The sequence below is a fragment of the Typha angustifolia genome, chromosome 7, assembly GCF_048772165.1.
Source record: "Typha angustifolia cultivar Huaian chromosome 7, ASM4877216v1, whole genome shotgun sequence".
Lineage (NCBI taxonomy): Eukaryota > Viridiplantae > Streptophyta > Magnoliopsida > Poales > Typhaceae > Typha > Typha angustifolia.
Window position 1 is genome coordinate 10,132,972 of NC_133245.1, and position 72,089 is coordinate 10,205,060.

Below are 72,089 nucleotides of genomic sequence, written 5' to 3' on the forward strand. Positions count from 1 at the left end.
ATTGTACCTTAAGTTCCTTCAATTCTATTGGTGTCATTCTATAGGGGGCTTTAGAAATAGGTGAAGTATCAGGAGCTAAATCAATTAAAAAGTTTACTTCCCTATCCGGGGGTAATCCGGAGAGATCATCTAGAAAAACATCAGGAAACTCTCTAACAACTCGGACATCTTCTAATTTGATCTTTTTATCAGTATCTCCTGACAGGCTAGCTAAGACACTTGTGCATCCTTTCTTTAATAATCTGCAAGCTTTAAATGCGGAGATTATCTTTATAGGATTGTTGGATTTATTGCCCTTAATTCTATATTCTGCCCTATCAGCTAAATTCATCACAATTTCCTTTCTATAACAATCAATGTTGGCATGATATGCAGCTAACCAATCCATCTCCAAGATAACATCAAATTCTGTCAGCTCTAGTGGCAAAAGATCTACTTTGAACTCCCTATCCCCAAAGCTAACTGTGCAAGATTCATAAGCAGAATCAATAACAACTGTCTCTCCTACTGGTGTGGCAATCAACAGAATATCCTCTAAAGGTTCCATTAGTATATCAGCATGGCAAGCAAAAGAACTTGAAATAAAGGAATGTGTGGCACCTGAATCAAATAAAACTCTTGTTGTATGAGAAAATAAATTCAAAGTACTTGTGGCCACATCATTAGATGCCAAAGCGTCTTGCTCTGTCATCACGAAGATCCAACCATTCCTAGACTTTCACCTAGGCTGAGAGGGTCCAGCCCCTCTAGTTCCCCTACCTCGCACAGCAGCAGTTGAGGCCCCAGAAGGGGCAGCACCTGAAGATACCCCAGCGGCAGGGATGAAAGTGGAGGCGACCCGAGGACAATTACGACGCATATGACCCGGCTGTCCACACCCGAAGCATAAGAAAGGTTTGCAACACTCATGAAGCTGATGGCCAAACTTGCCACATCCATAACAAGGCCGACTATGCCCTGATGATCCCCTAGCCATCCCACCTCCTCTACCACCGGATGATGGCCCAGTCACACTAATCTGTGATACTGTTTGGCTAAGTCCCCCAGATCCTCGTGAATCAGATCGATTAATAGATGAACCAGCACTGTAACTCCCTTGATAAGGATGATAAGAAGGGCGACGCTGTGACTGTGAAGACGGTAAGCTTTGGCTAGCAAAAAGAGCTCTAGAACTCCCGCCTCGCCCAGACTATGTCACAGACCTCCGAGCATCCATAGCCCTATTTTCCTGAATCACCCCCTCAAGTGCCATAGCCCTCTCTACTGTATCAGCATAAGGAATGATGCCTGCTGCCTCCAAGCTCTGATGTATAGCATAATTTAGCCAATGTTTGAAAAGTCAAGCTCTAGCTACTTCATTTGGAACTTGATGGGGCACAAAACGGGCTAAAGCATTAAATTTGGCCTCATATTCTGCTACTGTCATAGGACCCTGACGTAAATGCAGAAATTCTTCTTCTATCTTTGCTTTCCTCCAGGCTGGAAAATGCTTTTGATCATAGCACCTGACCATTTCGTTAGTTACTGACAATCAAATAAGCCTGTAGCAACACCATAATTTTATCCACAATATTAGAACTAAGAATAACTCAAGTCTAATTATCAACAGATACATATAACCCTACTTGGGCCCCACATAGGCCACAACACATCATCAAGAGCTTTTCACAACTACATATACATAACGGTGGTATATACATAATTATACAAGTACAAAGTCACCTGCTAAAATATAAGACAAAGATATAGATACACTTTGGAGGATGTCCACTAATACATCAGATAAGACGACTCATCTGACATATAACACTAACCACACTCTACTCCTCACTTATCGGCAAGACCTCTAAGGGAGTATCCTACTCCTCTCGTTCACCTGAGTTTTTGGAAAAGAGAAAACAAAGAGAATCATACTGGATAATATAAATCAGAAAGAGTATTATGTCATGAATTAGTATATGAATGTTTCTCGATAATACATAATTAAAAAGTAGATAACATGTCATAACTGATAGAAATATATGAATAAATAGATCTCCATGTTATACTATCATCATAACTCTCTCTCAAATATGACATATGATGCATGCCGACTATGTCAAATGCAATGTTGTATAAATTATGATAATTACTCAATAATCAAGTGAAATTCTCCGTATCACAATCACCACTGACATCTTGGTATACCATCATCACACTAGACCACTGTGCATAGTCAATACCCGGTACCCGGTCTCAACATCATGTTCGAAGACTCAGAGCATACTTCACGACCCACAAGAGTATCTCAAATATAATCATACCCCGCCACCCGTTAGGGTATCAATATCCATCCAGACCGGGCACCCACATAGTTGATAGAAACCTCGTGAGGATAACTCGCCACATATGCCCTAGCGAACGGCATGTGTCCGATTGTCTGTGCGCACAGACTCAACTGACCTCGGACATGGGCCATGAGATATTGCATATCAACGACCATAATCATCACTCCAAGCACCCCTAACCCTAGCACCTACTTGGGTATCCTCACGCTTTCTATCAACTATCCTATCAATCACATTTCATGCTTTCCTTCTAAATGTCAGATCACATGCATATATCCAATACGATAATGAGTCAATGCATAACAAGAATTTAGGTGGAACAGGAATCAAGAGAAAAATGATGAAATGTAGACTCCAACCATGTATCTAACACATGCATACTCCTACTAATCTATCACATGCACACTCATACTAGAAGATTATCTTCATATAAAATCATAACAGTATAATCATCTTTAATCATCTCTATTTATTATCATTATATTCATATCCAAGATTAGCCTAATCAAATGCATGATAAAATATGCTTGACTGAAATCATCTCTAGATAAAGTCATATAATCATACTAGAGGGCAAAACATGTATGTACATAATATATAATATATCCTAATTTGAGAAAGGCGTCTACGGGATAAGACTACTCACACCACTGCAAATACCAGACAACCACTCGTTCACGCTACTACGATAACGATCAAGCCTTAATAGCTAAGTCCACGAGGTCTAGAACAGGGGGTCGGGATCTAAAATTATTAATAATAAATATGTCAGTCTTTCTATTAATTAAAATTAACCCGGCAAAAAGATAGTTTCTTGTTGTAATTATGTACTCTTCATTTCTATATTTGTTTTGTTATCTATTAACCATAATTATATTATTTAATAGTGTATTTAAAACATAATTATCTGCCTATTATTCTCCTTGATAATGAAGAAAATAAGAATTAAGTTATTGCAAACAATTACATAAGAATATACGTACATAACCCTAATAATTACTATTATCTACCTAGGATTAAAATAGTAATTTATATTGCAGGTGCTTTGCTAAACATGATATAATTAGAATTATTTACTAACTATGATATAATTATATTTAATTTATACAAATTAAATACATTAAATTAACTAAACTAATTGAATAATTAATAACATAATCAGATATAATTAGAAATCAACAAAATGCATATATATATATATACATAGTGCTGGGCTTAGCCCAACACCATGCGCAGTAGGGTGCTGGGCCAAGCCCAGCACCACTTGCAGGGTGCAGTCTAATAGGAAAGAAGGGAAGAAGGAGGAAAGGAAGAAGAAGAAAGCGGGGAAGAGGGTTGGGTCATATGGGAGGGGTATGGTCGCTGGTGGCCACTCAGCAGCCAGCCTCTCACCGGCGACTCAAACCTCCGGCATCTCGAACAGCCACTGACAAAGAGGAAGAGCAAGAGAGAGAGAGAGAGAAGGAGAGAGAAGGAGAGATAGAGAGGCTCACCAGCGAACAGAAGGGCCAACGGTGGCTCTTCCCAGCTGTCGATAATTGTTTGCGGATTAGAGGGAGAGAGAGCTAGAGAGAGAGAGAATGCAGGGAAGAGAGAGATTATTAGAGAGAGGAAGAGTGGGTCACGCGACGGCGGTGGAGTGGCCGGTGGGCCGGGTCCCACCTCCACGCGTCGCCGCGGTGTGGAGAAGAGTGGCTCGGTGGAGGTGCGTGGCACCCCTATCGCTACCATAGCATGCATTGCATGCTGGGCACAAGGCCGGCCATAGCGTGGCCGGTCGCGTCGTGCTCAACAAACTTTAGTTTTTTTTTTCCTATTTGGGTTATTACATCTGGATCCTCGCAGCATACTTTCCTCAACTCTAAAAAAGGAGGAAGGACCCAAAATAGAGGCGAAATTGGGTCAACACAAGCATAACTCGAGCCATTGCAATGTTGTGGCCGATGTGGCCTCAAGAAGAGCTATCGGTCGTTGAGGCAATTCTAGTGTCTCTCTTTGTCCAAGGGGTCTTAGTTGACCCCATCATCTATAATAAGACATCACGGCTACTGACTTTAGGTAACCCCGACATTAGATGGTGGCAGCAGTTTTGCGCTAAACCACATTCAGTTGCACGTGTTCGCCGTTTCGTGAGCCGAATAGTCTTACCATTTGCGTGACTTGGTACATTGAATGGCAACTTTTTTCTAGGTGGAAGGTTGCCAAGAGGACCTTTTGATCTTCTACTGTCCCATGGTCTGAAAGAATTGTTCGATGCGGTAGATCCAATCAAGTGGATCTCTACTGTTGAACCCAGAAAATTCAAGTTGCACCGTTCGACCTTGAATCTAGTTTTCTTGTTGTTCCCCACATCTTAGCTCTGCCTTGGCTTGTTGATGGACAACCATGGCCTTTTGGGTCTTATGGTCCAACCAGAGCATGAGGCTCAAGGATCCACACCACTCGATACCAGCTCATTCAATGGACCACAAGTGGCTCCTGAAACCCCTGATGCCTAGCATGGCTCAAGTTCACACTGAACCAACTAAGCCATGGATCCAATCAATGGTGCTTCGGGCCACAAGCGAGGCAATCATGCCTCCACTAGGCTTGGAGGTTGAGATGGAAGGTAAGTAGATTGGTGAACCCGAACCATGACCTTGGATCGATCCAACGAAACCTAGGTTTGGGTTCGGGCGAGCAAAGCATAACCCCCTAAGCCTAATAAGTGGGGACTTGATCGACCAATAGGACCATGGGGTCATTAAGGGCACGTGCCATGTGAACAACATCGATACTGGGCATTGGGGAACCAAGACGAAGGAGTAGCTAAATGTCAAACCCAGACCGTACAACTCGAGTTTCCCAAGTACTCGGGAAAAGAATAGTTGGATTGGCTATATCAATTAGAGCAGTTCTTTAGCTAGCATGAGACTCTACTACACTAGTAGGTTCAACTGGCCTCCTTCCACCTCGAACAAGAGGTGAGTCACTAGATTTGGACTACAAACCAAGCTCGGCCATTTGCAGGATGGGCTGACTTCATTGTAGCCATATGTACTCGATTCCGTCCTACAAAATATGACAACTTCCAAGATGCCCTATTATAGGTGTACCAATAGACCAAGATATGAGCGTATGAGGCGAAGTTCAGGTGTATCTCAAACTAAATCCAATACTGGATAGACTCGCAGCTCTATATCATGTTCATCGAAAAACTCAAGTTTGACGTTTTTGAGCAAAGGTGAAGGCCATGAAGTTGTTGGCCCTTCTCGAGGCCTTCCCATGTGCTACTAGGAGAAGCTCAAACATCTTCGAGGATTGTACAAAAGCTTAGGCTCAGCTTAATAAGGAAGAGCCACCAGCACGAGAGCCCCTAGCTAGAGCGGTGGTCCTTCAAGCAAGCCTAGGGGTGGGGCTTCTCCTCAAATTGTAACTTATTCCTTAGACACCACCTAAAGCACCACTAACTGAGGGAGAGGGTTCGTGAGGAGTGATCTGCAAGAGACTCACCCTGATGGAGGTAGGCAACCGGAGGGCTAAGGTCCTTTGCTTTTATTATGACGTGCGATTTACGCCCGGCCACAATTGTAAGAAGTAGCTCACGTCCATCATGCTCCTTGAGGAACACAGGGAGGACTAGGAGGTAGAAAGTTGGAATTGAGAAGGCTATGTGGAACTAGAGGTGCACTAGGTTTAAGGAAGAGGTTCAGGCTGAGTTGAGTCTACTTGCATGTTTGAGTGTATTCCACACCTTATTGATGGAAGATCAAGTTAAAAGGGTTCCGATCAAGATTGTAATCAACTTAGGCAGCTCACACAACTTCGTGGAGTCAAATTTGGCGCATTGTCTTGGACTAGTGGTGAGCCTGATTGTTGGGTTCGATGTGGCTATAAGTGATGGAATGGTCTTATGAGCAAAGGTAAGTGTGAAGTGATCAAGATTCAAATCCAAGGCCATGAGTTTGAACTTGACCTATCCCCTCTCGCACTTAGGGAGGTAAACCTAGTACTGGGAGTCCATAGATGCAAAGACTCCGCCGAATCACTTTTGAGTTTTAAGCAATATGGATAGAATTCCAGTCTAGGGGCAAGGTGGTTCGGAAGGCATGGACCAGCAAGCCCAAGCCAAATGCCAAGCTCTAAGAAGGCTACCGCGAACTAGTTGTTCAAGGACTCAGTCGCATGTTGGTGTGCACACAGAAGAACTTGGTCAGGTTTGGACTAGACATATCAGACTACATCTAGTGGAGAAGGACCGATATGAATGCGGGAGGGAGAAGTTGAACTGCTTAACACTAGATAAGTGGATGCACCCTGACCACCCCCAAGGTCAAACTAGATGGGAACGAAGCTACTACACCACCCTGAGCTAAGGGAGCCACTGCTGGAACTCAAGTGGCACCGAATGGGCATAGGTTGAACCCAAGTGCGAAGCGCGTAGGCGCGGCTAGGATAGGAACCCAAGAGCAAGGGTTCAGGCTTGACTTCAATGCAACCTAACCTAATCGAGGCAGGTGGAGAGGTTGTGGTGCTTTGGGAAGAGGGCAAGGTACTTTGGCTTGTGGGAGAAGAAATCCTCTTATAAAAGGAAATCCTCACTCATACATCAGTAGAGGAATAGAGAGATCGATGCTAGAGCCGTTCCATTTTCCCATCTCAACTTTCCGATTCGTACCTTGATAGTGGGTGAGTCAAGTTAGGCTAAGGATCCCCGGTTTTCATTGGGAAAGCGCCATGGCTGACAGCCCCCAAGGGCATTCCATTATCGGGAAGGATTAGAGAGGGACAAGCACTAGGGAATGAAGGCTTTTCCTAACTTGACTTACCAATCACACCTATTAAAAGGTTGGTAGCTCAAGCTGGGAAGAATCCTAAGTCACCGATATCGAGGACAATGAACAGCAAGGAAGAAATCGAGAAGATCCATGCTCAAGGGACCGAGTGTCTCTCACAATTGGAATTATCAACCATGACCGTGGAAAAGTTGGTAGTTCAAACCAAGATAAACAATTAGTAGCCGGTGCTCAACTCGACGAACGTCGAGGACGATGAGTCAGAGACTAGTAGTTTTCCTTCAGTAACACCTTGAAGACTAGGTGAAGGAAGCATGGTGAACTATTACAGTCTAACCAGGCCAAGCTAGAGTAAGGAGTGGGGAACGTTGGGTTCAAGCCTACGATTTTGATACAACTAGAGCAGGATCAAGTTGTATCGGAAGACAGAGAATGGAATTTGCGCATTTGAGTGGGATTAAGCCTACAATTAGCCTTGGGCCCGTTCGAACGCACCCGTTTGAATGCCTGCACGCGTTCGCAAAGACAGAGAATGAAATTTACACATTCAAATGGGATTGAGTGCGTTCGAACGCGCCGCGACGAGAACGCTTGGTTTTTAGGGATTTAATTTTATTGTTTGGGTCAAAAAATGGTCACATCTAAAGTGCACCCTAGTTGGGTTATGCTATGAATGAATCTTCCTTGTGCCCTAACTTCACGTCAACCCCTTGCCTATATTGTTTAGATCTTCCCCTCGTCTGTTGTTGCCCTACTTCTTCTAGGAGCCAACCCTTCTCCCCTCTCGTTCGATCTCTTCTCTAATCGCACGTATTTCTATCACTATATTCGTTCCACTTTCCTTCCTTTCATCACCATTAAAGAACTTACTTCAATCCAAATATCTAATCTATGCACCGGGACCCTACCTCCACTTAGGACCTACCTATTTACCTTTCCGTTTTTTTGGTCTTATGTTTTAGATTAATTGTTAATTTAATTTTGTTTAGAGACACAATAATAATGATATTGCTTTATTTTCATTGCAATTAATTTAAATTAAATAAAGCATATTTTCTTTGCTTATTTATTTTTATCATTGTACACTTAGGAAGTATTAATAAAGCTTCGTATATCTCAAGCGTATTGAGGTGTATGGTTGGTCATGATTTCAATTTTGAGTCGTGACACTTGCAGACTACTATTCTTCATTGAACAACTTGACCTCCATGACATTGCAAGAAAACGGGAGGAGAAAAAAGAGAAACTAATAATACATGGGATAGATCCATGAGTAACGCAACCAAACAATTGAGCCTAATTTGAGATTCAAGCTCGGCTCAGCTCAATTAGCTCAAGCCAGATTGAACCCAAGCTGAGATTGGGCCTGAATCAAGCCAATTATTAGGTCGTATTTAAGCCAAGCCAGACCAAGCCCGAGCCGAGTCAAGAACTATTCAGGCTAAACTAAGCTTAAATAGTTAAATTAAACAAAACTTTATTAAAGCTAGAAATTTAAAAATTTACACCTCTAATAATAATAGTAATATCAAATTATCAAAATAAAAATAGGCTTTATATCAATTTCAAATTTTAACACAACACTATTCAAGTTGCTAAGCCAGCCATGAACCATTCAAGCTGAACTAAGTTAAATTAAAAATCTTTACTAAAGCTAGAATTTATAAGAATAAGTCAATAATTCACCTCCAATAATAAAAGTATCGTCAAATTCTCAAAATAAAAATAAACATTACACCAACTTCAAAATTTGACAAAAAGCATATCCAAATTTTGGACTCGCTAGGCCAAGTCGGTTATCTTAGATTAGTTGATTTTCATTTCAGTTTACTATGACTTAAGTTGTTTAATTAGTTGGTTGGATCTCACTTAATTAGCTAATTGGGCCAAGTTAGTCAGCCTCCGTTAAATATTCTAAATGCAACTAGATTATCCTTGAATGAAATAATTGATTAATTGAGTTCATCTCCTACCTCTCTCTCTCTCTCTCTAGCTCTTCTCCCTAACCTTAGCCTCTCCTCGAGCCCAAGCCACCACCACCACGTTGGCCATCAATCCTCCTCCCTCTTGGTTCAATGATCCCTCTCTTTCATTAGATCCGACCACCTTCTTCCTTTTATATATATATATATTATATATATATATATCTCTTCTGACCAGCAACCTCCACCACCAGGCCCACCAACACCTCCATGCCACAACCATCTCACTACATACCACCGTCAACATCTTCCATCATCACCACCATGCATCCAACTTATTGTCCCTAGTAGTCCCGATTAGATTCCAATTTGACAACATCTAGAGTTCAAATCAGAGAAGGGCCCAACACAAAAAAATGTAGATTGGGAATTTGCAAAGTGAATCCACCTAGTTTCTTAATTTTCTAATGATATATATGGCAAATATTCTCCCCGAACTGTACGAACTAGATATTCTGCAACTACAATAGATCAATACTTTGAGTCGGGTTCATAACATGCATGCCGATCGACACTGATCTTCAACCGAGCCATCGATGGAAGATTTCGAGTAATGGGAAGTCTTCGTTCATTCTGCACCTCGACCAGCTTGCCACGAAAATCTAGAGCTTAGATGGCCATACTTTGCAAAGATTAATAATGTGCTTTTTCCAAAATATACAAAGATAGCAGTAAAAGATATATATTCAACATTTTGATTTGAGATTCGAAAATATGAAGTCAAACTAATTCTATTAGTTCATTTTAAAAGCATTTCACTTCCTATTTTTTAGATTCATAAACCTTCATGACATTATTCTTTATTGTGTCTTCTAGATATTCATTCATAACAGAGATTAAAGACCTTTATAAGAATATTAAACTATATATACTTAACTATAAACTATATATACTTAACTATATTAAAAGGATTCTCATGTACAATTATCATTATTATCATTGCTTCTCTCACAAAAGTTTGGTTGTATCCTGATGAGGCAATCTTGAGATAATTTTTTTCTACAGTAGAAATAATAATAACACTAAATGCAAAAACAAAAGAAATTGTTCTTTGACTCTTGCCTAACAACTAGTGCAAAATTTTAAATATCTTTTTATGGCGTCTTAGAGATATTAAATATTGGAAGGCAAGTACTACAATGATACTTTTCTATTCTTTTCCATTTTCTTTCATTTAATCCACTTGACATACAATCACACACCTAAAGTTTTTCTTCATTTCTTTTGACTAGTACTTTCTCCTTCTTTATTAGTTTCATTATCCTTTTCATTATCAATATCAATTTTAATATGTACATTTTCACTAATAGAATCAAATGACTGAGAAAGATTCATAGTTACTGACTCTGACATCTATATACAACAAATAAAAGTTAAAACAGAAGTACTACTTAAATTCTAGTAATATCTAATCTAATACAATAAAAGACCGAGCTATCCTAAATGGACAGATCAAGTACAAAATTAGTAAATTGCCATTTGAGACACAAGGTTAAGGTTAAGGTTAAGGTTGACATACTGAACAGCTCTCTCTTTAGAGAAACACTGATTTAAACCTAGAAGCAATTTCAAAGAAAAACAATACATGTTCACAAACCTAGTATCATACAAAGAAAGGTATATGTAATTTTTTAGCACAGATATATTTACCAAGCAAATAAAATATAGTCATAAGCCCCTAATAAAAAGTTTAACTATTTTAAAAATATCTTAAAAAGTAAAATAAGATAAGTGTGCCGGTAACGCCCCCACCCGGCATGGGCACGTGAACGCCCACACGGTATGCGCGGCGCAAGTGATAGGTCGGGCAGGGCCCATCACACACAGATACACTCTTGTGCACATATAATTATAACATTATCAAATAAAACCTGCTAACATATTCATGCTCATATAATCCATCACCAAATAAATTCATACTCAACATAATCCATCTCAGAGATCAATCATACTATAAACCAAATAAACCTATTAATATATGAATGTTAAAGTCCGCAATAATATACACTAAACCACTACATAATCTTACAGGACCCACACAGGTTACAACAAACCATCAAGGTACAATTAAAACAACTAATACAAGAAAACACTATGATTCGTCCTATATTATATAAATCATCGTCTAATACAAAGGAGTACAAATATCAAATACTGGTACAACTCATAATTTATTATCTATATCGTCTCGTATTTATAGCTCACCTCATCATCGCTCTAAAATATCTCCTTAAGATACTCAAGCCGCTATCACGTACCACATATCTAAGGAGGTTAGAAAAGAAATAAATAGAGTCATGAGCAAAAGGCTCAATAAATAAACCTTATCCCGAATCAGTGAATCCAAACAGAGAGTAAATCAAGTCTTAGATAATATAAATTAGAAAGAGCATCATGTCATGAATGAGTTTATGAATGTGTCATCAATAATAATATATAAATAAAATGTAGATAATATGTTATAACTGATAAAAGTATATAACCCTTGACAATAAATAAGCAAATCTCTATGTCATACTATCATCATAACTCTCTTTCAAATATGACACATGATGCATGTCGACTATGACCATACTATGATATCAAATGCAACCATATATGATGTATAATGACCACTTTATAATTAGATAATTAGATGATAATAAAATCATATGTATTTCTCAACATCTCAGTCATCAATGTCATCTCTATATGTCATCATCATACTAAACCATTATGCATAATCAACACCCGGTATCCGGTCTCAACATCATACTCGAAGGCTCAAAGCAAACCCTGCCATCCGTAAATAGTATCTCAAATATAATTATACCCTACCATCCACTAAAGGTATTAACATCTATCCAGACCGAGCACCCTTTTAGCTAATAGAAATCTCGTGAGGATAACTCACCACATATGCCCTAGCGAACAGCATGTGTCCAAATGTCTGTTACGCACACAGATTAATGACCTCGAACATAAGGCCAATAGGATCGCGACTATGTCGAGCGATCAATCATCCATCAAGCACGTCATAACCCTCGCGCCACTCGGATATCCTCATGCTTTTTATCAACTATCTTATCAATCATATTTCATGCTTTCCTTCTAAATGATAGATCATATACATATATCTAGTACGATAACAAGTCAATGCATAACAGAAATTTAGGTGGAATAGGAATAAAGAGAAAAATGAAGCAATGTAGTCTCCAACCATGTAGTCGACACATGTATACCCATGCTAATCTATCACAACATGCATACTCATGCTATAGATTAACTAGGCATAAAATTATAATAGTATAGTCATCTTTAATCATCTCTATATATCATCATCATACTCATATCCAAGATCAGCCTAATTACATGCATAATAAAATATGTTTGACTATAATCATCTCTAGATAAAGTCAAACAATCATGCTAGATGCCAAAATATGCATATACATAATATATAATATAACCTAATTTGAGAAATGCGTCTAGAATATAAGAATATTCACCCCTGATCAAAAGACGCAAACCACGTATCCTTCACGTCCATCAATTAATCGTTGTTCATCAATCAATTGTTATCCAACACTAGCAAGGTCTACGGGGTCTCAAATAAGGGGTTCGAAGTCTGAAAATATTTAAGTAACATAAAGTTAGTTGCTTATCCGATTATAATTCGTTCGAGTAAAATATAATATTTTATTAGGTTTAAAATTGATTAGATTCATAGGATAAATTTAATTGTGATAATATTAATATGCTTTACCATAATTTATATTTATTTAATAAAAATTCTAGTTTGCTAATTATATAATACAAAATAAGTATATAGTAATTTATCTCCTTTTTGTAAATAACTAAAGGCGTATATATATATATATATATATATATGATTTAATAAAGATATAATTCAAAAAATAATATTATTAATACTTATTTTGTAATACCTATTCTTATTTAATTAATCATAAATTATACGCAAAATAGTCATTATCCTATTATACAAAAATAATATGCAAGTCTAGTATTTCATTTTATACAAACTATTAGACAATAATAATATACTAAAAATAGTTATATAAAATATAAATATAAATATAAGATTATTATCAACAAGACTACATATATTAATCTAATAAATTATAAATAAATTTACAGGCAATATATATAATTATAATTAATAAATTATTATACTAAAAATACTTAGTAAAATTATATTAGTGAGTGTAAATTATCAAAATAATTAATTATCTAAATAGACTAATTTACCTAATATTAGAAAATAATTATATAATTAACATTAGAAAAAACAATAATAATCTTTGCTACAGTGCTGGGCTCGGCCTAGCAGTGTTCAACACTTTTGCATTAAGAGGAGGAGGAACCGAGAATGGAGAAGAAGAAAGGAAGAAGAAAAGGAAGAAGAAAGAAAAGAAGGAAGAAGAAGAAGAGAAGAGAAAGAGGAGGGGAGGGAAGTGAGGACCCGAGCTGGTGGGGAGGGCACCGGCTGCTACTAGCCAGCTCACCGACGGCTCGACTCCGACGAGCCCGAGCTCGGGCGTGAGTGAGAGAGCGAGAGGGGGGAGAGAGAAAGGAGCTCACCGATGCTTGAGGAGGTGGCGGCGGTGGTTTCTAAGGATGGTGGCAGCGGTGGTAGGTCGGCCTCGGCGAGAGAGAGAGAGAGAAAAGAGATACAGAGGGAGAAAGGGTGGCGGCACCAGGGCCCGCCTCGGCTAGATGGCCGCAGTCGATTGGCTACGGCAGCGGCGGTGAGGCGCACTATGGTCGGCCACATCATGCCCAATTTTTATTTTTTTTAAGGTTGGGTTGTTACAGTGTCAAATGGCTTTGCCATAAGGTATAAATTTCATGTGTTCACTAGCACATAAAATAAGATATTTTAGTAATATCTATTGAAAATAAAATCTGAGATATTGAACCACTAGCTACCTTTCACAACCAAACTTGCGTGATCATGTCCTCTGTTAATCAACAACAAATATTCCACCAAATTTCCAATCAGAATAAATGCTTAGCTGCAATAAAGAATAATTAGCTACAACCAATTGACAAATCAGTGAGCACATTAAGATGTATAAAATTGTTAGCTACCTATCGTGCTACTCTCATATGAATTTACTAAACATAATAATGTGAATAAATAATTAGCTACAATAAATTGACAAATCATTGGGCACATTAAGAGGTAGAATGTAACGCCCCCGCCAGACACGGGCACGTGCACGCACACGCGCCCACACGGCACGCGCGGCGCACGCGACAGGTCGGGCGAGGCCCGTCACGCACAGATACATTCCTGTGCACATACGTTCATGACATCATCAAATAACACCTGCTAACATATCCATGATCACATAATCCATCACCAAATAAATCATACTCTTAACTAAATAAACCTGTTAACATATGAATATCAAAGTCCACAATAATATACACTAGACTGCTACATAATCTGGCAGGACCCACACAGGCCACAACAAACCATCAAGATACAACTAAAATAACTAATACAAGGGTACACTATGATTCGACCTGTATTATACAAATCATTGTCTAATACAAAAGAGTACAAATATCAAATATTGGTACAACTCGATTTCTATATAAACTATCATCTATACCATCTCGTATTTATAGCTCACCTCATCATCGCTCTAAAATATCTTCTCAAGTCGCTATCACGTACCACATATCTGAGGGGGTTAGAAAAGAAATAAAGAGAGTCATGAGCAAAAGGCTCAGTGAATAGACCTTACCCCGAATCAGTGATGCCAAATAGAGAGTAAATCATGTACTGGATAATATGAATCAGAAAGAGTATCATGTCATGAATGAGTATATGAATGTATCCTCAATAATATATAAATGAAAAGTAGATAACACGTCGTAACTGATAAAAGTATATAATCCTCGACCATGAGTAAACAAATCTCCATGTCATCTATCATCATAACTCTCTCTCAAATATGACACATGATGCATGCCGATCATGACTATGCTATGATATCAAATGCAACCATATATGATGCATATTGACCACTCGATAATCAGGTAACCAAATGATAATGAAATCATATGCATTTCTCAACATCACGATCATCACCGACATCTCGGTATAATATCATCATACTAGACCACTGTGCACAGTCAACACCCGGTACCCGGTCTCAACATCATGCCCAAAGGCTCCGAGCATACTCTGCCATCCGCAAGGAGTATCTCAAATATAACCATACCCTGCCATCCGCTAAGGGTATCAACATCCATCCAGACCGGGCACCCCACATAGTTGATAGAAACCTCGTGAGGATAACTCGCCACATATGCCCTGGCGAACGGCATGTGTCCGATTGTCTGTGCACAGACTCAACTGACCTCGGACATGGGCCACGAGATATCGCATATCAGCGACCATAATCATCAATCCAGGCACCCCTAACCCTGGCGCCTACTCGGGTATCCCCACGCTTTCTATCAACTATCCTATCAATCATATTTCATGCTTTCTTTTTAAATGACAGATCATATGCATATATCCAGTACAATAACGAGTCAATGCATAATAGGAATTTAGGTGGAACAGGAATCAAGAGAAAAATGCTGCAATGTAGTCTCCAACCATGTATTTAACACATGCATACTCTCGCTAGTCTATCACATGCACACTCATACTAGAAATCATCTCAACATAAAATCATAACAGTATAATCATCTCCAACCATCCTTATTTATCATTATCATACTTATATCAAAGATCAGCCTAATTACATGCATGATAAAAATATGCTCGACGGTAATCATCTCTAGATAAAGTCATATAATCATGCTGGAGGCCAAAACATGCATGTACATAATATATAATATAACCTAATTTGAGAAAGGGATCTAGGGGATAAGACTACTCACCGTCTGATCAGAAGATACAAACCACGCATCTCTCATGTCCGTCAGGTAACCAAGTGACACTCATCGCTAGCAAGGTCCACGGGGTCTCAAATAAGGGGTTCGGGATCGTCTGAAAATGTTTAAGTAACATAAAGTTAGTTGTTTATCCTATTATAATCCGTTCGAGTAAAATATGATGATTTATTAGATTTTAGAATTTCTACTTATTTTTATAATTGGCTAGATTTTTATTATAAATAAAATATAAATATAGATAAAAACCTAATTATAATTAAATTATATCTTGATTAATTAGGGACTATGTAGCCATTATCTTCTTTGTGACAAAATAATAATGTATAATAAATTAATAGAATTACTTAAAAAATGTATATCATAAGAATATTAGAATATAAATCTAATAATTATAATTTACAAATTTATCTATTAATCTAATATACATATAAGTAAGTAAATAAATAAATATAAGTATTACCTATATTTATGCCTAATTAATCATTAATTATAAAAATTATCATTAATAAAATTACATTGAAGGATATATAATATTATTAAAATAGTTAATGTCTAAATAATCTATTTGCATTAATTAAGAAGCAAAATACTTAAATAAATAACATAAATAAACTAATTAATTAATAATTTAATTACAACTGCCATCAGTGCTGGGCTCGGCCCAGCACTGTCTGCTACAGTGCTGGGCCGAGCCCAACACTGTGCAGAAAGAGAAAAGAGGAGCTGAGGAAGAAGGAGAAAAAGAAAGAAAGAAAGAAAGAAAGAAAGAAGAAAGAAGAAGAAGAAGAAGAAGAGAAGAGGAAGAGAAGAAAGAGAGGAGGTGAGGGAGGAGGTTGCGGACCCGGGCCGGCGGGGAGGGCACCGGCCGCTGCTGGCCAGCCAGCGGCCGGCCTCTCGCCGGTGGCTCGGCTCCGACGAGCCCACCCTCGGGCAAGAAAGAGAGAGAGAGAGAGAGAGAGAGAGAGAGAGAGAGAGAGAGAGAGAGAGGGAGAGAGAGAGAGAGGAGCTCACCGGCGCTCGAGGAGGTGGCGACGGCGACGACCGGCCTCGGCGAGAGAGAGAGAGAGAGATAGAGAGAGAGAGAGAGAGAGAGAGAGAGAGAGATTTAAAGAGAGAGAGGGAAGGCGGTGGGAGGTTGGCGGTGGCTACGGCGGCGCTGGGGCCCGCCGCTGCCAGATGGCCGCAGCCGGTTGGCTGCGGCGACGCGAAGGGGGGGGGGTGCGTGGCACCTCCCCCACGCAGCCCCACTGCATGGGCACGAGGCCGGTCACACTGTGGCCGGCCACGTCGTGCCCATGCAAAATTAATTTTTTTTTTTTTTTTGGGTTGTTACATAGAAAATGATTAGCTACCTATCGGTGCTACTCTTACATGAATTTATTAGATAATGATGTAAACAACAATATTAATTATGCTTAAAAAATACCTCTTGCCAACAGAGGATGATGCTTGCCGACGAGAGGAGGCTTGAGGGTCTCAATAGAGGAGGTGAAGGAGAAGGAGGAGACTTGCAGATAGTGGGGTAGGAGGAGGAAGCGATGGGCCGGTGAATATAGATGAAGAAGGATTGGAGCACGAATTGCTAGGTTAGGACTAGGGTTTATGAAATTTTGTTATAGCCGAGCATAGCCGGTTCTAAATTCAAATCAAGCTTAAAATTAAGAGTCGACTCAAGCTGAGCCAAGTCTAAGTAGCTCTATTTATTTTGACACTCGTAGAAAAGCTTGAGCCAAGTCTAAGTTGCTCTGTTCATTTTAACACTCATAAAAGAGAGGACCTCAAATGTATGAGATTATTATTTGTTAATGCAGTGGTCTATTTCCATCGAATGTAAAACTTCTATAATGAAAATGATTTGTCTATCAAATACTATTAGGCCTTATTTAGTTTAAAACTAAGCTTTGAACTTAATTAGTTGGTCTTATTTATTACTCTTGATTTTTTAGAGTGAACTTAGTTATAAATCCCTGAACTAGTTCAAGGGGTCCCAAAACTCTAAGCAAACAAAGCCCTATAGAATATTGGACAAAGGAGAGGTACATCAGGAGTTCAGGACAGATGAAAATATTGATACTTGTTTAGCAGAGATTGAAATCTACGATACAGTTTGTCAATAACATGCAAGAGCTAAATACTGCCTTGAAAATTTACAACCAGATGACTCATAATCTTTCGACTACATAATGAGCTACTCAAACTTCTTAATTAGAGAAAGATCATGCAGCAGCTTCTCGATTTGGTCATCTTCATGAATTCGTCCTTTCGTCTGCCATAGAAAGCATTAAAAAAATCATCTAAAAGAACAGGTACTTCACAGCTAATATATCAATACTAGTGAACTCTAGTTGTTCTACAAGTAAAACCAGAAGAAAATTAATTGAAAGACAATTGACATTAAAGATTGAAATCTAGAGGATAGTTTAACACTTTAACAGATATTGAACTGCTTTTGCTCTACAATATTGACTATATGAAACTCTACAGTACGATGAAGGATATTAAAGAGATGGTTGTAGAGTCAGAGCTAGCAATGACTGCCTCATATCTTTGTTATCTTGATCGATGAGACCATAGCAATAGCTTCTTCCTCAACGGTGTCGGGACAAAGATTGCCGAGCACGCAGAGCTGCATTCCGTATAAATATCTCCAATTAGACCATTTCAACTACATGAAATTTAATCAACAAATATACCACATCCCATAACGCCTCTACTCGGCACGGACACGTGCACGCGCATGTGCTCATACGGTATGTGCAGCTCACGCGACAGGATGGATGGGCCCGTCACGCACAGATACACTCTCGCGCATATATAATCATGACATCATCAAATAATACCTGCTAACATATCCATTCTCACATAATCTAACACCAAATAAATCATACTATCAACAAAATAAATATGTTAACATATGAATATCTAAGTCCATAATAATATATACTAGACCACTACATAATCTAACAAGACCCACATAGGCCACGACAAACTATCAAAATACAACTAAACAACTAATACGCAAGTACACTATAATCTGACATGTATTATATAAACCATCGTTTGATATAATAAAGTAAAAATATAACAAACAACGATACAACTCAATTTTTATACAAATTATCATTTATAGCGTCTCGCACCTATAGCTCACCTCATCAATCTAAAATATCTTCTCGAGATATCTCAAGTCGCTATCACGTACTACATATCTGAGGGAGTTAGAAAAAAAATAAAGAGAGTCATGAGCAAAATGCTTAGTTAATAGACCTTACCTCGAATCAGTGATGTCAACTAAAGAGTAATGAATAAATAGATCACCATGTCATACTATCATCATAACTCTCTCTCAAATATGACAGATAATGCATACCGACCATGACCATATTATTATACCAAATGCAACCATATATGATGTATATTGACCACTCGATAATTAGGTAATCAGATGATAATGAAATCATATGCATTTTTCAATATCTCAGTCATCAATGTCAGCTTTATATGTCATCATCATACTAGACCACTGTGCACAGTCAATATTTGGTACTCGATCTTAACATCATTCCCAAAAGCTCAGAGCATATTTTGCCACCCACAAGGAGTATCTCAAATATAATCGCACCCTGCCACCTGCTAGAGTATCAACATCCATTCAGACCGGATACTCTTGATAGAAACCTCGTGAGGATAACTTGCCACATATACCCTGGTGAACGACATGTGTCCGAATGTCTACTGCATACACAGACTACGACCTCGGACGTAAGGCCAATAGGATCGCGACTATGTTGAGCAATTAATTATCTCTAGGCACGCCCTAACCCTCGCACCCACTTGGGTATCCTCACACTTTCTATCAACTATCATATTAATCACATTTCATGTTTTCCTTCTAAATGACAGATTATATGCATATATCTAGTACGATTACACGTCAATGCATAATAGGAATTTAGGTGGAATAGGAATCAAGAGAAAAATGATGCAATGTAGTCTCCAACCATGTAGTCAACACATGCATACCCATGCTAATTTATTATATGCATACTTATGCTACAAATCAATTAGACATAAAATTATTATTATATAATCATCTCTAATCATCTTTAATTATTTCTATTTATCATCATCATACTCATATCCAAGATCAGCCTAATTATATGCATGATAAAAATATGCTCGATTGTAATCATCTCTAGATAAATTCATATAATCATGCTGGAGGCAAAAATATGCATATACATAATATATAATATAATATAATTTGAGAGAGATGTCTAAATGATAAGATTACTCACTCCTGATCAGAAGACGCAAGTCACGTATCCCTCACATTCGGCAACCGAGTGACAACTCATCATTAACAGGGTCTACGGGGTTTCATATAAGGAGTTTGGGATTTGAAAATATTTAAGTAGTATGATGTTAGCCGTTTATCTAATTAGAATTAATTTAAATAAAATATGATGATTTATTAGGTTTAAAATTCCACTTTTTATATTTTATTAAATATCTAGATTTAATTATAAATATAATTCTGGTAATATAAATATGCTATTATTATAAAATGCTATCTATGAAATAAGAATAAAAGGTTTGTTCTTTTTATATAAAAGTAGTTAATCTTTATAAAATAATAATAATTATAAAATAATAATAAGAGGCTTATATATATATAATTATAAAAATATAAGTATAGATAAAACCTAATTATAGTTAATCTTTGTGGTTTGTATTTTTAACTTTGATAATCACTAAATATAAGTAAAATAATTATTATCCGGTCATATAAAATAATTATCAAAGTTTAGTATTTTATTTTTATACAAAATAGTATATATTAATGAATATATATATATATATATATATATATATATATATATCAATATAATTAATTTTCAATTTAAACTAATTGCATTAACTACATAAAATACTTGGCCGGGCCAGCGGCTAGGGCGCGTGGCGCCCTCCCTTCCTGCCACTGCATGGCACGAGGCTGCCCACGTTGTGCCATACAATAATTTAATTTTAATTTTTTTTAAGATAGGTTGTTACACATTCATACCTCAAATTCAGCCAACTGATATTTGCTTAGGATTCTGGTGATTGAATTAAGGGCTTAATTTCGAAGTCTAAGGTACTCAATTAATAATAGAGAGAAAATGTCAAGCAACAATTCTATATCCATTCTAAAAGAGGTTCAAATCAATGATGGTCGTAACTGTGCGTGTCGTCTACTGATCAACATGACACGTATTGCAGCATGTGCCATGCCGATGAAAGAAAATGCCAAAAAGGTTGCTTCGTCATTGTCCATCAGTCGCACCTTCATTGTTGTCCAGCCCTAATCCTCCCACAAGGCTGCTTCCGATCCATACCTTTTTTTTTTGGGAAAAAACCTCGTTCCATCTTTGGTTCACTTAAGTTATATCCTCTTATTGTATCTATATTAAGCCTAGTGAGGCGAACTTAAAACAAAAAAAAAGGAAAACGATCCACTTCAAGGATCATATTCCTCACTAGATTGAGCTCCCCAAACCCTCTAATGGCAGCAATCGTTTCCTCCACCACTCACGATTCCATCTCCGCCCCTTGGCCGCAACAAGTAGCTTCCTTTGTCCCTTCATCGCTTCTGAATAGCCTCTAGGGAGAAAGAGATAGAGAAAAATATCATCAGTCGCACCTCCGTCTTTGTCCTACCCTAATCCTCCCAAATAAACGATAGAAGGCGGAAGGGCGGGGTGTTGTTGGGACTCCCACCCACACACACACACATCGTGCTGGCGAAGTGCTGACACAATATTTGCCGGCCGATATGCCCCATTGGTCGACACAGCCATCATTAGTTTAAATTTTATGACGGAATTGGTTAGAAAATATATTCATCAGTTTCAGTTAAAACTGGTTTAAACCAAGGTGAGAACCTGCAAAATTGCTAAATTTGACCATGAACAATGAGTTTGCACCTTGATTTTGAATCAGTTTCCTGTTCATTTTTCTACTGAAACTTCAAACCAATTTAGTCATTTTCAGAACATTACCCACAACACATATTCTAAAAATTTCTCTTAAAAATTGCAGTATAAGGATACTCTCTAACTTGCCTCACAGCATCAGGGTTCTTGTAGCGACTAAAGCGCTTGACATACTGCAGCGACTTCTCAAATACCCTGAAGAAAAGAAGATCCATTGAGGTCTCATTGTTGGAAGGTTCTGACATTGCAATGTCAGTGAGAAAAGATGGCATGCATAAAATGACATCAGCACTCACTGAGATATTTTGTTTGCAGGATCATCGGATATCTGCTGAAGCTGCTCATACTTATGATCAAGGATAATTGCAACTTCAGAATTCATAAGACACTTGGCCTTTAGAAACTCTATAAAAGATAATGAACATCATCAATTGATAATAGATAATACCAATAGTTACAATAAAGCACACACACACAAAAATAAGGGCATCACACATCAAATTATGTAAGCTAAAACTTGACAAGGACAAAAAAGAAAAAGTGACCAATGTAGTTTGCTATACTATTATTAGCCACAATTAAATCTGCATAGCTATCGTTTGTTACAAGCATTACAATGAATGGAAAATCATACAATGTCAGTGTAAGAATATGATGAAACCTTTTCAACAAATTTTTAAGCTGTTCTCATAAAACCAAAAGCCAAAAACCAAAAACCGAAAGTATGATCCAAATCTGAAACAAACTTCTTTGGAATGACCATTTAGACATCCAGTTCCAGTTATTTAAAAAAAAAAAAAAAAAAAGTGAGCGCACGTGCGCTGCCTTACCCTTTCCCCCTCCCTCTCTTATTTTCCTTCTTTTCTTCCCCCCGCAGCCGCCACTCTCTCCATTTTCTCTTCTCGCGCGCCGGAGCGTCGCCGGAGCTTGCCATCACCGTGGATTAACTCGTCGGTAAGTCTCCTTCCGGCTCAAGAGGTTAATTCGGGTTAATAAATTTGTTAATGCCTTCTCTCTTCCTTCTTCCTCATCGTCGGCCTCGTCGAGTGATTGGCCGGCCGGGGGCTTCGTGCCTTCCCGCGCCGGCCCCGATAGCTTCACCTCCGCAAGGGTGAGTCGTTGGCACCTTGCTTCGGGGCTCTCGTAGCCTCGGCGACGGTGTGGGCCAACTCCATGGCCGGCGGCCATGGAGGAGACTTTCCCCTCGCCGCCGGCCACCTTAGCTGGCCACTCGTGCACTGTGCACACTCCTCTCGACCCCCTCATCCTTCTAGCATGGGTCTTTCATTGATCTTTCCGGTGACTCGCCGATCCGCTCCCTCGTCGCCATTGAGCAATCCATTCTTGACTAAGATGCAAATTTAAGGAAGGAATGCCGATGTATTCAAGAGAAGGATTACAATCACACATATTTAATTCCTTGTGGAGAATATAATCTCATTGAATATGTGAACTGTAATACAATTATTGTCTACATAAATAGATTGCACAATGTAAATATTCATGGAGTGTAGTCACAATTATGCCTTCTTCTTTTAAATTTTTACCTAATAACCTCTTAAATTTATCCTTAAATTGTGATGATCTCTGGTCATAGTGAGCATTAGTAAGCATATTTGCCGTAAGAGTAGACATTCTAATATTGTTATTTACACTGTCAATGCGTCTCATGTTATTCTTACATGCCCAAATAGATCGATGATATAGATAGAAAGAAATGTTAGAATTTTTCAAAAGGCTTTGACTTTGATAGTAAAAGAAGATGGTCCAATATTGGCACTAGAAATACCCGAGATAATTCCAGTTTTCATATTAATTTAAATATTTTATAAATAAGTTGGATTACTACTAGTAATGGCAAGAAAAGACCATGAAGCCCCGGCACATCATTGCTAGGTTTTTGACCTTTTCTCCTCCTCCTCCTCCTCCTCCTCCTCTACTCTAGATCCAAAGCGACGTGTGGTGCTCCCCCTTTTCGTTGGGAGCTCCAGCTATTAGTCTCTTTTCTCTTATTGGTTCCGACCATATGGAGGTAGACTTTAGTGGGAGGGTGAGGCATTTGGTCGTTTGAGAGATTTGTGAGTGTTTGCTTTTTACTATCCCATTCTTAGGCCATTGTGTCATTCAGTTTAGTAGGTCAATTAACTGGGGAGTGATTCTCCTCTATTTACTCCCTTATAATCTGGTATCTGTTGAGCTCATGACGGAGATGCTAGACTTTGAGCCCTTTTACGTGTGGTAGCACAAAAATACCTCACTTTTTTCTTTTATTATCATTTACACCCTCCCCTACTATATGGATATTTATTATTTGTCACATGCATTTTACCGAAAATGTCTTAAAATTACCATGTTGTTAGTTTTATTAACTATCAATTACTATATAGATGAGTAAAAATAACTATAATTTTTTTAGGTTAAGGTAAAAATAAATGAAGAACTAAGTTTTAAAGTCAAAGAGGGATATTTTAGGTGTTTTAATTTTTAAGTTTCAAAAGTAATGAAATATTCTCTATTTTAATAACCGCTTTTAGAATAAAATTAATTAGGGTATTTTTTAGGCATTAAAAGATATATATATATATATATATATATATAACACTATTATAACTTAGTACACTATATACGCATAGTTTATTTCTTAGGAGGGCTGACTCAATTGTCTAATCTATATATTGGGGAGGGCTAGCTCCTTTGTCTTGCTTATAAGTTACGGACTCATGATCAATAAAAAGAATAATAATAACAAAAGGCAATGCGTTTTTAATATATATTTTTTGTGCTAATTTGATGTTTGTTCAAGAGTTGTAGTCCTATCTCAACCAAATTTTGTGTGTATAGGCTTGCAAATGGACTTTTCCCTCAAGGGAAAAAAGAAGAAGAAAAATTGGGGAAATGTTCCCAGCTTTGCAATGCTAACTAAATCAAAATGGTTAAATACATTTTATCCCTTTGTATTTATGTCGAAAATCACTTTACCCTTCCTATACTTTAAAAAGTCTTAAATCAGTCTTTATACTTGTGACTAAAGTGAGACCGTTAGTCTTTCCATTTAAATTAATGAAGCGTGCCTAAAAATTTCAAAAATTAAATGGAGGGCTGAATTCCCTCCATGTTTTAAATTTTATGGACAAAAATGCCCTTCTTCTCATATATAATTATTTCATTCTCTTCAAAAAAAAATATTTACATAATTTCTTTTTGTACTTTCTAGATTGTGCCAAATATATAGTAAATTTTATTAAACCTGAGTTCTTATGAAATTTAATAGTTATATTACATCTAGAAACAAAACAAATATGGATAAAACAATCAAATTAAAAATCCATCTATTTTACCTAATAAACATGAGGAGACATTTTAGTCATTTGAGCGCGCTCCATTAATTTTGATAGAAAAATTAACGGTTTCACTTTAGTCGTAAGTGTAGAGACTGATTTAGGACTTTTGAAGTACATAGTTGGGCATAAGTAAGGGGTTAAAATGTATTTAACCCAAATTAAATTCTATTATTTTCCTCTGGCACCTTATGTCATACACATCAAAGAAGGGATTTTTTTCAAGTCTCTGAACAAAAGAATAAAGTAAGTACAAGATAGAGATATAAAAGGCCACATCAAACAAGAAATAGTACGTAGCAACTCAGTACAAAGATGCATGTTTTTTTTCTTTTGACTTTTTCTCTTTTGAGTTTTTTTACCAAAAATACTTCTACAGGAAAAAAAATTGTGCAAAGCTATAATATTATTTAAACTTATTTTAAAACTATTACAACTTTTGCTAGCTCGGAATGTGATCCAAGCCAAATTGGGCTAGTTCACAAGAGATTGGATTTGCTAGGTCAAATATATTGATTGTAGTATTAGTTGTTTACTATTTTTAGGGAACTTCTAGCATCATGCTTGTGTTGTCGAAGGCTTTTCTCCTATGGTTAGATTAAACCCCTCTATATTCTTAGAGATAAGATAAGCATCTCTTATAGATAAAGTAAATATCTCTTAAAGAGTATGATTTAGGCATTGCTCAAGGGAATGTGAAAGATGGCAAAAAATGAGGTAGGGCAACATGACAAGATTGTTGAATAAGATTTAGGGATTCTGGAGAACCAGTGTTGTGCTAAAATAAATCTAGATAATATAGTTGTCCATCTATTGAAATTGCATGCTAGGAACTAGGAGGTTAACAATGTAATCATATTAGTGCATGGCATTACTTATGCTAGGAACTAGGAGGTTAACTATGTAAGTATAAGTATATTAGTGCATGACATTGCTTATCTTTTTGAGATTCTCACATTGATTGAACTTAAGAGCTCAAAGAATTAGTTTAATTTTGACTGAAGTGAACAGATCAAAGAACTACATTTGTTGCCCTTCTAGTTAGGTTAACAATTTCCATAATTGAGTTCTGAACTTCACTATCAGTCATTTTATTCGATTAAAAGATCTCCATACAATTTAGATATTGCTGTACCTATCCGCCTATCTTCCATTTTGTGAGTTTTCGTCTTTTATGATATAGATGCTATTGAAAGATCTGGTTCATATTCGAGTAAGATCCAATCCATATCAGTTTTGTAATCCTATTTGGGTAAGATCCAATCTATATTCGTATTTGTTTATTATCCGATTTGTCATATTAGTAAATAAGAGGTTTTATTTCTAAATAATTAATAATAAGAAAAGAGGTATTATAATACAGTCAAAATGTAGGGTGTTTTCTATAATTTTCTCTAAAAAAAGAAAAGTCCCGAATCCCTATTTCCATATTTATTTTTGAAGCTCTCCCCTCCAACAGTCCAACCTAGTGAGCAGCCCACGGCAGCTGTGGTGATTGGCTCCCACGACATGTAGACCTCCCTCTCTCTCTCTCTCTCGTTCTCTCTCTCTCTCTCTCTCTCTCTCTCTCTCTCTCTCTCTCTCTCTCTCTCTCTCTCCCCCCGGCGTTCACCGTCTCCCTCGCCCGCTTCCATCTACTCTCACTCTCACTATCACTCTTGTTATCATCATTATTGCCATAGCCATTGCATCACCACTAGAAGCTTTCTTGCTGCTATAAGTGTGGAGAAAAAATCATTTTCTACTCTCAGATCCTTCCCTAGATAGTGACTTTTGCCTGTTCTCCTCCTAGTGGTTGAACGAATGCATAAATTTAGGTCGTACTAGAATATCTTTTTCGGAACTGTATATCAACACCATATGTTATATAAGAATCAGTGCTGCTAATGATTGGCAAACTAACAACTTTGAATCTTACAAATATCACCTACTACTGTCGTAATTCCATCTGTACTATATGCAATTTGTCTATATGTGTATCAGTTCTGCTTTTAGATGAATTGAACTTCACATAAGGACATAAATCCGAGTTACTAGATTTCAGTTTGAGAAATAGACTGTATATGCACCTACATATTGCCTACGCGCTATGCCGTGGGTGATCACCTGCATATGGCGAGTACCTTTCAAGACATTGTTTGCCTTAGTAGTGTTATTGCAATAAGAGAGACCATGTTTACTAATAGAGGCATCCATTAGTGTCTTGAGACTCTTGACCGATTGTACAATTAGCCAATTAGGTCTATGTTTTTTGTGCTCTAATTGCATGTGTATCTTGGCATCATTAGGTGAAGGTTTTGTTATTTCTCGCTTTTATCTAACATCGAGTCTTCTATCTCTTTATTGATTCGTAGTGGTTAGAGTAACATCTATGTTGCTGTGCTCGATTCCTAATGATAGGCATTCAAACTCATATTTCTGAGTCAAAAGTAAATAATAGGCGGTGTTCGAACGGCCTTGGCTGATTTGACTTAGATTTGGGTTTATCTCTATTTATCTTAACCTTAAATTTGTGGAGAATTTTTGAAGATATATTTATCTTATCTTTAAGAGATATTTACTTTATCTATAAGAGATGCTTATCTTATCTCTAAATATAAAGGGGTTTAATCTAACCCTAGGAGAAAAGGCTGTCAAGTATTAAGTTGGATATCATCTTTTATAAAAGTGGTCTACAATTATATTGAGATCATTTATTGGAGCCTATTAGAGGTCAATTCTTAGCTTTAGACAGAATGTGCTGAATCATTCTTATCTTAATGCATCTATGTCTGTCAGATTTGGAAGAATTATGTTTCGAGGGTCACTGAGACAGAAGGATCACCTGGATAGTCATATTGGGTTATAGGAATTGGCAAGTGTGTCGCGGGGTCTAGCAAGTAAGGTTGGTACATATTAAGTTATAGGAATTGGCAAGTGATTTGTAAGCTTTTTGTTAATTGCCGTGTTTTAGTGATTGGTTTTGATCCGAGTTTGGATTCGTGATTTTTTCACCCGGTTTGGGATTTTTTTACGTAAAAAGTTGTGTTTGTGATTATTTCTTCACGCTTTATTTGCCGCATTTTATTGTTGATAGCATGTGATATATCCTCTCTCCTAAGGCGTTAATTACGTTTTTCAATAAGTATCATAGTATACCTATGTATTCACGTAAGTTCATTTTTTCAATATGGTCCACTAATTTCATGTTGTAAGTTCTTAAATGTATGCTTTGTCTATTTTTAACTGATAATTTCAAAATATGCTGCTCATTTAATTTGGATATGCTTCCATAAAATAGATAAATACAATATCTAGGCTCCTTTGATTAACTTTGCTTTGTATGTTTACATGAGCTATGCTAGCATATATTTAGTAGTCTTGGACATGCTAAATTGACTTCCCTATCTTTTGTTTTTCATAGATCCAAATGGCTTTTAGAGGCCGTGGTCGTGGTCGAGGTCGTGGTAGAGGTGGACCGTCTGACATGCGAATTGCAAAGCATGTGCCTTATGAAGATTTCCCAGTTAGTTATAGGATAGGATGAATTGATATTTAAAAATGTTGTTTGTTCAGTTTTTTCTTAGCTGGTAGAGAAAGCAAATTTATTATGTCCAGTGCAGCATTTTTTTGTTTCTTTTTGCAGGAAGATGTTAGTTTGCCTAATTTGCCAAGTATAGCTTCTTTACCAGAGGAGATGAAAGCATTAATAAGAAGGAAAGCAAGATTGGAGGATTTTTGGAGATGCTCTTGCTATTATTTACAGGAGGCAGCCCCAAAGTCTAGTAAGATTGCGTCTTGGAATGCCATTTTTGTCTTGTTTGTCCAAAGTCAATACTTTGGATACTTTTTGCAACAAAAGTTTACTTTCATATTTAAAGTTGCTAAATTGTCATCCTTTCTAATTTTTTATATTGTGGTGTATAATGTTTTCTTTGTTAAGTGACTTGACAGTTGATATATATATTCTTTTACGTACTATTAGGTGAAACATCTCTATTTCTGATATCTAACTTCCTATAAATCCACTGAAGTTACATAGGAAAATGATAAATTGTGCCTTTTCTTTAACACTTGTGTGCATTTTGATGTTGTTGTTCACCAAAGATGTAATATGTTATATATTATGGTTTCTAAGATTTCCATTGTGTTTTGATTTACGGGTAATCTTATTCTTTTCTTTTCCTTGACCTCATACTTTCATGCTTCGAGTAGAGATGTCGTCTAACTATCATTGTGATATGATGTTCTCTATTTTTTGAACTAGTATTATTTAGTTATGCAGTGTAATAAGAATTTTTATGTCTTATATATAAAGTCAAAGAGATAAGATGCATAGACTTTAGTGCTGTATCTCTATATTCCTATTTGAAATTTGTTATGATCAGTACATATACTTGTTAAATAGTCGAGATGAATTTATTTATCATGTTAGAATAAATTGTAACATGTTTGTACCTGCATTGCACCTGTGGATCCACTTAGACTATGTTGTTTGAGTATATCAGATTTGATGCTATGTATTGCAAGATATCACATTATTTTACTTGTTCTTTTTGCATAGAACCTTCTATGGTGATGTTATGTGGACCAAAATACACTTTGTTTCATGTTTTCGTAGAAGGTCAGGATACAGAGATTGAACGGTTTTCTGATAGAAAGCAAAAGACACAGGCAAAACGTGAAGCTCTTGCATCATACTTAAAACTAACTCCATCAAATTTTCCTGCCGAACTGATTCAAGGTGTGGTATCAGTGACATATCTATATATCTGACAAAAGAATAATGGAAGACAGTTTGTTTAAATTCTCTTGATGACAAATATCAATCTGATGATCTACTTTTCTTTCAGGTTCAATAAGAGTACAACATGATAACAAAAGACGTCGATGGGATCAAGATTCAGGTTTGCTGAACTTGACAATTTTATGGTTCTCCTTTCATGTTTAGCAGCGTTAGCTATTCTTCTTTTTGGGGTTTTTGTTTACTATAAGCACTTCCTTATTTTTCTCCGAATCTGATAACATGTTCTCTATTCAAGCTTAGAACTAAATTGCAAGACCTTTGTTATTATTAATGTCAAGGTGGCCATTGGTGGAGCCCATGCAACCAAGGTGGGGCTGGGGTATGCCCCCCCAGCCCCTTTAAAATATAGTACTATTTTACAATTAAGTTCTTGTTCTCATATGAAATTATATAACTGAAAGTCTAAAACACAAATCACCCCCTTAAAGTGAATTCTAGCTCTCAAGCAGGATTCTTGGACCAATGATGGCCGTGTCGATCGGCACGGGACGTGCCGGTTGGCAGTGTACCGACACGTGGCATGGGGGTGGGTGTCGCACGAAACCCCTCCTAGCCCTAGCAGAGATCCGCTCACCGTCAAAAGCAGTTGTCGAGCTTTTCGTTGCCGCTAACCTCTTTGTCATCGTCGTTCTCATGCCAAAGATCGTCAATGAAAGTGCCGCTCGCATTTGCAGCTTCGAATGCAACTTGTTTTCATTCAACCTGCCCACCCAACCTGCTTGAGCTCTTCTTCTCCCTCGAGCTAGGGCATTGATATCGGAGCGGCAGATGCAAGCGGCATCTTTATTGACGATCTCTAGCACACGAACGATGGGCAATGACAAGGTCGGCGGTGAGTGGCGACGAAGAGGTCGAAGAGTGAAGGTGAGTGAGTAGTCTCCCTCTTTTTTTTCTCCCTCTTTCGGCATGGCCAACAAGTTCTGAAGCACCTGCTATGCTGGCGGGTGCTTGGCACGGGCCGTGCCACACATCCTTGGTTGGGACATCCTTTTCAACAATACTATCTTAATTTCTTTGATATGGCTGTCATATATTTATAGTAGTGACAAAGTTTGTGTGTGAATGCATGTGTCCAGCTTCATTATATGTCGCCCAACTTTATTTGTTGAGCACTTATATTCAATCTTCTATTTGATTATTTTCTACATCCGATGAGGTTCTCTTTTCTTTTCTTTTATTAATATATGAGAACTTTTTATTGGATTTTGATTCTGCTCTCTGTGCAGGAGTAAAAGATTGAATGTATTCTTTGAAAAATAATTATTTGTTGTCAAATTCTTTCAATTTATCATGCTGCATGACAAAATAGAGATGACCTTTCTCATTTACTTTTCTAATTCAGATAGTCTTAGTCAATCTTTTATTTTACACAATTACTGGTTTTATCCTATGATAGAATGTTCTTATATGCATATTTTATGGCAGATGAAAAGACGTTCGACTTGTTTGGAAAACTGGAAGAAAAATATAAGGCAAGGAGCAAGAGTGTTTCATCAGATAATATGTTCCTTTCAGTTCACATATTTAAGTCTGCCATTACATCTCACTAGTTTGTTTCATTTTTGCTATTTTATCTATGGAAAACTTTCATGGAGCTACTATTCTAGTTGAACTATCGAGAAATCTTCTCCAAGACATTAGACTTGATCTTTTTGTAACTTTATTAATTCATCTTCCTCATCTTTTTTGAAACTAAGGACATTTTTTTTCTTAAGATAGTTGGAATCTGCTGCAAAAATATTAAAATTTCCAGTATCACTCTCACACTGTGCACTAGAGTTGACTTTTCAATAGTTGGTATGGATTCATCTTTAAAATGATTCTAGTTGCTTTCAGGTTCAAGATGAAAAAGTGGGAAAGAAAGATGAAAATGAAGATGACAATGAAGGTCAAGAAGAAGTGGAGGAGGAAAGCAGTGATGGTGAATTTGATCATGTAAACATTTGGATAATATTTTGCTGTTTTGTGGGCTATATTGGAGATGTGACTTGTGTATGAACCAACAAAACAGAAAACATTCTTATAAACAGTTTCCATTTATTCCCAGTTTTTAGCTTTAATTATGATATTAGTTTTTGATAAAACTAGCTTTCAAGTTTTTACCTTGTTTTTGTTGTGCTGGAATCTTAATTTGCAAACCTTTTATATGGTGATAATGTAGTTATAAATTCATAGGTACTAACTATTTGATTCTGGAAGGCTTTCAATATCTTGCACTAAGAATTTTGCATGTTATTATTGCATCCTGTCCAATTGGTGATACTGAATTTGTTGATGCTTCACTGGGTCTAAAACTTCTCTGGAATTGATTTGGAATTAAAATAAGCTACCTTTTTGTTATTTTCATCATCATCAATGACTTCACCAATTATTTAGTCAGCTGGAAGAGGATGACATTACCTTTTCCATAAGTTTCACATCAGAAGTTGTCTCATAAATGTTTCAGCTAAATCATGCAGCTAGTCACTACTACATATGCATAATGGATAGGATTTTAAAGGTCTATCTCTATTTCCTGGTTGATTTTCTTAAATAGAAGACATTGAATGCCAATATTAGGACAAATCGGTTCGAATACTTCTATCTCTTCCATATCATTTGGTTTGTCTTGTTAATTTTAGGGCTTGTTTTGGTAGTTGGTATATTAATACTTTCAGCAATTCTGGTGAACATTATTTCCAGTAAATCTGGTAGCTTTAACATAATTGTTGCTTGAGATGTCTGATTAGTCTCGTCATATTTACAGAACATCGATTTTGATGACGATGAAGATGATATGAATGAGGAGGTAGCAGAGGGTGAGTATCTCATATAGTTTATTGCACATCATACATATCTTCAGCTAGATCTTCATATCTGTGCCTTTTTGCTGTTCAATACTTATGGTTTTTGTGTTCATATCTTCTCTCATTTTTTTCTTCCAAACAAAGTGTAATATGCTGGACATATTATTGTTTTTGTTTTGGTTTTATTTCCTTCGAGTTGCCCATTTGTTTTCACTTCAGTCTCATTTTTCCTTCTAAAGCATAGTGTTAAATGCTAGACATTTCATTGTTTCTTTTTTGGGTTGACTCCCTTTGGGTTGCTCACTGTATCAAGTTAGTATCTTTTTAAAGCTAGATCCTCTTTTATACAAACAAATAATTTCTTGACAAACATGTTTTTGGATGTGCAGAGGAAGATGTATATGAGTGAGTCGCGGATGTGGATTTTGAAAGGCGTGGTAAATCAATAACTTTTCTTTTATTGAGAATAATTCCTTTTCTAGTTCATTGGTGAGTCGTTGTTCTTTTTGTATTCTTATGATATATTACTAGATTTCGAGATAGCTTCTTTGGATAAATATGTGCTTTTCAGTTTTCAATTCATGTTTGGAATGCTGCTCTTCCGGTCTCTGCAAATCAAGTCTTGACACATGTATCCTACCATAATTAAAGTGGTCCCAGCCATGCTAAATCTTTCTTGTGCTTATTTCAAATAGAATCTTGTAGTTGACAAAGTTGCAAAAATCAACTGTTTGTGTATTAATTACATTATTGTTGCTTACTTATTGTACGAGTGCTTTAATTTAACGTTCAGGATGTACAAATCTTTCTAAGGTAGGATTATTGTTATGCAGTATAATGCATCTCCTGTAAAGAGTTCCACAACAGCTTAAATGAGGTTGGTTTACGTCCATTTAAGATCAATTGTGCAACAGTTGTCAGGCATTTGAACCTACATCATGTGTTGCTTCATATCATATTACAGATTTGTGATGAACGACCTTTCAGATTTGCAGGAGGGAATTATACATGAATTGCCAGAATGGTTTTCTCAACATAAATCTAGTCCCCTATATGATTGAGTGGTAAATTTCTGGACATGAAACTTAACATAAGCATGACCATTGCACATCACAAGATGTTTGCGCTTGGCTTAGAGGTTAATAGGATATGGATTTTCATACATCTATTTATTTTTGCATATATCTTTTTTATCAAATACTTAAATTTATTTTTAGAGTATCCTATTTAGTTAAAACCATGGTTCCTAGTTTCGGGATCGGCCGTAGTCGATACCGATCCTGGCCGAAACCGGTCGTGTATTGGCTGGATCGGCCAATACCCGATTCGTTTCAGGTCGGGATCGGCTGATACGGCAAATCCCACCCGAGACGAGCATGGGTAAGAGAGAAAGAAAGGGGAAAGAGAGGGAGGAAGAGAGGGAAAGAGAGGGAGGAAGAGAGGGAAAGAGAGGGAGAAAGAGAGGGAAAGAGGAAAAGATGTGGTAGTCGATGAGAGAGAGAGCTTTTAAGGGAGAGAGTTTTTAAGAGAGTTAATTAGGGAGAGAGTTTGATAAGAGGGAGTTAGTGAGAGAGAGTTTGATAAAAAAGAGAATTAGTGGAGAGAAGATAATTTTTTTTTTAATTTGTGTGGGAGAGACGGAGAGTGTGAGTGGTAGAAAGGGATAAATAGAAATTGAGAAAATAGTATGTATTTTTTAATTTTTAGATTTTATATATGAATAATTTATATTTATATCTTATTATTATTTTTCTAAAAAAATTAAGAATTTTCTGTATTCTAAAATTATTTTAAAATACAAGCCGATACGTATCGTTTTTTTAGATGGCTGATTCCGATCCCGATTCTGATATTTGGAACCTTGGTTAAAACTTCCAAAATCTAGGAGATTTTGTTGTTAGTTTGTTTTTAGATATACTTTGCTAGGATTTAGTTGGTTTTAATTTAAAAGAGCCCTAGTTTCGTTGTCAATTAGATTGGGAAAGATTCTAATAAGATTAGGTGATGAAAATTCTAGGAAGAAGAGAAAAAGTATGAAAAATTGAAAAGTATTATTCTTGTGGAGGATTCCATGTTTATCTCCCCCTCCTTTCCTCTTCTCCTTCTCTTCTCTTCTCTTTTATGGTGGATTCCATACTTTCTTTATCCTTCATAATCTTGGTTGGCTTTTTATATCTCCCATAATCTAGGTGGATTTTTTTTCCCCCACGAGTTAGGTAGGTTAATATTCTTACCTTCAAAACAAGGTAGGTTTTTATCTTCTTTTCCTCACGTTGGGTTGTTGACTTATTTCCTGTCTTTCTTACCTATCTAGTCATGCTAGAACGGAAAAGACATTTAGAGGCAGAAAAGAGATTCATTGAGACCCTATCTTTTCTCAGACGTGGATCTAAATATCTCTTTGTTTTTCCAATATCGGCATGTTTTCTTAACTTTGAGGCCACATCAACGGTGCAACATGTGGCTCCCTTCATTTGCACTTTTGTTACTATCTACACTAGCTAAAAAATGGTGCAATCTAACATAAACATGCAGAAGATCTTGCTGCCCCAAGATAATTTAAGCCAACACCTCATATATGTTGCCAATAGGTAGTTATTATTACCTAGTATCTACACTAGGGGTGTCAAAATAATCGAGCAGCTCGTGCTTCGTTTGGCTCGAGTTCTATTTGGTTCAAGGTTTGAAAAATCGAGATCAGGATCAGGATCGGCTTTTTGAAAAAACAATAAGTTTCGATCGGATTTTTTTAATTACAAAAAAATTTAAATATTATTTAAAAATGCAGGAAAATTTCTAAAAATTTAGAAAACATGACAAAAAATAAGAAAATAATAAGTATTCACAGATGAGCCCTAAAAATTAAACAAAAATACTTTACTCAAAAGTCAAAACTTTGATGAATACCGAGCTGGTTTTCGTAAATCCTTGTGGTTTTTTTTTATCATAATTATCATAAGTTTGTAAATAATAATGTCTTGGGCCTAGTATTCTAAAGAGTGATTGTATCATATTATTCATATCAAATGGGTCTTATTGTCTCTCAGATGGATAATAATTAATATGTGAATCTTGTGTCTGAGGATACTGAGAATGCTGAGGATAATAACCAACATATAAATCATATAGTGGTTCCAAAAAATAAATACTTGATGAACTATAGTCATAGGAAGTAATATTCTAATAACGACGTTGCTGATATGTATATATATCTTCAGTTTCTCTGTCTTCAATCCCTATGCCTTTTTTACTTCTCTCAGCAAATGTGGAACGGACGATCTTACTACCAGGTATATCATCAAGATCATCAGGATTATCGCTAGCACTAGTAATTGTACTATCTTTTGCTGTCGAACAACTTGTACCAGTCTCTGCTTTAGTCGTGGTCTCCCCCAATGCGTTATCTAACCATGGGTTATTTTTATCATCTAATAATCTATTTTTCACTTTTCTGATCCATGGAGTCAGGGGATTTTCTTTATAAAAAATATGATTTAAATCAATCAACTGATCATTTTTTGTTTTTCTTTTTAAATTTCTCTCAATTTCATATTATAATGGCAAAACACTAAATTCTCTGATCTCTCAATTGTCAATCGATTACGTGTTTTGGTGTAGATTAAAAAAAGGTAGTCTAATTTCTTTCACACTATGATAAAGATACAGTTTGACTTAAAATATTTTTTGCTATTGATGTTAAATTTGGTGCCTCTTATCCATAAATGGACCACTATTCAGCTGAGCTGTTATGAGATATAACTGCAGCAACCTTAGTAGTACTAAATTAGCCAGCTCTTAATCTATATTTCTCCATCTAAAATATATTATTGAATATATTTTATAAGAAATTAAATATATTGAAACTTGAAATAAATAAAAATTATTCAATTGAATAATAACTTTTTTATCACAAAGAATTTGCTTATAAATATTAGGCTCTGGTCTACTGATTACTTTTCTAACACCTAGCAAGACTTCAGTATCATTATTGACATTTGTAGATAATTGAAATCTGGAATTCATAAAATATTCTGTAGAAATTTATAATTTAAAATTTGTAAGCATTCAAATTTTAAAATATTTAAAATAAATAAATTAATAAACTAATGCTTACTAGTAGCGTGTATATTTCTATGTAGTTGTTTGTTTCATCTGGAGTCAATTAACTTCTACCACTTCTTATAATTTTTGCTCATATTTTTTTTTATTGACTCTTTTGTTTAGTCCATAGCCTAGAATAAAATATCCATCTCAGACTTGTCTCACTGTTTACAAGTCGTAATACTTTGACAAGAGGCTCAAATATTGTGGTAGCAATTGTAATTTTATGCTAAAATATATTTCTAAGAGCTATGTTCTTCAAAACTTCATCTAAATTTTGATTTTTAGATTTTGTATTCTTAATTTTTGTAGACTACTATGCTGATGTAAATACTCGTATAATATTATCTTTATATCACATTATGCTCTCTAATGCTAAAAAATGAGTGCAAATCTAGTGAGGTTGAGTCTGATAATTTTTTTACTATCAGTTATTTGCCTAAGTAAATTAAGAACCCAACTATGATTATATATAAAGTTTGTCAACCTCCGACTTTTATGTATTATTAATTTTAGGATCTTTGGTAATATCTTCAAACATGAGATCAAGATAATGTGCGGCACATGATGTCTAATGTAAATGTTATCTTTTTATCATAAGTAATTGTCCAGCAGCCTTATATTGCCCCATTATCAGTAATCACTTGAACTACCCTTTTCTTTTACCAAATTTCTTCTACTACCTCATCCATCAAAGTACTTTTAAAACAAGCAGTAGTCTCCACAGATTTTAAAAGTATTATCCCCATGCCTGAGTACATTAAAAAATTGATTATATTTCTTCTGTTTTGTGTAATCCACTCATCACACATCAGTGTATAACCAAATTCATCCTAATACTTTTTAAAAGTCTCAATATAAGTGTAAAACTTATTTATCTTTGAGTCAAGATATTTAGTAGTAATATTTTTTGAACTAGGAGGCAGAATACTGCACCTTACTGACTATATAGCATCCACTATGGTGTGCTAATAAGGGCTATCAGCTACATTGAAAGAAACATATTTATAGAAAAATATAAAGATAACCTTACCAAAATATGTTTTTTTGTATTTTTTATTCTTTTGAGTGTTGACTTGGTAGTAGTATGTGTACGACCCTTTTTTCTCTAAAGATATGTATCCATCGGTCAAATATTTTCAGACTTTGCTATAAAATCCATAACACCAGGAGTCGCAGAACTACTACCTCCATTTTCTCTTTCACCCTACATATGGATTGATCTAAATCAAAATATAAGTGTAAAACTTATTTATCTTTGAGTCAAGATATTTAGTAATAATATTTTTTGAACTAGGAGGTAGAATACTGCACCTTACTGACTATATAGCATCCACTATGGTGTGCTAATAAGGGTTATCAGCTACATTGAAAGAAACATATTTATAGAAAAATATAAAGATAACCTTACCAAAATATGTTTTTTTGTATTTTTTATTCTTTTGAGTGTTGACTTGGTAGTAGTATGTGTACGACCCTTTTTTCTCTAAAGATATGTATCCATCGGTCAAATATTTTCAAACTTTGCTATAAAATTCATACCTCCAGGAGTCGCAGAACTACTACCACTAGGTTTACCACTGTTTCTTCTTATCTCATCTCTTTATGTGTTTCTACTTTCTTTCATTGTTCTTCTCATCTGTCTCTCATCATCATCATTCTCATTTTGCTTACTGCTATTACCATCAATATTTTCATAGTCATGTATCAATTCTTCACGAATCATTGATTCTTTTCTTTATGCAGTTTGTTTATCATTCTTTTTGCTTATTAGATGAGCCAACATTTTTCTTTTGACTTCCAAACTAATTTGAGTGCAAGCTGCTACATTCCTTCTCTTCCAGCTAAATATTTTTTCAGACGACTGACATTGCTACTCATTTCCTTTCTATATCAGTTGTATTTGACACGCATTTTGTCTTAGCTAAGAGCAATGCAATGTTGCCAGTCATTGTCTGTATCTTGTGACCTTTCTTTTGGAGCCATTTTAATTTTAATGTAAATACCTAAACAGAGATCAAATTAAAAATATAAATTGTAATTTAAAAAATTACAAATACAATTTCAACAAATCAAATAATTCAGAAAAAAATTAAAATATAATTTCAGCAAATATTTAATCTCAATTTCAGCAAATTAAATAATTCCACAAATATTTAATCTCAATTTTAGCAAATGCAAATATTTAATCACAATTTCAGCAAATTAAATAACTCAACAGATATTTAATTTCAATTTCAGCAAATATTTAATTTTAATTTCGGAAAATTAAATAATTAGCAAATATTTAATCATAATTTCAGCAAATTAAATAATTCAGCAAATATTTAATTACAATTTTAGTAAATTCAGCAAAGAACAATTTGGATTTTAGAGAGTTATTATGTGGAAAAAAATCATTAAAGAGAAGAAAAGGAAGGAGAATAGGGAGAAGAACAACAAAAGAAAAAAAATTTCTTCTCAACTTTCATTGAAAAGAAGAGATTAGAGAGAGAGAGAAAGAAAGAAAACCAAACAAAAAGTGAAAAATTATGGTGTAGTGAAGGAGAAGAAGAAAGATAGAAGAAAAGAGAGAGTAAAAGAAATTAAAAAACTGAGAGAAAAAAATTTAATAAAATTAAAAAATTATATACCAGAGTTTGTTGGAGTTAGATCTACGTCGTTGGAGTTTGTCAGAGCTAAATCTCTCCGTTAGAACTTAGAAAAAGTAAGAGAGTGAGAAGAAAAGGAGAAAGAAGTGAAAGAGAGAAAGAAAGAGAGTGAGAAGAAAGTAGTAAAGAGAGAAAAGATAAAAAAAGTGGTTTGGCTTGGGAACATTAATAATTGATGTCCCCAGGTCGGATCTAGGTCAGATCTATAATGGATGACCCGGTTTAATTAAAATCGGATAATCCCGATCTGACGAACCTTTGCTTGGTTTGAGTTAGGCTCAATTCTGGCTTAGCTTGAAATTAAGCTGAGCCTAAACAGTAAAATGGGCACAAAATTAATTTTGGGCTGAGCTTTAGCACAAGCCAATTTGCTCTGACTTGGCTCAATAAGGGTTGAAAAAAAGAAGAAATATATATATATATATTAAAAACTTTTGGTTGTGGATTTTAATCTAATGGTTAATATCACTCTATCTTGATCTAATTCTAAACAGCTAAAACCCAAACCCCATTCCTATACCTATACCTAATTCCTTATTGTACTCATCTCACCAACTCTGCGCTGCTCGAGTTCCTACTTATTTCACGATTTCTTCCTTGTTGGCCATTATAGGACTACCACTATCTCATATTGCAGCACTGCAACACCACCACAGTACCACCTCCACCTAGTGCAGCACCATCATACTCCGACACATGTTACCAACCACTGTAGCATCACAATGCCCCCACCATCTTCATGTAATTAAATAGCTAATGATTGGACAAGCTTTTGAACTTTTGTTTCCCTAAGATACATAACCTTTCAGAAACTGAAGAAAACATCAGAAGGGTTCACCATTTGTTGCTTGATATTTATGATTCATATGTACCTAAGAGTGTATCAAGTGCAAACAAATGAAATGAATGATGGATCTATAATCTTAAAAAGAGTGATGGCTTAGTTGTTAGTGCCAAGGTGTCAGAGGAACAAACAAAGTTCGAAAACTTTTTGGATTAAACTAATGCAATCCAATCCTTGAAATTTGAATTAGGAAACATATCTAGAGAACTATGAGGAGCAAAGAAAATGAAACTATGTCCACGTTTGATGCTCTGGAATTTTTTAAAAGTAAAATTTGTGTTCAAACAGCTGGAGTTAATCTAAATGTTCCGACGATAAAACCCAATTTGAATGAATTTGACATTGTAATTTAGGATTTTCAAAATTCATGCAAAGTATGGGGCATTTCAAGTCTCTTCTTTGATTCCCATATTTTAAAATGTATTTTTATAGATTTAGCATCAAAATGCTAGATCTGTGTAGAAATTCATGCAAGTGATAGATCTAGTAAATCTATCATTTGCACGCTGCAAATTAGTTTTTAAAGTTTAAAACAAAGAAAATGCTTAAGAGAATGAAAATTTATTACCTTTTGATAGGATTTGAGGAAGAAATCTTCAATCCCTTCTATTTCTCTATTTTCTTTTTTTTTTCTTCTAATCTATCTTCTAGTTTCTAGTAGCTGCTTTGACTTGCCTTAACTAGTTTTGGGCGGCCCACTGTGTGCCGCTTGATCTCGACTCATGCTGGTCGGCACACTACCGTGCTGGGTGCCAGTATGTTATTGGCACGCAGCATGCTAACTGGCAAGGCAAACCTTGTGGGTGTTATAGTAGGGATCTTCAAATTGCACGATTTTCCATTCTAGCCTTTAATTACATATGACGCATAATAGTAGCCGTGACTATTTAATGTACTGATAGAATCCTTATAAAATCCTCAACTACCATCAAGCTCTTCCTTTTCTTTATGGAACTTTTTTTCTCATTTTATGTACTTGAATTGCGGTCAAACTCCATGTTTGGAAGTGAAGAGATCATTTCTGTTAACTGCATGCTTTCCTTCTCTTTTCGTTCCTTTTTGTTAGTTCAGTCCATATTGTGCAGTGAGATGGAAAAGAAAAAGAAATGAAAGAGAATAGAAGTGTATTAAAATTAAGATTTAAAGCTTCAGGAACAGCAACAGTGGGAGATGAAAAGTACCATTTTGACCAGAAGCAATCTAGAATAAATTAGTTTTCTCTTTGGCCAATTATCATGATCAATATTTTGGTTTGTTTGTTGAATGTACAAGCTATTATTGACTGAGGGTGATGATTTGAAGTAAAATATATCTGTGCGATCAACTTGAATTTTGTTAGACATGAATAAGCTATACAAGGACTTGTATAGTAGGTTTTAAATGTTTGAGAGAAATGTAAGATGTGCTTTTATTGTCTTCAAGTTAATTTCAATTATTGTTCATCTAGTCAAAGAAGTTGAAATTTAAAGGTTTAGAAAGGCAGCACGGATATTAATTTTTTACAAATAAAAGTTATGAAATCATTTCCGTAGTTTAATTTGTTTTATAATCCTTCTGTCTTCGTTTCCGTGGTCTGAAATTGAGTCAAGCTGTTGAAACAGTTCAACTTTGTGAAATGACCAAAGGACCCATTTGTTTATCGAGCCAGGTTCAACTGAGGACAAATATCTTATTATAATGAGATTCATTTTTTCTCCTCCTGCCTCACCTTTATTGTTACTTTGAATGAAATTGTCACAGGGAACTTTTTGACACAATATCATTGTCTAAGTTGGGTAATTAATATGGTATCTGGTTTCTTCAAGATACTTGTTTGATGAAGTCCATTTTATCTAGGAAGAATCATCTGCGGCCATTGAAGCAGTCAACTGCAAACATATTCACGTCAAATACCTTTTAAAAAATGTCTCAAATAACTAGGTTTTGATTACTGAAACAAAGTAACTCTTGCATCATAACTTTTGATGATTATCTTAATTAGTTGTGCTTCAAAATAAAGGTTAGATTTATTACGAATCAGATCTGGGCTGATTTGGGCATAAGAAAATTATGAAAATCTATATGGTGGTAGCCTCACGAGTTAGGATCTAATAGTTTTGGTTTTATATAAATCGAAGGTCGAAATGAAAAGATAAAAATAAAAGAGTGAACATAGGTTAAAAAATGACAGATCAGTATATATTCAACATTGCGGTGGTCGTTGGAAGGTGACAAATAGCCAAGGGTGGTAGTGGACGATCATAAGGTAGGGTTGCTGCTGAAAGAAGATGGTGGCCAGGGTTTGAAAGATCGAAAAATTTCTACGATTATAATCAACTCCTAGAAAAATAAAGACGATCTAATGGCTATATGAAAAGATAACAAACGAAAAGAATAAATTGTCTAACTTTAGATTCATTCAATGTTTATTATCAATACATATCCACTCCTATTTATAGGAGTAAAAATTTTAACGGATCAGATTCACATACGGAATTTTTTGAAATTCAAAATAATAAGAGAAAGTTAACTAACTAACTCAATTTATTTGATAAAACTGACTCGACTGACTTAATCCACATAACCAGATCATAACATGATGGAACTATTTACATTTATGATATCTTGCTTTGATATAATTTCATATTCTGCTCATGTCATGTTAAATCTTACAAAGGCGTTCTTGTTCAGGAGGAGATGCAGGAATAGCGATGAATGGTTGATTGTTTTGGCAGAACCAGAACCAGAACCATTTTCACAGCAAGAGTTTTGTATCTTGTTATCTAAACCTTAGAGCTGTTCCATTTATTGTTTATCCTTGCATCTGTGTACATACGTATGCACCTTCTATTTATTCCCTGGCTATATATATATATATTGCTGGTTCAATAATTGATGTAGCGTACTCCATAAAACTAAGTTTAGCATGTCTTAAAATATGCTGCTTTAGTGCTGGATTATTTTTTAGAAAAAAAAATCCTGTTATAAGCTTTGCTGATTTCTTCCTGTCAGTTACAGATGTAATAGTATTCAAGTGTCGAGCAAAAGTGTAGCAAGGGGTAATGAAACAGACAGCATGAGCTTCCTCTAAGGAATTTTGGAATGTAATTAACTGTACACTTATTTGTGTGGTTTTCAGAAAAGAGCCACATGAGACCTGCAAGCTGTATGAATTTGTGTAGTGCATTCTGAGTTGTATATTTGATCCTCTTTCTCTCTCTCTCTCTATATATAGTGCAAGTTTGTAGGTTGGAACATTTTATTAATGTTTATAGATTATAATAAGTCATAGGTTATACTTTAACACAAGTCTCTCCGCAGTTGGCCTAAATTATACTAGGTATGATCTCGAAAGACTAATGGGAGCCAGGAGTGAGTAAACTTGGGGTTTTATGGCTGCGGCAAATAAGAAAATGCTATCTTCTGCAATAACTAGTGGAAAAGATGACCCCAGTAAAGGCTTTGATGTAATGACTGAGGCAAGATCAGGGTGATAAGGGACTAGAAAAATAATAACGTGTTTCATCGCTGATGGTGGAGGGGGCAATACGACGGTAGTGGCTGTAGGGTAGAGGATGCAGCGCCGGCAATGATGAGAGAAGCTGCGACCGACCAGTCAGCAAAAGGGGAAGGATAAAAAAAATGTGAGGATAAAGATGAGAGAGGAGAAGGTAAAATACTCTAGGGAGGAGTGATCTCTGCCTCTCCTAGCCAAGGATGTTAGGAAAGAAGAGAGGGAAGTAGCAGAGAAGCTTTGTCAGGCCTGGCTGATTCTCCCATATCTTCAAAGTATCATGTTTTTCCCTTATAAGTCAAAGTGTTCATAAATGCCCTTAGAGAGTATCATATCTACCTCTACCTTTTCAAAATCATGTTCCTCCTAGTGGGTCTGATAAAAAAACCCACCAAAAGGATAGCATCACATTTTCTCTAGTAATTGTCATACTTCTATTATGAAAGTAATGGTTCAATGTTTAGTGTTTAGGGTTTAAGTGTGAAGCATTGTGGAGGCGGAGCCCGAATTTCCAGGCACAGGGCACCAATTATCTTGAGCATTACTCTCTTCCGCATTTATAATTCTTATCCAATAATTAAAGCATTCTCAATGGATTAAATATTGAGTTAATTACACAGAATTTCTAGATTGTTGCCCATTTTTATGTAGACTTATTTTTTTTTTCTGACACATTAACTTTTTTAACTATAATTTTTTTTAAGGGTGTTTTCTATTAGATTTTTTTTTATTGAAAACTAATGTATGAGTGTCATGTGATTAATATTAGGCTCTCTAGGGACTATTTTGCTCTTATTTAAAAAGGAAAAAAAGAAAAATTGAGGGATAAATAATTATTTGTTTTTTGTTAACATAGTCATAGCATAAGAGATTTTCTATGGTTTAGAGGGTTAATATGTACCAAAAAAACAAGGTGCGTGTGAAAATGAGCAATGATTTTATGGGTCTTAGTATAGTTTTCTCTTAAATATTTCACAACTTGATAAAATATATATTTATATATTAGATACCGATTATTATTTTCCATATAAGCAAGTTTGAGTCACAAAGCGATCTTATTAATCAGAGAAAGAAAAACATACATCCTGCACTCCATAAATCTTGCATTAATTGAGGTCAGTCACACAGTAGAATATCTTATGTTTTTTCTTAGTAATACTACAATCAATGCAGCCACCTGTGGAATATCTTATGTTTTTTCTTAGTAAAATATACTACAATGAATGTAGTCACCGTATTATTATCAGCAATGAGAAGAAAGAAGATATCCAACTAGCTATTTACTAATTGACACAATTTTAGTGGCCTATTCAACGTGCAAATAGCCACTTCCTAAGCATGCAGAGTCCTAACTTGATCTGCATATCAAAGTATAATTCTAGTTTCAACCTTGCCAAACTTTCAAATGTTACAAGCATAATACACACATGTATGCTCACTACTTATTTTCCCCTCTGTCCTCCAATCTGGACGTGACAAGCAAGGCTCCAGCAATCTTTTGCAGCATACCATTTTGATGCATGCTGCTCACCACCTTTTGGGCACTCAAATATTTTATACGGATGAGAAATTAAGAATGACACAGAGAGTGATGGATCAGTGAATCCTTATAGAATTTGCTAGCTGATAAGGAATCGATTGGATTGCAGACATCAGTGGCCACCCCACTAAGGCATGCGTGCCAAACTCCCACTGACCTCTATTTCTCTATAAGTTGAAAGACACACAGCCAAGTTGAAGGTGGAACTGAAGCTAAGGACTCTTAACAGTGGAAATGATGGGCCTCAGAGACATGGGCATTACTTTTTTACTTGGTTCGCTTCTTTTACTTGTAGAAGTGATGGGGAGCCAAGGAGAGAAGAGGGAGGCTTATATAGTGTACATGGGAGCTGTTCCAGTTGATTCATCTGAGGACATTTTGAAGGAGAGCCACCTTCAGCTTCTGGGTTCAGTGTTGAGAAGGTTGGATCTGCTTAGTTTTCTAACTAGTTTATTCTCTCCTAAAAGCTACTTATAGATCAGTGGAGTTCTAACTAGATATGTCTGCATTCGTGGGAGTGTTACATGTATACTATTGTGGTTTTTCAAAAACCTAGAAAATTTCAACGGCTAAATGCATTTTAGCATCATATAATTTGATATAAAATTACTTATATGTATACTAGTTTTCGTATCATTTTACTCATTGTATTTATGACTAAAATAAAATTGTTAAAAGTTTTCATCCGTCAATATCTCCAAAATAACCAAGTGTATTCTTATTGTTTCTTAACTTTTATGGTCTAAAATACCCTAAATCATTACACAAAGTAAGGTGAAACCCACCTTTCCACAAGTACAAAGAAGGGAGGGGTGTTATTGTCTAAATAAAAATTGCTCCACCCCAATAGATTATTGTCTACCAAAAATAATAGGAGTATTTTGATAATTTAAAATATTTTGTTAATGGTGTTATCAGTTTCACTATCGTTATATGTATAAAGAATTAAATCATATAGAACTGTAAAATCAAGCCAACATGATAAGGCTTGTTCATCGGGCTCAAATTTAATTTCAAGCTTAGCTTGAGCACAAGCTGACTCAATCATGCTTAGATCGATAAGGCTCAACTAATATATAAATATAATAAATTAGATTTAGTTTAGTTATATGTTTGATTTGATTTTACGAAGTATAAATCACCCAAGATTCAGTTGAAGGTTTGCTTCGAGCTTGATGCAATTGAAGTTTGTCTTAGGCTTGATTTGAAATAGGTTTAAACCTATTAAGCTAGAGCTCAAAATAGGCTCAAATTAAAATTAAGCAATTCAAGCTTGATTATTATAACTTAGGCACAAAATTAATTACAATTCATGCTTGCGCTCGGCTCAGTTACACCCCTATAACCAAAATGTGCACTTAAATTTCAACTAGTCACCAACTACGATATGCTGGGAGAAGTTTGATCGACTAAACCTTGCTAAGAAAATGGCAACAGTATGGAGGAGAGTCTCACAATTCATTATTTTTGTGAATATGAAAAGTTCTAAATTTGGAGAATTCGATGAGATATTAGTTATGTAATTATTATTTTTCAAAAATATGTTCATTATCCAACTTTTGAAACTATTTAGAAGGGCATGATTATTTTTCCGAGATATCATCATCCTCTTTTGCAATTGTGACTACCATTCTCACTGTGTAAATGGAATAGGGGACAACGTACTGAGAAGATTCTAATCCGGAGCTATAAGAATGGATTCTCTGGGTTCGCTGCAAGATTGACAAAGGATGAAGCTGAGGATCTTAGAAGAAGAGCAGGAGTAGTTTCAGTATTCGTTGATCCCATTTACCAACCCCACACTACTCGATCATGGGATTTCCTACAACAAACATCGGTCGTGATTGACTCCAGCTCAAACTTCGACACCTCCTCATCAGCTACTCAGTCAGACACCATAGTTGGCCTCTTGGACACAGGCAAGAGGCATCTCTTAATTCATCTACTTGACACTGGCCCACCTCTATATATATCTAGATTTACTACTTTTATTCTTACTTGATCCTAGGCATTTGGCCGGAGTCGAAGAGCTTCAGTGATGAAGGTTTTGGAGAGATTCCAAGGCGATGGAAGGGAGCTTGCATCAGTGGAAGTGACTTCAACGTATCCAATTGTAACAAGTGAGTTGAAAGCGATTCTTTTCTTGCAGTGGTTGTTATGTTAGTTTACACTTCTATGAAAATATTTTCTTTGTTTCAAACAGGAAGTTAATTGGTGCAAGATACTACCCAACTGCAATAGTTACGGACTCAGCAGCAACAAATAGCGACTCTCCTAGAGATGAAGTCGGTCATGGGACACACACAGCCTCTACTGCAGCTGGGAACATTGTGACAGATGCATCTTACTATGGGCTTGCAGAAGGAACAGCCAAGGGAGGATCACCCTCATCGCGCATCGCAATGTATCGCGTTTGCTCATCGAATGGTGGCTGCCCAGGTTCTGCCATTCTTGCAGGGTTTGATGATGCTGTTGCAGATGGGGTTGATCTGTTGTCGGTGTCGTTGGGTGCCTCGATGTTCTACAAACCGGACTTCTCAGAGGATCCAATTGCCATCGGAGCATTTCACGCGGTGGCGAAGGGGATCACGGTAATCTGCTCGGCTGGGAACGATGGCCCAACGTCGGGGTCGATAGTGAACACCGCGCCGTGGATATTAACCGTCGCTGCAACGACGATTGATCGAGATTTTGAGTCTGATGTCATGTTGGGTGACAACAGCAAGGCTGTTAGAGTATGAGCACCTTTTAATTGGTTAAAATTTGATTCAATTTTTAGCACTAGATTTCCTTTCATCATTTTGCAGTTTTGACTACAGGGTGAAGCTATAAACTTCTCTAACCTAGAGAAATCCTTAGTTTATCCCCTCATATATGGTGGATCAGCCAAATCTGATTCAAGCTCCAATGATCAATCTGCAAGGTTCATGATCAGTATTACATCATCCAATTTGATCTGATCTGCTCTAAGAATTAATAATATGTACTAATTTTATTCTTGTGGCTGCATCCTGCATGCATGCAAATTGTTTCAGCCACTGCGAGCCAGCTTCATTGGATGAAAATAAGATACAAAAGAAGATAGTTGTCTGCAATCACTTTCATAATGACACATCAAGGATGGAAAAAGTAGATGAATTGAAGAGCTCTGGAGCAATAGGAGCAATCTTGGTGAATGAGATGGGTATAGGTGTTGCTACTACTTACATCAATTTCCCCGTGACAGAGATAACCTCGCAAGCAGCTGATGATGTTCTCAGCTACATAAACTCGTCGAAGTACAATGACAACCATGACCATTAATTTCATCATACTCAATCCATGAACTCTTCTTAATCTATTTTAATTATTTCATGCTTTCTTGGTATCTCTCTCCAGAAACCCCGTGGCCACGATTCTACCGACGATCATGATGACGAAGTATAAGCCTGCACCAACTGTGGCATATTTCTCTTCGAGAGGCCCTTCGTCGCAGACTAGTAACATCCTTAAGGCATATAGTTTATATTTATCAATTTATAAGCCATTTGCATAAGGAGCCTGAGATAAGAAAGTGATCAAAGTAGAGAGTGATTTTTTTTCCTTTTCCAGCCTGATGTTGCTGCTCCCGGAGTGAACATTCTTGCTTCATGGATTCCTACATCTGAGGCTCCCTCTGGTCAGAAGCCTTCGTCATTCAACTTAGTCTCTGGAACTTCTATGGCCTGCCCACATGTAGCAGGAGTAGCTGCAACTATAAAATCTTGGAAGCCGACATGGAGTCCGGCTGCCATTAGATCAGCCATCATGACCACAGGTCAGAAGTTGCTTATTGATCATGTTACAGGTCAATAGGTTAGATGAACGACATTCTAACTAACTTACAATTTCTAATATTGATCTGTGTATTGGCCTTTGATTAATTTTGCAGCAACTCAGACAGACAACAATAAATTGCCTATCACAGATTACTCCGGATCATCAGCCAACCCATATGATGTCGGTGCTGGAGAGGTAAACCCAGCAGGTGCGCTGGAACCAGGTCTGGTGTATGAAGCAGGAACTGAAGACTATTTACAATTTCTCTGCAACTATGGGTACCAATCATCTACCATAAAACTTATAACCACTATTCCTAATGGATTCCAGTGTCCGAGTAATTCAAGTAAAGATCTCATCTCGGAGCTTAATTATGCATCAATCGCCATCTCTAAATTGAGTCGAGACCAACAAAAGGCTGTAAACCGAGTTGTCACAAATGTTGGAGCAGCAGAAGAAACTACATATACTGTGAGCATTAATTCTCCCCCAGGGTTAGATGTGAAGGTAATACCAAGTAAGCTTCAGTTCACAAAAATGGATAGGAGTTTGGGATTCCAAGTGGTTTTCTCAACGGTGAACTCCTCAGTGAAAGGTGATCTCTTTGGATCGATTACTTGGTCGGATGGAACGCATAGAGTTCGTAGCCCATTTATTGTCAGAAACGTTTGAGAAAGATGTTTAATACTTTACATATGTTATCTTGAATAAATTTAACTCAGAAGAGATAATCTCTTATTAATAAATATCACATAAAACATAATGTAATGATCTCTGGTTTCCAAAAAGGAGAGCTTAAAAAGTTAACTACTAATGTTGTCCTATTGCTGATGGCAGTAATCGAACGGACAAACCTAGGCATAAACATAGAACTAGTACTACAACTGTATGTGAATGCCAAATTTGCCAATATTAGGACCATTAGATGTTTAATTAATATTCAAAACACCTGATAATCTAGGAAATAAAAACACTAGATGGGCATTTAGAAAAAGGACACATCTTATGAAATATAAGGATATGAATAATCGAGTATATTTTCTATACAATATTCAAATTGGATCACAGGAGCATTCGCATTCAGACGGGTATGATATACTTTATTTGAGTCTTTTCTTATTGTACTAGTTATTTATTTTTTTTAGAAAATAAGATTTTTGTATATCTCGTTTGAACAAAGGAAGGGACGTGTTCGAACATCTGCAAACGTTCACATTGACAAAGAACACAACTTGTGCGTTTGAACACGCTCGGTTACGTTCGAATGCCCGCATGTGAATGCCTACATATGTTCGCATCGATAGAAAATATAATTTGTGCGTTCGAACGCGGTCGATCCCATTCAAATGCGGTTAACGAGAATCCACTGTTTCTAAGGTTAATAATTATCATTTTTAGCTTATTTGGTTAGCCTCTTAAGGTATGGATGGAAACAAAAAATATAATAATGAATAAATCTTGATTTATCTCCTTCTATCCTCTCTATCCTAATCTCCTTTCCCTTTCCTTCAAGCCCTAGCCATGCGCCATCTCGACATAGGTGTTCTTCTAACCTCTCTCGTCTGTCAAGTCCTCATTTTCTTTGAGATCTCGGCCACTTTCCCCCCTTCATCCTTATCCCCTAAACTCAATAAACCATCCACCCTCATTCAATTATCATCCATAACCTTATCATCACCTCCACCGTCATTCCCACTCTTACGTACTTTTTGTCCCTGTTGCAGTTCCAATCTACAAAGGGTGTAAATACTAAAAATGTAGATCAAGAAGTTATATTAGTACCGATCGGCCATTCAAGATGGAGGATTTACAGGTTGGGCAAAATTTTATAGGAGGATTGCACGCAGATTTGAAGCAACGGTATATGAAGATTTAGCTACCATATTAAGCAAAATAGTTTAGAAGACAACCGTGTCGGAGTACCAAGTAGAATTTGAAAGAGTTGGTAGCCGGTGCGAGCCACCTTAGCCCGAATCGACATTGATGAGTACCTTTATTTTAGGGCTGCGGGAGAAGATCTAGGCGGACATTTGTGCCCTCTGTCTTACCACTCTTGAGGAGGCCTTCGAGAAGGCTGTGAGGATGGAGCAAAAGCACAAGGCTCTGAAAATGGTAGCGAAGGCAAGTTGGGGAGCCGAGATGGGCGATTTGCGCCAAGAACGTCGGTTGGAAATTCTGCAGGTTCAAAGGCAGCGGCTTGTTAGGACCGTTTTGGTCGCAATGTCGGTCCTATTGTACTTTTCGCTTTTTGAGTATGTAAATGGGATGCCAACCCCATGTTTTTGCATGTTTTTGTGTGTCTTTTAGTTCCCTTCAAGAGCTCCTTGCGAAGCAACCTTGGGATCGCAATATTAGTGTCGCCGCAACACTAGTTTGGGTTTTTCCCTGCACGTGCCTATAAAACTCATGGGCCAAAACCCAAATGGGGCTTACTTTCAAAACGTAACGCCCCACAAGACCTTTGAACCCCCCGGGCTACAGAATTGGGGATGCTCATACTTAGTAGTATAGAAGAACTATCGAGAAGCATTAAGTGAGCCAGCTTCGCAACTGAAGTGCCACTGGTTCAATGGTGTTCATTTTGCCCTCGATGGCTATCCTGCCCCTTTAAATTTCTTGTCGTTGGCATGTCTTGTAACTTCTTTTTCAATTAATAGAGAATCGCAAACTTGTTTGCCAAACCTTGTATTTTGCTTGTCTTTGCTTTGTCGCAATCCAAAAACAGGTGCATCGCTTGGGAAGCGAACGGCTGACTTAACTTTGCTACTTGAAAGTTGGGTGCTGCGCGGTCGTTGTCTATCTCAAAGACTTTGTCCGTGACAAGTGGTATCAGAGCGGGTCGACAAGAGCAACATCCTTGCAGATGGGGCGCCATAAGCAAGGCGGAGAGACAAGTCAAGCGGCAAATACATCAGATTTGGGCAAAGGACCAGCAGTGCTGATTACGGAGCCACATCTGAGCGATTCTGAAAGGCATCGAAGTAACAGGGAGCGGCTTGACGAGATGGAGGCACACATCTCGCAATTGAGTGCCAATGTTGCTCAAATATACACTCTCGGCGATAGGGCAGATCGCTTGGAGGCATATCAGCAACACATCGACGACGAGGTCGAGACGTTGCGAGACAAAACCAAGGAAGCTGTCCAACATCTCAAAGAGCAACTAGCGGACCTCTCCGCAAGGGTGACGGTACTCACGCGAGCCATGAGCACCGTGCAACCCGCCGCACAAGCAAAGGGATATTCTGGAAGGGTCAGAGTGCCGGAACCGCGCTGCTACAAGGGCGCAAGGGATGCCAAAGAGTTGGAGAACTTTCTTTTCGATGTTGAGCAATACTTTCGGGTGGTGCGACCGGACTCGGAAGAAACCAAAGTCACCTTCGCAACGATGTACCTTGACGGAGATGCCAAGCTATGGTGGCGGACTCATTATGAGGACATCCAAAGTGGCCGCTGCAACATCAATACTTGGGAGGATCTAAAGAGGGAGCTGAAGGTGCAGTTCCTTCCTGAGAATGTGGAGTTCATCACAAGACGGAGTTTGCGACATCTCACACAGACGGGGTCGATTCGAGAATATGTCAAACAATTCTCGACGCTCATGTTGGACATTCGGGACATGTCGGAGAAGGACAGGCTTTTTCACTTCTTGGAAGGCTTGAAGCCTTGGGCACAAACCGAGTTGCGACGTCGGGACATTCCTGACTTAGCGGCGGCCCAAACTGCGGCGGAGCGCTTGACAGATTATTCAACCCTCGAAAACCCAAAGAAGAAGCCTTCGACGAGCAATGCAAAGCCCTAAAGGCCGAAAGGCAAAGGGGTGATGCAAAGCGAGAAGAAGGGGTCTTGGCAAAAGGGTGCGAAGCCAAACAAGAGTCCCGAGGAGGGGTGCTTCCTATGCGGAGGGCCACATTTTGTGAAGAATTGCCCGCAAAGGAAGTCGCTCAATGCAGTGCAAGCCCAAGAGCAAAGTTCGGAGAGCGACGATGAGAACTCGACGGAGGGCCCTCGCATGGGGGCATTACAGCTTCTAAATGTACTCAAGGCTCAAGTGGGGGAGAAGCGGAAGACTTTGCCTTCAAAGAACCGGAAGCCAAATGAGCTAATGTTCGTCGACATTGAGCTCAATGGAAAGTCGAGGCGTTGGTTGACACTGGTGCCACTCACAACTTCATAGCGGACCATGAAGCAAAACGACTTGGGTTGCTCCTTTTAAAGGACTCAAGTCGAATGAAGGCGGTGAATTCGAAGTCTCAACCAATCGCCGGGCAAGCGAAGGACGTACATGTTGCGGTGGGGTCTTGGAGGGGCAAGGCCAACTTCCTGGCGGTTCCTTTGGATGACTTCCAAGTCATTCTTGGGATGGAATTTCTACAAACGGCGAGAGGAGTGCCCATGCCGTTTCTTAATGCTTTATGCATGATGGGGGATGAGTCCCCTTGTGTCGTCCCAGTGTCGAAGGCGACGACAAAGGAGACAAAGAAACTTTCAGCAATTCAGCTGAAGAAGGGTGTCAAGAAGGGTGAGCAAACATTCTTGGCGGCCTTGAAGCTAGAGGCGGATCCTTTGGAGAATGGCCCAATTCCTCTTGGGGTCGCAAAGGTTTTGAAGGAGTTTGGGGATGTTATGCCGCCCGAATTGCCAAAGACCTTGCCTCCTCGGCGAGCGATGGATCATAAGATCGAGTTGGAGCCAGGGACAAAGCCTCCAGCCCGTACACCATATCGCATGTCTCCTCCGGAGTTGGCAGAACTTCGGAAGCAACTTGATGAGTTGCTTAAAGGCGGATTGATCCACAGCTTAAAGGCACCATTTGGGGCGCCGGTGCTATTTCAAAAGAAGCATGATGGGAGTCTACGACTATGTGTAGACTATCGCGCCTTAAACAAAGCGACGATAAAAAACAAGTACATAATCCCTCTCATTGCGGACTTGTTTGATCAACTTGGAGGAGCACGGTACTTCTCCAAATTGGACTTGCGGTCGGGGTATTGGCAAGTCAGAGTTGCGGAAGGCGATGAAGCAAAGACAACGTGTGTGACACGTTATGGCGCATTCGAATTCTTGGTGATGCCATTCGGTTTGACGAATGCCCCTGCAACCTTCTGTACACTCATGAACCAGCTGTTCCATGAGTATCTTGACAAGTTCGTGGTGGTCTACCTCGACGACATCGTGGTGTACAGCAAGACGTTGGAAGAGCACATCCAACATCTCAAAGCCATCTTCCAAGTGCTAAGGGAACACTCCCTCTTTGTGAAGAAGGAGAAGTACTATTTTGCACAAGAGGAAATTATGTTCCTTGGACACCAAGTTGGCGGAGGACACATTCACATAGACAAGGAGAAAGTTCGTGCCATTCATGATTGGCAAGCCCCTTCGAAGGTGACAGAACTTCGTTCATTCTTCGGGCTTGTCAACTATTATCGGCGGTTCATTGCAAGCTACTCGCGGAGGGCTGCGCCGCTGACTGATTTGCTGAAGAAGGACCGCTCATGGGAGTGGTCTAGCAAATGTCAAGAGGCCTTTGCTAATTTGAAGAGAGCGGTGATGGAGGAACTTGTATTGCGGTTGCCGAACTACTCCCTTCCGTTTGAAGTTCACACGGATGCTTCAGATTATGCCATCGGAGGAGTTCTTATGCAAGAAGGACATCCGGTTGCCTATGAAAGCCGCAAGTTGAATGAGACGGAGCGGAGGTATACGGTGCAAGAAAAGGAGATGACGGCGGTTGTACATTGCCTTCATGTTTGGAGGCATTATCTCCTTGGGTCTCACTTTGTTGTGAAGACTGACAATGTGGCCTTGAGTTACTTCCAAACTCAAAAGAAACTCTCTCCAAAACAAGCAAGATGGCAAGACTTCTTGGCGGAATTCGACATGGTTTTGGAGTACAAACCAGGTCGAACAAATCAGGTTGCGGATGCCTTAAGCCGCAAAGCAGAATTGGCTACTCTCAAAGCGGTGGCAAATGAGAGTATAAGCCAAGTACAAGCGTCGCTTTTGAAGAAGATTCGCGAGGGGATGCAAAGTGATCCGATGGCGGAGACCCTCAAGAAGCTTGTAGATGAAGGCAAGACGCGACGGTTTTGGGTCCAGGAGGGACTCATCATGACAGAAGGAAACCGTGTGTACGTGCCCCGAGCGAACAACTTGCGAAGAGAACTGCTCAAAGAGTGTCACGACACCTTGTGGGCAGGTCACCCGGGCGTACATCGGACCTTGGCTCTTGTGGAAAGAGCATATTATTGGCCAAAGATGGGGGAAGACGTCGAAGAGTACGTGCGCACTTGTCTCATTTGCCAACAAGACAAGGTGGAGCGCGCGAAGCCTTGTGGTTTGTTGGAACCGCTCCCCGTTCCTGAGAGACCATGGGAAAGTGTCTCTTTGGACTTCATTTCGAGCTTGCCAAAGGTCGGGGACATTGGCTCAGTGTTGATGGTAGTGGATCGGTTCTCAAAGTATGCGACTTTCATACCGGCTCCGCTGCATTGCACCGCTGATGAAGCAACTCATTTGTTCCTAAGGCATGTGGCCAAGTATTGGGGAGTTCCACAAAACATCGTGAGCGATAGGGATCCTCGATTCTTGGGTCGGTTTTGGACGGAGTTGTTCAAACTCTTGGGGTCAAAACTCTTCTTCTCCACAAGCCTTCATCCCCAAACCGACGGCCAAACGGAGAGAATAAATGCTCTTCTTGAGCAATACTTGCGGCACTTTGTTAGTGCCAACCAGCGAGATTGGGTCAAGTTACTTGATGTCGCCTAATTCTCGTACAACTTGCAGCGGAGCTCTGCATCTACTAAAAGCCCCTTCGAAGTTATCATGGGACAACAACCTTCCACACCGCATACCTTGGTGGTGGGTTACACAGGCAGCAGCCCTTCGGCATATCACCTTGCCAAAGAGTGGCATCGGAATGCGGAGATTGCCAAAGCCTATCTTGAGAAGGCTGCACAAAAGATGAAGAAGTGGGCGGACAAGAATAGAAGGCCGCGAGACTTTAAGAAAGGCGATTTGGTGCTGGTCAAGCTTCAACCGGCATCGCTCAAGTTCTTTCGCAAGGTGCACAAAGGACTTGCTCGCAAATATGAAGGCCCTTTTCCTGTCATCAACAAGGTGGGCAATGTGTCCTACCGAGTGCAACTCCCCGCTTGGCTTAAAATCCATCCGGTTTCTCATGTGAGTTGCCTCAAACCATATCATGCCGATCGCGAAGACCCTTCTCGCAATGTGTCAAGCCGGCCAAACCCCACAACGGCGTCGCTTGAAAGGCAGGTTGACACCATCTTAGCCGATAGAGTGCGGACACTACCCAATGGAGCTACAGAGATCGAATACTTGGTCAAGTGGAAGAATCTTCCAATGTCTGAAGCTAGTTGGGAACTTGAAGAAACTCTAAGGCATGAAGAAGATAAGGTTCAAGCCTACCAGAAGAAGAACTTGGTGAGCACTTCAAGATGAAATCAAGCATCACTTGGTAGCAGCCGAAGATCACCTCGACGAGGACGCCGAGAGTCTAAGTGGGGGAGTCTGTTAGGACTGTTTTGGTCGCAATGTCGGTCCTATTGTACTTTTCGCTTTTTGAGTATGTAAATGGGATGCCAACCCCATGTTTTTGCATGTTTTTGTGTGTCTTTTAGTTCCCTTCAAGAGCTCCTTGCGAAGCAACCTTGGGATCGCAATATTAGTGTCGCCGCAACACTAGTTTGGGTTTTTCCCCGCACGTGCCTATAAAACTCATGGGCCAAAACCCAAATGGGGCTTACTTTCAAAAGTAACGCCCCACAAGACCTTTGAACCCCCCGAGTTGTAGAATTGGGGATGCTCATACTTAGTAGTATAGGAGAACTATCGAGAAGCATTAAGTGAGCCAGCTTCGCAACCGAAGTGCCACTGGTTCAATGGTGTTCATTTTGCCCTCGATGGCTATCCTGCCCCTTTAAATTTCTTGTCGTTGGCATGTCTGGTAACTTCTTTTCCAATTAATAGAGAATTGCAAACTTATTTGCCAAACCTTGTATTTTGCTTGTCTTTGCTTTGTCGCAATCTAAAAACAGGTGCATCGCTTGGGAAGCGAACGGCTGACTTAACTTTGCTACTTGAAAGTTGGGTGCCGCGCGGTTGTTGTCTATCTCAAAGACTTTGTCCGTGACAGGCTGCTAGTACGGGGGCACGACCACCCTTGAGACCATCTTTCGATATTAGAGGAGGCACAAACCCCCCATTCAAACTCTCACACCTGCCTAAGTGGAGGAGCGAAGAGCAAAGGGGCTTTGCTTTTGATGCGATGAATATTTTACCCCTGGTTATCGGTGTTCCAAAATGATTGGGAGTGTGATACTCATTGACGGTCTCGAGGTGGATGATGAGGTTGTTGGTGATGGAGAAAATGCAGATGAGGTCCATGGGGAAGATGTGAAGGAGGGCGTGGAGGAAGATATTGATGGGTTCTACGGTACCAAAAGATAGGCCCTGATACTGATAATAGGTTACGGAATAATTCCTTTAAGATCTAAATTTATTGTAGAAAGTAGTTCGTGCATCGAAAAAAAATATTCTCTCATAGTCAGAAAATTATGAAACTAAGTGAAATCGATTCGTAACTCCCTAATCTACGATTTTTGTATTTACACCCTTCACAGATTCGCATTGCAATAGGGATGAAATTACGCTTTAGTGCGGATGATGATGGTGGTGACGGGTGGAGTGGATGTTAGGGTTATGGATGGTAATGGAGATAAAGGTGGATGGGTGATGTCGTTTAAGTGATTAAGACGAAGAGGAAGAAGTGGTCGAGATCCCAAGGAATGGGGAGGACTTGATAGTCAAGGGAGATTGGAAGTTAGGTGAGACCTTGTCAATGGTAGCGGTGATAGGTTGGTGAAGAGGGAGGAAGGAGATTAGGGTAGAGAGAAGATGGGAGGCAAGAAATCAATAATCCAATAGCATAATGAATTTAGCTACTATCCACACCTTTATAGATGTTAGCAAACAAGCCCTAATAACAATAACTAACCCTAATCCTAGTGGAATCTTGCCGATCACATTCGAACGCGCCCGATCGTGTTCGAATTCACAAAAGACATTCTCTGTATGTGCGAATGCAATGCAGGCGTTCGAACGGGACGTTTGAACGTGTCCGACCACGTTCGATTGCATATTTCCCATTCTCTATTTTGCGAACCTAATGCAGACGTTCGTAAGGGCGTTTGAACGCGACCTACATGAATTTTATTTTAATGAAAATAAACAACTAATGCAATAAGAAAAAACTCTAACAAGGTATATCAAATATCCAAGATGCATTTGGGTACTTCTGCACCGAGGACATTATGGGTTGATGGACTCGTTAGAAAGTATTGTGTGTACATCCTTATTTATTCCAGGAGTACACACAACTTTTTATATGAGAGGTTGGTGAGGAAGATGGGCTTGGATGCTGAATCGACTGTGGGGTTTGAGGTTGCTAATGGAGACGGCACGAAGCTTCGGGTAGAGAGCTTGTGCCGCCGAGTTAGTATACAAGTGCAAGGACACGACATCATTGTAGAGTTATATCCATTGGTGTAGCGAGGAACGAACATTGTCCTTGGCACTCAGTAGTTGTAGAGCCTAGGATCCGTCACATTTGATTTCTAGAGTATGTGGATGAAATTTCATCAAGGAAACAAAGAAGTACGGCTTGATGGCGTTCGATCCCTACTGATTCCAATGATGCAGTCAATGGTGGGGTTACCTTGTATGAGTGATTGGGCCTATCTTCTTCAGTTAGGACTAGTAGGAGATGAGCATCAAATGAGTCCAGTTAATACAATTAATTTATTTAATTTATTGGATAAATTTACTGGACTGTCTAAGAAACCAAAAGAGTTGCTGCCGACGTGAACGTCATACCATCGCATAGAGATTGTGCCCGGAGCTACACCGACGAATGTGAGATCATATCTATATCCACATGTGTAGGAGGTTATCTCCAAAATGGTGGTTGAGATGTTATTGGTGCGAAAGAAGGACGGGTCGTGGCATTTTTGTCTCGACTACCGGGCACTAAACGCTATCACCGTCAAGGACCGGTATCCTATTTTGGTCATAGAGGAGCTTACAGGGGCAACCATATTCAGCAAGCTTGACTTGAGGGCTAGGTATCATCAAATTAGAGTTCACCCGGCGGATGTGCACAAAACCGTATTTTGGGCTCCTAATAGGCACTATGAGTTCTAGGTGATGCTGTTTGGCCTCACCAATGCTCCAGTAACTTTCTAAAGCCTCATAAATGATATTTTTCGGCCTTTGCTGTAATGGTATGTCTTGGTATTCTATGATGATATTTTGGTGTACAGTAGGGCTGAAATGGAGCATTTATGGCATTTAGAGGATGTGCTGAATTTGTTGAAGCAAAACTAGTTGAAAGTTAAAAAGTCTAAGTGCCTATGGGGAGTACCACAAGTGAAGTATTTAGGTCACATCATCATAGTGGAAGGAGTGGCGACGAATCCTCAAAAGGTGGCGTGCATGACAGCGTGGCCGATCCCTACTTCCACCACAGGATTACGCGACTTCTTGGGGCTGACCGGGTATTATCACTATTTCATCACCGGGTAAGGCAAGATCGCTGCTCCTCTCACTTTATTACTGAGGAAGGACTCTTTTAGATGGACGGAAGAAGCTACTACAGTATTTGAAGAATTAAAAACAACAATGACAACGACACCCGTTCTAGCTCTATTGGACTTCACCAAAGAGTTTGTTGTGGAATGCGATGCATCGGGGGTTGGCGTAGGAGCTGTACTAATACAAGGAGGATGTCCCATAGCCTTTCTCAGCAAGGCTTTATCACAAAAATCCCAACAATTGTCGACTTACAAGAAGGAGATGTTGGCAATCCTCCACATAGTGACAAAGTGGAGGCCTTATTTGATCGATAGGCGATTTATTATTCGAACCGATCAAAAGAGTCTTCCATACTTTATGGGATAGGACAGCGTATTAATACTTCGGCACAGCAAAGGTGGGTCACAAAATTGCTGAGGTATGATTATGAAATTCAGTACAAGAAGAGAACGGAAAATAGAGCGGCGGATGCAGTATCGCGCCAACCCAATACTACCGAGCTCACAGCCTTTTCATCTCCCACCTTTCCTTTTCTTGACGAGCTGAGGTATGCATATACATCTGACCCAGATGTTAAGAGGTTGTTATAGGAGGTGTTGGATGATTCAAAGCGCCATCCGGAGTTAGAGAACCGAGGTGATTTGCAGTTGGACCGCGGGTGTATCTGGGTGCTCGCGAATGACGGATTACGACAGAAATTGTTGGAGCATTTCCACCAAACTCTGAAGGCCAGTCATGAGGGTGTTTTGAGAACTTATAGGAGGCTATCACAGAGCTGCACGTGGCTAGGACTGAGGCAAGACGTGAGGACTTTTCTTCGTGCTTATGAAGTCTATCAAAGAGCGAAGGTAACCACATTGAACCAGCAAGATTACTTGAGCCTCTACCGATATTAGATCGTGTTTGGGAAGACATTTCTATGAATTTCATAGAAGGTCTTCCGCTGGTACATGGCTACTTAGTTATTTTTGTAGTGGTTGACAGATTAAGCTAGTATGCATACTTTTCTATATTGTCGCATCCATTTTCAACTAAGTCGGTGGTTGAAATTTTTGTGAGAGATGTTGCTAGGTTGGATGGCATGCCACATATGATTATATTCGATCTTGATCGTGTATTTGTTAGCAATGTTTGGACCTCAGTTCGGCCTACCATCTACAAACGGATGACCAAACCGAGGTGGTCAATTGAGGCATTGAGTAGTATTTGCGGTGCTTTATGAGAGAGATACCGAGACACTGGTTAGAGTTCTTACCATGGGCAGAGTGGTTTTACAACACCGCCCACTATAGTAGTATTGGCATGACTTCGTTCGAGGTGGTGTATGGGTGCATGACTCTGACATTATGCACCTATAACTCTGCGGCATCTGCGGATCGGACGAAGGTGGACTTGGCATTGATAGATAGAGACGCCATATTGAGGAGCTTGCATGCCTATCTTAAATTTGCTCAAAACCGTATAAAGCAAGTTTATGATCGTAGCCACCGGGAGCAAGAGTTCGACATTGACACTTATTCGTGAGGGTGCAACCATATCGACATGTGACCCTACGTCCGATATGAAATCAGAAGTTAGCACGTTACTACTTTGGCCCGTTTCAGGTGTTAGAGCGTACTAGTCCGGTTGCATGCTTGGAGCTGCCTGAGAGGTCGAGAGTACACCCGATCTTTCATGTTGGAACATTTTTCCATCCGACGAGGCAACATGGGAGTTGGAGACAGACATATTGGAGCGTTTCCCTGACTTTGCACCTTAAGGACAAGGTGGGGAAAGCGTGGTGGGCTGATACACCTTATTGGAGTCTTTTCTTATTGTACTAGCTATTTATTTTAAAAAAAGTTAAGGTTTCTATATGTCGTGTTCGAACACAGGAAGGAGTATGTTCGAACACCCTTGTGAACGCCTGCAGGTGTTTACATCGACAGATAACGCAAATTGTGCATTCGAACACGCTCGGCCGCATTTGAACACCCGCGTGCGAATACCTACATACGTTTGCATCGATAGAAAACACAATTTGTGCATTCAAACGTGGTCGACCCCATCCAAACTTGGTAGGCGAGAATCCACTATTTCTAGGGTTAATAATTATCATTTTTGACTTGTTTGGTTAGCCTCTTAAGGTGTGGATGGCAACTAATAATATAATGATAAATGAACCTTGATTTCTATCTCCTTCTATCCTCTTTACCCTAATCTCCCTTCCCCTTTCTTCAAGCCCTAGCTATGCGCCATCTTGACGTGGGTGTTCTTCTAACCTCCCTAATCTATCAAGTCCTCCCTCCTCCTCGGAATCTCAACCACTTCTCCCCCTTCATCCTTATCTACTAAACACCATAAACTATCCACCCTCATCTCTATTATCATCCATAACCTTATCATCACCTCCACCCGTCACCACCATCATCACCTCCACTTTTGCATATTTTCATCCCAACTGCAGTCCGAATCTGCGAATGGCATAAATACCAAAAACGTAGATTAGGAAGTTACGGATCAACCACCTCTAGTTTAGTAATTTTTTTGACTAGGGAAGAATATCTGGTGAATATCTTCCCTCAATTGCGCGGACTGTTTCCTTACAATCAATCTAGATATTGAAGAGGACGTTCTGTTCCTATCAGGGTAGCATTATGCCAAGTAGTTAATGCTGGTTTTATTAATTATTTATGATCAACACATGTAGGTATCATACACATATGCCTAAGTTTTCAACACAACTATAGATTACACTAACTTGTCAACCGAGATGCATAACTATTAGATTACACTGTGGCTGGTAAGTAGATTATTTTTCAAGATATAATAAAATTCAAATTTATGAAAGGAGAGATTAGAGTACTAAACAAACTAGTTTTAGAAATATGGAAATAGAAATCACTAGTCAAAGTCAAAATATTATAAAACAAATCAAATTGATTTAGGAAAACCAAGTCCTAATAGGTCTAGAAAACCAATGATACGAACCGGGTCAGATCAAATTGCATCATGAGGACATTGGATTCAATGGATCGAGTCTAGTTATCTTATTTATTCTGCGTATGTAGTTTAGTTAGAATCTAAGTAGGTTAGAGTTTATTTAATTAACTAAGTTCATTAATTTTTGTGTAGTTTCAGAAAAATATTCTACGGATATTTATTAGCTAACTGAATATTATGAGACTACTTAGAAAAGATCAAAGACGTCCTAATCTACAACTTTTGTACTCAAGTTTTCTCTAGATTAGGAATCCATCTATGACATAATGAAGAAACATTCTGAGAAGGATAAGGAAGGTTGATTTAGCTAAGTCATTATTTATCTCTAAATCATATTTATCTTTAATGTAAGCCATTGAGGCAAGTTTAATTATGTCATGTAAGCCTCTAAAGCAAGTTCAATTAAGTCATGTAAGCCTCTAAGTCAAATCCTAGTTCGAGTCATATAAGTCTTTAGGGCTAAGTCTGAGTAGGACTCATTGTACCCGATCTCAATATATAGAGGGGCCGGGCTTTATTATCCAAGCATCAAAGCATTGAGAATTAATTGAGTTTAGTAAATTTTTTATTCGTGTATTTATCATTTTTATCATAGCTGTTAGATCGTTTTTGTTTTCCTAGGAGTAGATCTAAGTTAGAAATTCAAATTCTACCTCCAACTTATATCTATCATCACCTCTAGCGACCACCCTACTATGTAGAGAGGCGATCAACGAATTGACCAGGTGTAAGCAGAGGGAACTGGAGCAGAGCAATATGTAGCATACTTTTCCGTTCGAGACCTGTATCTAGACCCTCGTGATCGATAGCCGGACCCATGCTTCCGGGACCGAGATCCAGCCCCTCCCGCTCCACTAGTACCACCAATAGATAGAGCCGTCCACCACTACCCTTAGCCATCTGCCATCCTCTAACAACCGCCACAACATCAGATATTTATCATTTTGTCTCATTCTGACCTTGCTACACTAATTTAATTATATCTTTTCATCTAGACATTTGGTTAATGTAAAATTAGAGCCATTAGAACCTTATCTCGTGAGGCTACCAATACCTAAATTTTCATAATTTTCTTACATCCGGATCAATCCAGATCTAGTCCATAACAACTAAATAAGAATTGAATTGTGAAAATTAAAACCAATTAGAAAATTTGAATCCTACTCTAGTAATGAAAACTGAACTCAAGTTGGCGCGTGAAAATTTGAGTAAGTGTAAAAAGCGAAAAGTTGAATACAAATACTAAAAGGAAACATAGCTAACACATTAGGACACTTTTTCTTTTTTACTTGAAAAACCTCTCTCATAGAGAGGAAAACACCATACTCTCCTAAAGTCGATTGATCTTATTTCGATAGAAAAAATATTTATTTATGTGCCTCTTTTAACACTAATGTCGTAGTGTTAGTGGCGATCATCGGGCGGGCCGGGAATGGTTTAGGCTAGGCCTATAGGGTCAACTGGGTAGGGCACTATGTTTGCTAGCCCGCTTGCGAGTGGGTCGGGCATGGCCAAGTTCGGACCGAGCTAGAATAGTTTAGCCTATTACTACCATTTGGCCTATGAAAGAGTGGGCTGGCCAAGTTGAGCTTCGTCTCCTTCCTCTCTCGCTCTAGCTTCTTCTTCCTCCCCTCCGATACCCTAAAAACCCTCTCAACCCCTCCTCCATCTCGTCATGCAACTTCCACCACTACCAATGCGCCACATTGGTCGCAATTACCCTCTAGTTCCCCTTGGTAGCCTCAATCAGCTTATTATTCTTTTGTCACTGCCGATGCACCAACAACAAGAACAATCGAGAAGAAGAGAAAAAAGATAGCAAAAAAAATGAGGATGAAGTAGGCTAGAGGATTTGGCTTGATGGCTACTGGCTTGTGCTCATGCTCAATTTGGTGGCTAGTGCTCGTCCCAATGTCCCAGTGGCTCGTGCTTGTCCCGGTGACAAAAAAAGGGTTGCGGATAAAGGAGGAGAGATTACTCTAGAGGTGGCTCAAATTTCTTCCTATATTTCTCCGATGAGTTAGTCGGTCCACACTCTACTAAGAATTCTTAGCTAGGCTATCGGGCTTTCGACTCCAATGAGGCGATCTAGCTAGTGGTTGCCCCTCCACGCCATGCAGCTCATGAAGATAGAAAGGAGGTCATGTTAGTGTCGTCATGACTATGAGACGAGAGGAGGCACGAGGCCATAAACCCTAAATCCCTAAATTTAATGTGATCACCTCTATATATAAGCATGAAGATTGGTGATTCTAACTATTGGATCAGTGATTCCTCTTTATAGATTTGTCATGCTAAATTACCTATTTTATTCTCACTTATAAAATGATTGTAATATACATGAAGCTCGGTGATATTCCTCAACATTGATGAAGAAGTTCTCCTCATTTTACGTTAAGCAAGCAATGACTTCTTATGCTACCAGATATAATAGAATAATTATTAAAAAGTCTTTCAAAATAACTTTTAATAATTACAGTAGGAGAAACATAGTCATCTTATTTATCTTCATATAAACCATTAAGAATATAAAAAAGACAAGTATCTTTAAGTTAAGGTTTTAGTAAAATATTAAAACTAATAAGTAAAAAAAAATGTTCAAAATATTTAGCATATTTAGTTTCCATTTTTTGTACAACATTATGTAAAGGTCAATCATTTTTAAAAGCAATAAAAAATTAAATAATATTAACAAGTTATATACCAGCGATTATGTTTGTAGGAAAATAAGAGTTTGACAATATTTTAGTAGCATCAGTAGGACATTCTATCTAAATTAAATAATTATTAAAAATTAGAAAAAATTTCAAAAGCATCTTGATTAAGCAACATTTGACTGATAACAAGTTGACTTTTTCTATGCTTATCCTTAATATACCTCATTAGGTGAAAACTGTCATTCTTAGTTAATGTAGAAAAATCATGACCATATTGAAGACATTTAGCTTTACAATAGATAATATTACCTTGTGCATATTTTGTTTCAAGCTATTTAAATTCCTTCTAAGCATCGAACTTTAATCTCTTAGAATTGTCTAACGACGAAGCTAGAGTTCCAAATCAGATTGAGGTTGAGATGCAGCCGTAAGATTAATTGAATCTTAGCCCTTCGATTGCGATTCTTTACAAGTATCAAAGAATCAATATTAACAAATAAGGAAATCACTTGTAATAATAATGTTGTTATATAGACAAATCTTTTACTCACTTCTTGTTGATCTGGCCCTTAATTAGCCTCAATTTGCTAATTGCCGGACTAAAACATTGAAGCCTTCAATTTGGAGAGAATTTTAGAGATTAGAAAATTTGAGAATGTGCGAAGAATTTAGGAAGATTTATCATCTATTTATATGAGAAAAATTAAAATTACCAAATTACCACTATAGACTAATTGTTTATTTATGTTAAAAGGGTAAAACGGTAAAAATGTAAGTCCTATGTTATGATTTTTTAGCATATTTTTAGCTATTTGTAAATTTTTTCACCGTTAGCTACTTTCTTTAAATATTTCTGTTCCTCCCCATTTTTGGAAAAAAAGAATGTTAAAACATTTTTAAACAATATAGAGTACTTTAGAGCTTTAGCAAACCAGGTCGATGGGAGAGTTAGATTTAAAGAAAAATTTAAATGGTGCAGAGTAAAAAATCTCGTTGGTTTTTATTTTAGCTATTTGGGGAAGCTTACGTGAGAGCCGACGATCAGGCGAATAGGCAAACTTTCATGCGGGTTGACGGGTAGGATTTTGGATCGAGCTTTCGAGTCAAGTTAATGGGCGGGCTTCCTAGCTGAGATGGGTAGGCTTCCAGGATGGGCTGGTCTGTGCCACCCATTAGTAGTTCAGGTTGGGCACCGCCAGACCCAAACTAGGTTCGGTAGGATTAGCCCGGTCCAAATTAACTAGGCTGAGTCGAGCTAGGCACGGGCAAGCTAGGCTGTTTGATCAGCTCTACGTTGTATTTAGCTTAGCGAGCTATAAGTTGTTGACACAATAAACGATTTAGTGACATAAGTATTTGACAAAGGGAGCAACTGATTTAAGTCACTAATCCCACAAACGACTTCTGAATCACTAAGCCCCCACCCTATTCACTTATTCCAAATTACAACTCCTTATTACAGAATAATAGTTAAACATTAGAATAATCTTATTCTAATATTACAAATATTATTCATTAAATTACATTTTATACCACACACTAATCTAATTATTAATTTACCTTTAATTTGACTACAAATCCTATCAAATATCTTATCATAATTTATTATTTCCCTCTTATGTCTCTCAAACATCTTAACATAATTTATCACTCATATCTCATATCATAGCATCACTCCTTTCTCCCTCAAACACCTATAATATATAATACCACCTCATATAATAATAATATATTATAATTATTTTAAGAATAAATTCTTAAATCTAAGTACGTGTATTACAAAATTGCTTAATAATATGATAGGAAATTAAAAATATATTTATAATCTAATGTTTTTAATATTTTTCTGGTTTTATATTAAATAAATTAAATTCAACTTAAAAAATATAAATGTCAATAATTTAATATTAGAAGTAGGGTTAATTACTCTGACACCCCCTGAAATATACTCGATTTTCATAAAAAACCCTAAACTTTTTTTGGTTACAATGTCACCTCTAAACTTTATAAAAATTTCAATATCACCCTTCTATTAGTGTACTATGAGAAAAATTGGGCGAGTTAGCTTACGTGATAGTTAATTAATCTCGAAATAATTTAAATATAGCTTTATGTTGACCCTTTAGTTAAATTAGGATAAAAAGAGATATAATTAGGATTTTTGGTTATCTTCCTCACTCAAACTCCCCTTCACCATCCCCGACATCCCCTAGGAAGCCGGCGGCGCCAATATCGCTACTGTCAACATCTCTTCCTTGTCGCCAACTTGTGACAACCTAGGGTATAGCTAGTAATTATGGCTAAATTAATAACTTTGTTAACTTATTAGGGGTATATTTGATCATTATGCATTTTTCGCCATCGTCGTTGCCTGTTTTACTGTGCCCCAAAATTTAGGGGTGACATTGTAAGTTAAAAAAATTTAGGGGGCCTTCATGAAAACTAGGTATAGTTTAGGGGGTGGCAGCGTAATTAACCCTAAAAAGTATTTTAATTTATATTATATATTATTATTTGATATACTCAGTAATTAAGTATTAAAAAATCTATAAAGAGGAAAAACTACAGACCTACCTAATTAAAATCAACTGATCTTATTTTTTCTACAATCCAATGTTGTCACGCTTAGATAATCTCTTGAACTTGAACCACGTTATTAACTATCCTTATAAAGAAGATCATTTCTCTTGGTAAGCACTCGACTGATGGATCAAACCTCAAAAGCAAGTCTCTCGATAGTGGTAGATGTCAATGAATGATGTAGCTCCTTATATGCATATGCATCATCCTTAATTGTGATGCAAACAATAAGATGTGATGTGGCTCTCCTCAACTAATGTAGCAATTCCTAGAGTTCTCGCTTCCAGTGGTCACTCAACCTTTGGCTCTCAATCACTTAAATAGAGTGAGAATTATTAGGTGATTCGTGCTAGGATAAACCTCCAAAAGAATCTCCAAAGCATTTTTGGTTCTGAACTCTCCTTTCTTGTCATGTGTGTGTTGTTTGAATGTTATTAGTTTCATCCGTACACTATTAACTTTTCTGAAGTGATTTCAAAACGGTCGGATTAACTCTGACCCAACCTGCTATCCTACCTGACTCGGATCGGATTCGGATAAAAAATTTCTATCTGATTCGGATTCAGATTCGGATACGAATAGAATTTTTGAAAAAAATTTGGATATGGATTTGGATACGGGTCGGATATATTTTTCGGATTCGGATACGGATATCGGATATCCGTTTATCTGCATAATTTTTTAAATGATTTACAGTTTTTAGTTTGCTTATTTAAATAGTAAATATTAATATTATGACTAATAATACATTATATATTATTTATAGAGATTAATTTCTCTAATTTTATATATTTGACATATAAAGAAATTATTTATTGTAAAACTCTTAATAATTTTGTGTTAATTATATTTAAATAAAATATTATAATTATTTTAAATTTAATTAATATCCGTTTAAAATCCGATCATTTATCCGAAAATTATCCGTATCCGTTTAGTTAGGATATGGTTTTAAATTTTGCTATCCATCCAATATCCGTATCCGAATTAAAAATACGGATCCGGATATGGGTTGAGCACTATCCGATCCGTATCCGATCCGTTTTCACCCCTAGTTCTAACCATCCGGATGCCTTCAGTTCTATCCGGACGAGGTTTCAAAATTTCTTGTTGAAATATATTTTTGTCTTATTCGATCTTGACTTTTTTTGGCATGATATGACCTTCCATAAGATATGTGATTTAATTATACACTTAATCTAACTTGTACAACTCGATTACATATAATTTTGTCTATGAATTTATCATTACAAAAGTGTCACGCTTAATATCTCTCTACTAGCAATTTTATAACAAAACACAATTCTTGAACAAATTACTATAGTCTAGAGTTTAGTAAGAAATAAAAGCTAAGCCTAATATAAAAAAAAAGCACGACAAGCATACTAGAACATATTTTTTTAAGATGAAAAACCTCTCTTTATGAAGAAAAAATCATAGCCCTGCTAAAAGCTGATTAATCTATTTTGTCGAGTAATAGAAACAAGACTTACTTATAACCCCTCCTAATACTCCAACGCATTAGTGTTAAAGTAACCTCTTAAATAGAAACCACCTGATTAATTATTCTTATGAAATAGAAGGCTTTTATTTGGTAAGCACCCAAACTAAGAATCACTTCTAAAATGCAACATGTCAATGGTGACAGATGAATGATTTAGCTCCTCCAATGTGTCTAAATAATCCTCAGTTGAAGCCCAATCACTCGGACATATATAAAAGCTTTCCTCATACTTCAATAGAAAAATATGCTTCATGAGGAAACTATTGAACTCTCTAATTTGATACTAGAATTTTTTTGAGTTTTCACTTGGTGGATGTCTCATCCTCTTTTCTTAAGTCATTCAAATAGAGGTGAGAAACATTTAAGATTTGTACTAGGATAAATCATTAGTGCAGTTTGGACATCACTTTAAGTTTCCACAAGTGTCATTTGGAGACCACTTAAATTTCCACTAGTGTCATTCGAAGATCACTTAAGTTTCCTTAGGTGTGTCATTCTTGCCATCTGGACTCCATTGACGTCTTCCTAATGAGTGTCTAAAAATTGCATGCTGAAAGTTATATCTTGAATTCTTCACATGATCCGATCTTTTATAAATTATGTGACTTGATTATATATATGAATGCTCGAATTTGTCTATGAATTTACCATTACAAAGTGATTAAACTTAATATTAACTAGTTTACCAGATTCATTCATCTATATATTTCAAGAATGCTCGAATTCTAGTTTTCTAATATGGATAACTAGATTCATGAGTAAAGGTGGTCAAATGGTGAATTGATCTTCTCTAGGTAAATCCATCTCCTAGTGGATCACTCTCAAGAGTAAGAGATAAAAAAACATATCCTAGTGGATCAATCTCTAGTGTAAGAGGTAAATTCATCTCATAGCAGATCACTTTCTAACCATAATCTAGGAGATAAAACTCTACCACAAATAGTCAAAAGAATATAATGACCAAAAATTAAAAGCTAAACAAACACATATGATTTTTACGTGGAAAATCCCGTAAAACATATGATTAAAAACTATAGATCATTTTCCTTGGATCGAATCAACCACTAAATAATGTAGCAATTATAAGAATTATGTATAAACTACCCACTGAATCCCACAACTATATATAAAGAGTACTTACCTCGCTAAAACCTATGATGATCTTAGTATCCCTCGAGATTAGATGTTCCATCTCAGTGACTTTCGAAATAGTAACATATACCAAGGAAGAAAGTAGCAACAATGAATAAAGAAAGTAGCCCATAAAAATAATAATTTCTGTGTTAACACATGACATATGATTGTTTAGTTTATATACTTGTAGAGAAAAGAAAAACCATCTTAAGTCAGACTAGAACACAACCCTTTCGGCTTCGGCATCCGAATGCCTAAGTGTCTGTTTGAACTCCTGAGTGGTCGCTCGAATACAAGGTAGCCATTCGAATGCCTAAGTGCTTTTTCTCATACTTCTCCAAATGCTATAAATCTGTTCGTACACTTTGAAGATAGCCTTTATACTACCTAAAATATCATGAAGATGTTCAAACAACCTTCTAATGATCCATAAGAAAACTTTAACTCAATTCAACTCTTGTAAAGTGTTTAATATATAAAAATTCAAGTCCTTTATAGTCATGCTTTATAGTCATGCTCTTACAGAGTATTTCTAAATTGATAAAATCTAAATCAAAATTGGGTTCTAAGTAAGAATTAGTCTGAGTCACTAAAGTGCAAAATTTATAATCTACAAAGTTTTGAAAAATAGTCGACAAATATTCATGTGACTTATGGAAATAATGAAACTAGATGGATTAGATTAGTGACATCATAATCTACATTTTTCATATTATTTTTTTTTTTTAGATTCGGACTCTATCTAGGGTGCAACAGAGTTACAATTTGAGGGAGATTTGGAGATCAATTTAGATGGCTTAATTATTTACTTCTTATTTAGTTTAGGACTATTTTATTTTATTCTTTACAAATAAGGTCTTATAGCTTGTATTTAAGCATGCATTGAATTATTGAATAGACTACTTTCTTCTAGTTCTCTCTATCTTTTAGCTCTAGCTTTCTCTTTCGTCTCTTACTTTTCTCCCTTTCTCTTTATGATTGCCACAATTGTAAGACAATCATCACTTCGCATATGTAAGTCATCGCCACCATCTACTATCGAGCCACCTCCATCAACAACTCGACCTTCACTTCATCATCGACCTCCACTCTACGACTAGCCCCCATCACTGTTTGCATCAATTTGGTATCAGAGCTAGTTAGATCACATCAATTTAATATTATAGTTAATCAGATCATATCAATTTGGGAGCAACGTTTCTTGGCATGCCCACCACAAAAGTCATATAAGGGAAGATGAATGATCCAAATATTAGGCCCTTGTTGGCCAAGATAAGCTCTACCATTGCTAAAATAAAGAT

General features: G+C 37.5%; 4 protein-coding genes across 10 annotated transcripts; 3 read left to right on the forward strand and 1 right to left on the reverse strand.

Annotated features, from left to right (window-relative positions):
• Positions 1–18,122: 18,122 nt before the first annotated feature.
• On the reverse strand, positions 18,123–22,377 carry LOC140763703 (DNA-directed RNA polymerase II subunit 4-like). The gene is made up of 5 exons (XM_073102009.1): positions 22,277–22,377; positions 22,098–22,175; positions 21,071–21,104; positions 18,562–18,631; positions 18,123–18,273 (listed from the first exon to the last, which is right to left on the reverse strand). The coding sequence occupies exons 1-5, from the start codon at positions 22,360–22,362 to the stop codon at positions 18,194–18,196; spliced, it is 348 nt and encodes a 115-aa protein (XP_072958110.1). The 5' UTR covers positions 22,363–22,377; the 3' UTR covers positions 18,123–18,193.
• Positions 22,378–22,784: 407 nt separating this feature from the next.
• LOC140763450 (uncharacterized) lies at positions 22,785–43,664 on the forward strand. 7 transcript variants are annotated; one of them, XR_012104827.1, is made up of 12 exons: positions 22,785–22,934; positions 28,722–28,823; positions 28,944–29,082; positions 29,919–30,041; positions 30,151–30,204; positions 31,530–31,576; positions 31,941–32,039; positions 32,851–32,902; positions 33,280–33,327; positions 33,724–33,767; positions 33,855–33,954; positions 43,157–43,664. XR_012104827.1 is itself a non-coding variant. In XM_073101645.1 (11 exons), the coding sequence occupies exons 3-10, from the start codon at positions 28,728–28,730 to the stop codon at positions 33,297–33,299; spliced, it is 630 nt and encodes a 209-aa protein (XP_072957746.1). In that variant the 5' UTR covers positions 22,802–22,934; positions 28,097–28,202; positions 28,722–28,727; the 3' UTR covers positions 33,300–33,327; positions 43,157–43,664. The 7 variants fall into 7 exon arrangements, 3 of the variants coding, with proteins under 3 accessions (XP_072957745.1, XP_072957746.1, XP_072957747.1); XR_012104826.1 differs by having other exon boundaries at positions 33,878–33,954; XR_012104829.1 differs by having other exon boundaries at positions 33,886–33,954.
• Positions 43,665–45,731: 2,067 nt separating this feature from the next.
• Positions 45,732–50,063, forward strand: LOC140763926 (CO(2)-response secreted protease). Its single transcript, XM_073102306.1, has 9 exons — positions 45,732–45,941; positions 47,173–47,438; positions 47,528–47,639; positions 47,723–48,254; positions 48,339–48,442; positions 48,555–48,797; positions 48,898–49,012; positions 49,111–49,315; positions 49,430–50,063. Exons 1-9 carry the CDS (start codon positions 45,754–45,756, stop codon positions 49,987–49,989), a joined length of 2,325 nt encoding a protein of 774 aa, XP_072958407.1. The 5' UTR covers positions 45,732–45,753; the 3' UTR covers positions 49,990–50,063.
• Positions 50,064–56,142: 6,079 nt separating this feature from the next.
• LOC140762548 (uncharacterized) lies at positions 56,143–56,781 on the forward strand. The gene has a single exon (XM_073100424.1). It carries the CDS (start codon positions 56,143–56,145, stop codon positions 56,779–56,781), a length of 639 nt encoding a protein of 212 aa, XP_072956525.1.
• The last annotated feature ends 15,308 nt before the right edge of the window (positions 56,782–72,089 follow it).

What these genes read in the sequence shown, in the direction of transcription:
- LOC140763450 (XM_073101644.1), top strand. Translation starts at nt 28,728, where the DNA reads ATGGCTTTTAGAGGCCGTGGTCGTGGTCGAGGTCGTGGTAGAGGTGGA. An exon ending in TCGATGGGATCAAGATTCAG is followed by an intron (nt 30,205 to 31,529) that starts GTTTGCTGAACT and finishes ATTTTATGGCAG; the next exon opens with ATGAAAAGACGTTCGACTTG. An exon ending in GTGATGGTGAATTTGATCAT is followed by an intron (nt 32,040 to 32,850) that starts GTAAACATTTGG and finishes TCATATTTACAG; the next exon opens with AACATCGATTTTGATGACGA.
- LOC140763703 (XM_073102009.1), bottom strand. Translation starts at nt 22,362, where the DNA reads ATGAATTCTGAAGTTGCAATTATCCTTGATCATAAGTATGAGCAGCTT. An exon ending in ATCAGTTGGCTGAATTTGAG is followed by an intron (nt 18,632 to 21,070) that starts GTATGAATGTGT and finishes TACGGAATGCAG; the next exon opens with CTCTGCGTGCTCGGCAATCT. An exon ending in TGCTATGGTCTCATCGATCA is followed by an intron (nt 18,274 to 18,561) that starts AGATAACAAAGA and finishes GCTTTCTATGGC; the next exon opens with AGACGAAAGGACGAATTCAT.
- LOC140762548 (XM_073100424.1), top strand. Translation starts at nt 56,143, where the DNA reads ATGGGACAACAACCTTCCACACCGCATACCTTGGTGGTGGGTTACACA.
- LOC140763926 (XM_073102306.1), top strand. Translation starts at nt 45,754, where the DNA reads ATGATGGGCCTCAGAGACATGGGCATTACTTTTTTACTTGGTTCGCTT. An exon ending in AACGTATCCAATTGTAACAA is followed by an intron (nt 47,640 to 47,722) that starts GTGAGTTGAAAG and finishes TGTTTCAAACAG; the next exon opens with GAAGTTAATTGGTGCAAGAT. An exon ending in ACAACAGCAAGGCTGTTAGA is followed by an intron (nt 48,255 to 48,338) that starts GTATGAGCACCT and finishes TTTTGACTACAG; the next exon opens with GGTGAAGCTATAAACTTCTC.